General features: G+C 36.0%; 1 pseudogene; it reads right to left on the bottom strand.

Moving 5' to 3' along the window:
* Nucleotides 1-13,416: 13,416 nt before the first annotated feature.
* Nucleotides 13,417-46,481, bottom strand: LOC126732497 (phenylcoumaran benzylic ether reductase Betv6-like; annotated as a pseudogene).
* Between the last annotated feature and the right edge of the window lie 8,575 nt (nt 46,482-55,056).

Consider the following 55,056-nt stretch of genomic DNA (forward strand, 5'->3'; position numbering starts at 1 on the left):
TATTCTAGATGAAATTGTTTATGGGTTTTTATTTTATGTATAGTTTTCAATGCAACTAACATCAATTCAATACACAAACATGAAGGTGGAAATGAGAGTTCTTGATGCTCTTTTTTAAAGCTCTCTCTGATTTATTAATTTTCGTTGCTTACTGTTTCAATGTTAAGGATTCAGTGGCAAACTTATTTTGTATTTGTACTATAGTTTTACTTGTGGTGAAAATTTTATGAGTTTTCTATGTTTGTGTTTTGTATTTCGTATTGATTTGCTGGATGTGAATGGTGATGTGGGGGGACTTAGACAAAGGTAATGAGCTACCTGTTTTCTATCTCAAGGTTTTTGTTTTTCATTTATATTAAGCTGTAAAGGCGTAATAGTTTCTTTGAAATCTTATATAGATTCTATTTAAAGTCATAGGTTGAAAATAATATATTCAAAGAAACTCCTATTAATTATTTTTTTATTGAGTTATCGAATCAAACATGCATCCAAAATCTGTTTTAAATGGAAATAATTCAATTGATGATTATCTACCCTTTTTTTTTTTCCTCTCTAGACTAGAGATGAATGCTTACATTGAATTGTGTACTTGATGGTGCACTCTCACACATAGAGTGGAAGAAAACCATAAACTGGAATTCTATGGAGTTCTTGAAAACTTGCCTCAAGTTATGATTAGGAGTTCTGTGATGATTGTATGTAACTTATTATAGAACATGGTGGGAAAATTGGATCAAAAGGAAAGAGGAACCATTTTGGATTAGCACATGTTGACAAGTTTGGGGTTTGATGCTGTCATAGAAGTTTCAGTGGAAGTCTTCTCTCAGTTGCTAAGCTGTCATGTATGTAAATTAGGTTACTTATTGAAAAAAAAAATTGTAAATTAGGCTAGATATTGAAAGTTCTTGCTGAATGCTATAGTTACTAAAAGCTATGTTTAGCTACTAAACTTCTTGAGATGTTCCTTAAAATTTTGGGATATAAGTTTGTTAGGACATATGTGTTTCACATGTTAAGAACATATGTCATGATTTTATGTAATTGGCTTATCTTTTGACAAAACGCACTTTACTTGTATTTGGGTAGATTTAGGATGTGTTTAAATACTTCAAGAAACCATGTTTCAAGATCAAGTATTGAAGCCTTCAAGTCTGTCCAAGAAAACAAGTTCATAGTGCAAAATCATTAAAGCTCGACAGCTGGCTCGACAGCTGTATCTATCGAGCTTAAGAAAGCTGTTCTACATTCGGTGTGCTCGACACCTACTCGACACCTCTTATCTGTCGAGGTTTAAGATTTTCAGAATTCAAATCTGATTTTCTTGGGATCCGTGAATATGTCTTTGGGCCTTCTTTTCTCTTAATCCTAGACATATAAAAGGATTGTTTTAAGGGTCGTCAAACAGTTCACAAGTTGCATAAGTTTTGAGCAAACTCTGTTCAAGCAAATTGTGACCGGAGACGAAGTTCTTGCCCTAGTTCATCTCTTTCTCTTGAAGAAGTTGTTATGTATGTGCATCGTAGGGTTTTGTGACCAAGCATCTTCTTGATCTTCATTGTGTGGATGAATTGAAGAACTTTGCAACCAACAACCTTCTTAGTTGGTAATTGAAGTCGTGTACTGGGATCCGCGCAATTGGTTAGTCACGTACTTGGAAGTCGTGCATCGAAAGGGGAACTGTCACTACAGAACAAGTCCAATTGGGTATTGGGGCAAGGGTTCAACTGTAGGTTGGTAAGGTACTTGAGATTCCTTTACTTGTAACTGCTTGTTGTGATAATAGTGGAGTTTCGGGAGTGGTGACCTGAAAATCACCCGTGGGGGTTTTTGCCGTTAGGTTTTCCCCATTCGTAAACAAATCACCGTGTTATTTATTTTCCGCTGCATAATTAGTTTATTTGTGATTTGTTTGTGCTACCACGCGTTTGCATGATAAATTGATTAATTAATAACTTGGCTAAATAATTAATTAATTTCTATCACAAGGGGTCATTCAGTTTGTGGCCTATCAAAGTTAATAAGAAATCTCTTTTACATTATGCTTTCAAATACAATTTTTATTCAACTTTGATGATGGTTTTTATTCCCTTTTAGATTTTATAGAGAAGTAGGAACACATAATTTGTATTTTAATTTTGTGTGTTTTGTGTACGCGTATTCACATTCTCGCACACAATATATACACTATCAACTTATATAGTTGCATGGCTAAATAGTTTAGCAAATACCTGTTAGTCTTAAATGGGGTTTTGCATTTTAATCAAATTTAATGAATTCAAAGTGGAAATTTGTTAGATACCACCGATTGTGTTTTCAACCAAGTGAATATCAAAAAACATTTGACATTTTTTTTTTTTTTAGTTTATATAACATGCCTCATTAAATATATCAATCTTCAAATATTTAGAAACAAATTATAAGTAGCATGTAACTTTGCAATATGAACTAAACATTAGACTTGCGTATCTCTTTTCCAACTACAAAATGTACCAATACTAAGAAACACTATTTGAAAGGAGATTTAATTGGAAAATAATTGTGCTTGCCAAAGGAGGAGTAAAAATTCATAAATTTACTTTTGTAAGTTTGGAATGAAGTATTTTTAAAGGTTATAATTATGGATTCATCAAACTTGCAACATTTAACCATTTAAATTTGCTGTTTAAGTACATGAATATTAGGAATTATTAATCTTATAGCTTTCATCAATCTAGAGGAAGGTGAAGTAAAAAAAAAAATGAATTTCTTGAACATTTTTCTAAATTTTCCTGTGCATCGCACGGGTTAGCAACTAGTGTCTATAAAAACCAAGAATGATAAGCAACAAGATGGGGCAAGTTATTAAAGCCCAAGAAAGACAAGCAACTAAACAGGCGACTAGGCGAGACACACGTTTGTAATAAATAGGACTCATACCTCATCTAGGCCTCTTAACTAAAATATCAAAAAAGAAAAAGAAAAAAGAAAAGAAAAAAAAAAAACCCATTATAGCAGTATATGATTAAACATATGGCCAAGTGTTATTAACACACACCAACAAATATAACCAAATCTCCCAAAAATATGATTGGATTTTTTTTTTTGAGTTTTTGTAAATCAATAAAATAAACTTATAAATTCTGTTTTTATTATTAAATTTAAGAGAAATTCATGTTTGATTGCAAAGTGTAAGTTTACAAAATTTTTAAAGATATCAAGTGAACAACAAAAATCTTTTTTATCATAGTAAGCAAACTGCTAGCCTATCAAAAGACCTTATTTTGCAATACTTGGCTCTAAATATTTACTTTAATTGATGCACAGTTCATAACCACAGTTCCCACGATGGACAAATTATTAGCTAACATCGGGTTCGGATGAATTTTTTATGGCCCTCCATTAGCAAAAGCAAAAGAGTATCTGATTTGAGACACCGAGTACTTAACATGTTCTACAACAAAGAACCTCATAACAAGGATTTTTAAAATTTTCATTACAAGAAGCACAATTTGACTAACTTATTCACCAGGAAGCAAATTTACAAATTAAGGACCCAATCCAAGGGTTTACATGTGGCATTTGTTATTTGTTAGTTATGCTCTTGTTTAAACAAGGGCATAACTAACAAGTAAAAAATGCCACATATACAACATAGATTTTATTTTTGAGCAATGTCTATTTCACACACTACACTGTGAGTGTTTGCACTAGATATTTCCCTTTGCCACAAAGGAATGTTCCAAGTTTTAGACAAACTGCTCCAAGTATTCTTCCGCAGTGGTGTATTTCACCTCTGGATAAAGCTGTGAAGCCTCCAAGCCAGAAGAAGCCTTAATCTCAGAGTTTGTAAGATTTCCCTTCACAAATATAGCGTGGGCAATGGATAGGAAGAGGTTTAAAGGACTGGGAGACTCTGCAGAAAAGCAAAAATAAGTATCAGAGAGCCCAACCATCTATGAAACTGTCAACATTCTCTGGCTAGTACATGGAACTGCTCAAATCAATAGGAGGATTACTTCCTTTTTTATTATATTTATGCCAACCAAAATTTTCAATAAGAAACCAAACAAGTTATGACCATATATTGATGAAATGAAGTCAGTCGTCCAGAAAAATAGTCAAATACAACTAATGTGTACATAGTCACTTCTAATTAAATTTTTTTAGTATTGTCTCTAATATGCGAATCTTTGGTGTTACAGTTAGCTGGTTTGACTAACAGTACTAAGAAATGAAGAATATAATACAACTCCCCTAATAATTATCCAAATTCCAAATTCCAAATGAGGTAACAAAGTGTATCCTAACAAATTAGATCGAAAAAACTCACACGTCTAAGGGAGGAGGGGATATATGATCCAAACCAAATTAAATCTATAAGAAAACACTATAAATCAACAGGTGAAATTGTTCTTACTAACCTTGGATTTTCTTTAGAAGTTGATCCTCCAGAAGATAAGTTTTCTCAAGGGTCTTGCCAATCTTCTTCTCCCATAGGGAGACAATCTCATTGAAGGACAAAATATTTGCAGGGGGTCTAAAATGAAGGACCTTGTTCAAGGTTCTTGGATCGTCCACTGCTTTTATGGTATAAGTCGCAATATCCTCTTCTTTGGATAATATTACTGTTAACATAGAAAATAAAAATTACTTTGTCACCTTTATTAACCAAAGTAGTTGATCTAGTTGACTTACATATAGTAAAAGGCACACGCACGCACATACATAGGCAAATGAGAAAGTCTTGACAAGTTCAAAGAGAAAAATGATAGAATTTATATTAATATATACCTTTGGTGTTTCCATCTCCTATTATTTCTACTTTGTCCCTAGGAGGAGCTGTGAAACTGCCAGTGCCACCTGTAAGTGCAATTCCGAAGTTAGGCAAAAAGTAGCCAGCAAAGCCATTGGACACAAGGTAGGTGTATGGAATTCCTTCAGCCTCGATGGATCTCCGGATGCTAGACTTTGTTAGGTTCTAAAGTCTTAGGATTTTATGTATTTAGAACTCTAATTTGTATTGTTCGCAAACCATGATCAAAACAATGTATTTAAAAGTGTTTTAGACTAGTTCAAAGTTGTGCTTTTATGTAAAGTTGGAATCGAGTTAAAGCAGGAAAGCATTGTGCCTTTCGGCCTGGCTGTAGGCTGTAGCATTCCTCATAGAGCACCCACCACCTTTCCTGTAGGCTGTAGCATTCCTTATGACCACTCCAATGCCAGCACACGACGTCTCATGGAACAGAGCCCCGTTGAAATTTTCTATGAGTAAATGCACTGGAGGAGGCGACCAACGGGAAGGGTCGAGGATTGCTAACTCTGGTTGGTTGGCTTTCTGTGCTGCTTGGTATTTGTATAATCTGTCCTTTGCATCAGCAAAAATCTTTGATTAAGGGACGGAACAATTCAGTAATCGTGCTGCATTCCTCTTCGTCCATGTACTCCAAGCAACAAATGCAAACAGCTCTGTCAGATTTGGTTCGTGGCAATGAAAAATACCTGTTAGTAAATCTGCTAAGCAAGTAAATCAGGTTGACAGATTACTACGACATGGTTCAATCTCCCACCAAATCGCCTTAGTCACCTGACACTCCCAAAGAACATGGATAGTGTCTTCCTCCTCCCCATTGCAAAACTCAAAAGTAGAGTTGTGAGTCACTTCACAATGACACAGGTTTTTCTTTGTAGGCAGTGCTTCACGCCAGGCTCGCCATAGAAAATACTTAATTTTGTTAGGGACATTGATACTCCAAATTTTCTTCCAAATGCCATTGTGTGCTGTCGGATTTGACTGCCCCTGCTTCAGACAAATTCTTGGCTTCATCAAGCATACGGTAGGCAGATTTTGTTGAGTAAACTTCATTCTTTGTTCTTTGCCAAATCAAAGTATCAACTGGTCTGCGATGACTAATGGGAATACTGAGGACAGCTTCAGCTTCGTGTGGCAGCAGCTCCTCCCTAATTCTATCTTCAATCCATTAAGGTCCCTCATCATCAATTAAAGCACAAACATGAGTATTGTTGGGGAAATTTTTTTGAGGGGATATTACTTGCCTGCAATATGGATCTGGAAGCCAATTATCTCCCCTGATGAGGACCCTTTCTCCATTACCAATTCGCCAAGAAGCTCCTTAATGAACAATACTTCTTGCCTTTAAAATGCTTTGCCAAGCATACGAGCCATGTGTCTTTACCTCCTCATCCAAAATAGAACAATTTGGGAAATATTTGGCTTTGAATACCTTATAAAAAAGGGAATTGGTATTGTGGATGACCCTCCATACCTGCTTTCCAAGAAGAGCAAGATTGAATTGATCTAAGTCCTTAAATCCAAATCCACCTTGAATCTTTAGTAAACACAATTTCTTCCATCCCACCCAATGAATTTTGCGAGCCTCACCCTTATATCCCCACCAAAATTTCTTGATTAAGGGTTCAATATCCTTACAAAGACACTTTGGGAGTTTAAAACAATTCATTGTGAAGGTTGGCATGGATTGGATCACCGCCTTAATCAAGATTTCCCTTCTGGCTTGGGACAACAGATTTTCCTTCCAACCTTGGATTTTTTTCTTTCCAAATTCTTTCCCGAATGTAGGTGAAGCTCTGTTTTTATGCTCGTCCAACAATGGATGGAAGTCACAAGTATTTTTCATAATGTGCTACAACCGAAACCCCTAGCAAATCTATGATGTGTTCTTGCATTGGTCTTGATGTGTTAGAGCTGAAAAAAAAAATTTGAGTTTTATCTCGATTGATTTGTTGCCCTGACACATGTTCATATTTCTCAAGGATTTCTAGCATGGCTTGGCTATCATGGTCATTTGCTTGGCAAAATAGGAGGCTGTCATTCGCAAAGAATAAGTGTGAGACCTTGGGACCATCTTTGCAAAGGGATACGCCCCTTAATAAACCATTGTTTTCAACCTGTTGTATAAGTGAATGGAGGTCTTTTGCACGTAAAATAAACAAATAAGGCGATAAAGGATTTCCTTTTCGAAGACCTCTATTAGGTTGGAATAAACCATGGGGTTCACCATTCACCAAAACTGAGAAAGAAACCGACCTTATGCACATGTTAATAAGGGAAACCCATTTGATCTCATCAAATCCCAATTTTTCCGAAAGTTTTTCCAAAATATTCCACTCAACCCTATTATAGGCCTTACTCATGCCAAGTTTAAGAGCTGTGGATCCAGTTTTCCCTTGTCTTTTATTTTTTAGGTAGTGAAGGGTTTCTAAGCCACTAAAATGTTATCACAATAGCAATATATGATTAAACATATGGTCAAGTGTTTTTAACACACACACCAACAGATGTAACCAAATTTGCCAAAAATATGATTGGATTTTTTTTTTTTTGAGTTTTTGTAAATCAATAAAATAAACTTATAAATTCGTTTTTTTATTATTAAATTTAAGAGAAGTTCATGTTTGATTGCAAAGTGTAATTTTACAAAATTTTAAAAGATATCAAGTGAGCAACAAAAATCCTTTTATCATACTAAGCCACCCCCCTTACGGGCACACGCGTCCTCGCGTGTGGGACCCACACTTCCGGTTAGAGCATGGCTCTGATACCATCTATAATGGCCCCACCCCTACTGTGTAGATATTGTCCACTTTGGGGCCCATACCCCTCATGGTTTTGTTTTTCCCCAACGCCTCTACACATTGAAGGGAGGTTATTCCTTATAAATACATTCTCATGTGCTTCCTTAGGCGATGTGAGACTCCATGGAATGCAAGACCCCCCTTTTTGGGTCACTACACCCACGATGCACAATTTATTAGCAAACATCGGGTTTGGATGAATTTCTTATGGCCCTCCATTAGCAAAAGCAAAAGAGTATCTGATTTGAGACATCGAGTACTTAACATGTTCTACAACAAAGAACCTCATAACAAGGATTTTTAAAATTTTCATTACAAGAAGCACAATCTGACTAACATATTGACCTGGAAACAAAGTTACAAATTAAGGACCCAATCCAAGTGTTTACATGACACAAACAAGGGCATACCTAACGAGTAACAAGTAACAAATGCTACATACACAACATAGATTTTATTTTTGAGCAATGACTATTTCACACACTATTTTATGTGTGTAAGTGAGTGTGTGCAATAAATATTTCTCTTTATTTTTATTGTACATTGTAATTTGTAAGATAGTAAACACATTGCCACAAGGGAATATTCCAAGTTTTAGACAAACTGATTCAAGTATTCATCCACAGTGGTGTATTTCACCTCTGGATAAAGCTCTGAAGCCTCCATGCCAAAATAAGCCTTAACCTAAGAGTTTGTAAGATTTCCCTTCACAAATATACCGTGGGCAATGGATAGGAAAAGGTTTAAGGGACTGGGACTGGGAGACTCTGCAGAAAAGCAAAAATAAGAATCAGATAGCCCAACCATCTATGAAACTGTCAACATTCTCTGGCTAGTACATGGAACTGCTCAAATCAATAGGAGGATTACTTCCTTTTTTATTATATTTATGCCAACCAAAATTTTCAATAAGAAACCAAACAAGTTATGCACTAAATATTGATGAAATGAAGTCAGTCGTCCAGAAAAATAGTCAAATACAACTAATGTGTACATAGTCACTTCTAATTAATTTTTTTTACTTTGTCTCTGATATGCGAATCTTTGGTGATACAGTTAGCTGGTTTGACTAACAGTACTAAGAAATGATAGAATATAATACAACTCCCCTAATAATTATCCAAATTCCAAATGAGGTAACAAAGCGTATCCTAACAAATTAGATCGAAAAAACACACACGTCTAAGGGAGGAGGGGATATATGATCCAAACCAAATTAGATCTATAAGAAGACACTATAAATCAACAGGTGAAATTGTTCTTACTAACCTTGGATTTTCTTTAGAAGTTGATCCTCTAGAAGGTAAGACTTCTCAGGGGTCTTGCCAATCTTCTTCTCCCATAGGGAAACAATCTCATTGAAGGACAAAATATTTGCCGGGGGTCTAATATGAAGGACCTTGTTCAAGGTTCTTGGATCGTCCACTGCTTTTATGGTATAAGTCGCAATATCCTCTTCTTTGGAAAAAATTACTGTTAACATAGAAAATAACAATTACTTTGTCACCTTTATTAACCAAAGTAGTTGATCTAGTTGACTTACATGTAGTAAAAGGCACACACACGCACACACATATATAAGCAAATGAGAAAGTCTCGACAAGTTCAAAAAGAAAGATGACTGAATTTTATACTAATACCTTTAGTGTTTCCATCTCCAATTATTTCTACCTTGTCCCAAGGTGGAGCTGTGGCACCAGCAAGTCCAATTCCGAAGTTAGGCAAAAAGTACCCAGCAAAGCCATTGGAAACAAGTAGGAACGGAGCCAAAACTTTGAGTTGGAGAGGGTGGTTTTATTGTTGGCTATGTGCAGGGATTTCAACCTTTGAGCTGCTGTCATTTTTATTTTTATTTTTATTTTTTGTAAGTAAGAACAAAATTATTTTTGTTTAGAATTGTTTAAAGGGCAAGGTTATTTATTTTGGATAAAATTAATTAATTGAGCTTAATTTTGTTTTTAGTTTTACTGGTATTTTTTTTTTGAGCTATTTTTTTTTTGGGCTTATATATTTTGTTTTAGATTTTAGATCTATAAATTTTTTTATGTCACTAAAATGAGGAAAATGCTAGAACTGCAATTTTTTATTTTATTTTATTTTATTTTTTTATAAATTACTTATGTAATAAGTGGTTATTGGTAAGTAAAAAAATTATGTAAGTGGTGTGCTCATATGTGAACCAATAAGAATTTGCTACCAAAACGGTTAGTAAAAATGTTATAAAAAAAGTTTGTGAGTATAACATTACTCTTAAAAGAATCAATGATATTGTTAAAGGGAAATAAAATGTAATTTTATAGAACAAAATTGCTAAAATTAATACACACACATATATATATATATTAATATTTTAAAAAAAAAATTTAGGGGGGCAATGGCCACCCCTGGTCCAAGGGTAGTTCCACCCCTGGAAACAAGGTAGGTATATGGAACTCCTTCAGCCTCGATTGATCTCCGGATGCTAGCCTTGGCCTGAAATGATGTTCAATTGGCTCGATTGCATGGATACGATCCACATCACCTCCAAACTCGGACGGGAGGAACCTCTGAAACCCACCAATATTTCATTGTAGATAATGTAAGTTTCTTGATTTCTCGTTTAGTTCAATAGTTACAAGCCAAGCAGCAAATAGAAGAAGTTAAATTGCACATTTGATCATTGACTTTTGATTTTTTACTTTAACATGTTTCGAGAGGTCAATATCATCATATAGAAGTAAATTGCTGAAATAATAAATGAAATTAAGGTTACTTTGAGGATGTGATGTAAACCGGAAAAATAAAATGATATTTAGCCGATTCTAGGTGACTAGTATCTTGAACATAAAAGGGAGAAAATGACTTTTGAGACATTCAACTTACATAAATAGACTAAGATGAGAGAACCTCATCAATAAATCCTAAAACATAAGGACCAAATCATTTCCTAAAATATATGAATCAATTTGAATACAAGCAAATTACAATACTAATCTACTGCTACCTTATTTAAATAAAGAATTATCACTAAGCCTAATTATTTTAAATTCTTGTAAATAAAATAATAATATATCCAACACATCATCCTAGGTCACAAGATGTGGAGCCTATGACATGGCATGAATTTCATTTTTTACAATTTCCTATTATTTTAGATGATAAGTATTTTTTGAAACAATTCTAAAAATAGAAGGATTAAGGAAAACATTTTAAAGTAAAAGGAAGATTTGATACTAAGGCCAAAAGTTGTTGAGAACTAAATAAGCAACTTAACATTAAAAAAAAAAAAAAAAACTAGAAAAATATTAAAAAGATTTTAGCAAGATATATATATATATATATATATATATATATATGTGCCTTGCCTTGATATTTCCAGCTTCTTTGATGGCTGCAATAATCTTCACTTGATCAGCTATCTGTTCTGGTGATCCAACATCCAAGTGTAGAGATCACTACATCAACTTGCATGATTGCCTTCACCAAGCTTTCATGATGAAATATGTCTCCCTGTGAAACAATCACATGACTTTCAAGATCAATATACTAATCCAAAGTAATGAAAACACACCCACGATGCGGAGAACTAGAGTTTGTACATATATGGAGAAGTGTTACTCCAGAGCTCTTGAAGCTCTCAATGAGTTTGGACTTCTCAGGAATAGAAGCTGTGTTTTCTCTGACCAATGCAAAAGTAGGATGCCCAGCTTTCGCACTCTCCTCTACTATGTATTTTCCAATGTATCCAGTCCCTCCAATTATCAAAATCTCGCTTTTTTGTGCCATTCAGAGAGAGTTTCAAACTAAAAGGATTAATAGGGTTTAAGCAAAGCAGAGAGTTGGACTATCTTATGGGTAGTTCTCAGTTTCAAACAAAGTCAGTCAGAGCTCCTAAAATACAAGTACGTATACAGAAATGTCTTTGTTTGACTCCTTCAACTATAGGTTTTGCTACGGTATTTGGTCATGCAATATGCAAGAGGGCTCATAGTCATAGTGGCTTCTTCTTTTCATTTGTTTATTACTTTTAGAACCACTCAATAGTCTACTTTTAATCAACAAAATGACGTAAGGGTTTATAATATAACGTATGTGCTGATCTCCAATTACCGTCCCCCTCCTCATTTTTATTTATTTTAAAATTTTAAAATTTTTTATGAATCTCTAACTAGGGTTTCATTCCATTAAAATTTGGGAAAAATTTTGTTATAAGCTATTGTTATAAACATTTACGCTCCTTAGAGAAAAAAACTAAAATCAAGTCACAGTTTTAGGTGTTTTTTTTAGTGTGTGTAAGAGCATTAATAAACATTGCTTTTAAATTTTTATATAAAATCATTTTGAAGATGTCATACAATACAATTTATGATCTCATCTAGCCACACTTTTAAATTGTGATAGTGTTGGACATGGTGAGCTATGGGCTCTTATATATTGTATTGTCTTCTTATATGGCTGAAGTTCCACCGGACCACCACCTCAAGTGTGTTGGTGTGGGTGTGTTCTTCAACACTAGGGTTTTGTTGTGAATCTCACATTGACCATTGTTCAATTTATAAACTATTTTTTGAACTTTTTTTGATATCTTAAAATATAGGGCTTTGTATAAACATGGGCCTTAACTATATCCCATGTACCTCGTCCCATTGCACGTGTATCTAAATCAATTTTACCTTGAGCCTTTTATTTTTCTATTTTCTTGCCTTTTTTGGGCTTTTGTAGCCCTTTATGACTGTTTAGTTCAGCCCATTGGAGCTTTTCTTGTAAGCTAACCTATTATCTGACCAAGTCAATGACTTATTTAAAACACCATCATAACTCTTTCTCACAAGTTCAATTATGAGATGTGATGAAAAGTTTAGCTTATTTAAGTTTTTAACTTCATTTTGGTAATATTCATGAGTTTCATTACACTTTTTTGGTACTATTCATGAGTCTTATTGTACTATTTTACTAGCTTTTAACATTTTTCTTATACACTTTCAACAAAAAATTTTTAGTTTTAATTAAATAAGCTTTTTGCAAATGCCTTTTTTTCTATTGAGAGTGATTTTCCTTTGCCATATATTTTTCTCTTGCTTCAATGATATTCTTGTTGGATTGACAAAAGGAAAGGTATTAAAAACATGTTCACACCAAGGGTTCCAAAAATGAAACATCCAATGGTCACAAACCTCTATAATTTTTTTGATGAATGTCACAAACATCTATAAAAACCAAGAATGATAAGCAACAAGATGGGGGCAAGTTATTAAAGCCCAAGAAAGACAAGCAACTAAACGGGCGACTAGGAGAGACACACGTCTGTAATAAATAGGACTCCTACCTCATCTAGGCCTCTTACCTAAAATATTAAAAAAAAAAAAGGAAAAGAAAAAAAAAAGCCCACAATAGCAGTATATGATTAAACATATGGTCAAGTGTTTTTAACACAAACCAATAGATGTAACCAAATCTCCAAAAAATATGATTGGATTTTTTTTTTTGAGCTTTTGTAAATCAATAAAATAAACTTATAAATTCTGTTTTTATTATTAAATTTAAGAGAAGTTCATGTTTGATTGCAAAGTGTAATTTTACAAAATTTTAAAAGATATCAAGTGAACAACAAAAATCCTTTATCATAGTAAGCAAACTGCTGGCCTATCAAAAGACCTTATTTTGCAATACTTGGCTCTAAATATTTACTTTAATTGATGCACAGTTCATAACGTCATGTCCCAAGATGCACAAATTATTAGCCAACATCGGGTTCGGATGATTTTTTTATGGCCCTCCATTAGCAAAAGCAAGAGTATCTGATTTGAGACACCGAGTACTTAACATGTTCTACAACAAAGAACCTCATAACAAGGATTTTTAAAATTTTCTTCACAAGAAGCACAATTTGACTAACATATTCACCAGGAAACAAATTTACAAATTAAGGATCCAATCCAAGGGTTTACATGACACAAACAAGGGCATAACTAACAAGTAACAAATGCCACATACACAACATAGATTTTATTTTTGAGCAATGTCTATTTCACACACTACACTGTGTGTGTAAGTGAGTGTGTGCAATATATATTTCCCTTTTTTTTTATTGTACATTGTAAGATAGTAAAAACATTACCACAGAGGAATGTTCCAAGTGTTAGACAAACTGGTCCAAGTATTCATCTGCAGTGGTGTATTTCACCTCTGGATAAAGCTCTGAAGCTTCCACGCCAAAAGAAGTCTTAACCTCAGAGTTTGTAAGATTTCCCTTCACAAATGTAGCGTGCTTAATGGATAGTCTGAGGTTTAAAGGACTGGGAGACTCTGCAGAAAAGCTAATAAAAGTATCAGATAGCCCAACCATCTATGAAACTGTCAACATTCTCTGGCTAGTACATGGAACTGCTCAAATCAATAGGAGGATTACTTCCTTTTTTATTATATTTATGCCAACCAAACAAGTTATGCACTAAATATTGATGAAATGAAGTCAGTCGTGCAGAAAAACAGTCAAATACAACTAATGTGTTCATAGTCACTTCTAATTAAATTTTTTTAGTAGTCTCTAATATGCGAATCTTTGGTGTTACAATCAGCTGGTTTGACTAACAGTACTAAGAAATGAAGAATATAATACAACTCCCCTAATAATTATCCAAATTCCAAATGAGGTAACAAAGTGTATCCTAACAAATTTGATCGAAAAAACTCAAACGTCTGGGAGGAGGGGATATATGATCCAAACCAAATTAGATCTATAAGAAAACACTATAAATCAACAGGTGAAATTGTTCTTAGTAACCTTGGATTTTCTTTAGAAGTTGATCCTCCAGAAGATAAGTTTTTTCAAGGGTCTTGCCAATCTTCTTCTCCCATAGGGAAACAATCTCATTGAAGGACAAATTATTTGCCGGGGGTCTAATATGAAGGACCTTGTTCAAGGTTCTTGGATCGTCCACTGCTTTTATGGTATAGGTCGCAATATCCTCTTCTTTGGAAAAAATTACTGTCAACATAGAAAATAACAATTACTTGGTCATCTTTAACCAAAGTAGTTGATCTAGTTGACTTATATCTAGTAAAAGGTTCACACACGCACGCACATACATAAGCAAATGAGAAAGTCTTGACAAGTTTAAAGAGAAAGATGATTGAATTTATATTAATACCTTTGGTGTTTCCATCTCCAATTATTTCTACTTTGTCCCTAGGAGGAGCTGTGAAACTGCCAGTGCCACCAGTACGTGCAATTCCGAAGTTGGGCAAAAAGTACCCAGCAAAGCCATTAGACAAAAGGTAGGTATATGGAATTCCTTCGGCCTCGATGGATCTTCGGATGCTAGCCTTGACCCCGAGATGATGTTTAATTGGATCGACTGCCTTGGCACGATCCATAGCACTTCCAAACTCGGACGGGAGGAACCTCTGAAACCCACCAATATTTCATTGTATGTAATGTAAGTTTCTTGATTTCTCATTTAGTTCAACAATTACAAGCTAAACAGCTAAAAGAAGAAGTTAAATTGCATATTTGGTCATCAACTTTTGCTTTTTTGCTTTAACATGTTTCAAAAAAGTCATTACCATCATTTGATAAAAGTAAATTGCTGAAATAATAAATGAATTAATGAAACAGAGGTCACTTTGAGGATGTCGGGCTTATGACATGACATGAATTCCATTTCTCACATCTTCAATTTTCATTTATTTTATGGTGATTAGTATCTTTTTGAAACAATTTTGAAAGTAAAGGGATTAAATAAAACATTTTAAATTTAAAGGACGATTTGATAACAAAGGCCAAAGGTTGCTGAAAACTAAATAAGCAACTTTAGAAAAGAGGGAAAAAAATCGGAAATTATTAAAAAGTTTTAGCAAAGATAAGTGCCTTGCCTTGATATTTCCAGCTTCTTTGATGGCAGCAATAATATTCACCTGATCAGCTATCTGTTGTATTCCAACTGCAGAGATAACTACATCGACTTGCTTTATTGCCTTCACCAAGCTCTCATGATGATAGATGTCTCCCTGTGAAAAATTACGACTTTCAAGATCTATATACTAAACCAAAGTATTAAACACACGCAAGTTGTGGAGAACTAGACTTTGTAAATACATTGAGAAGTGTCACTCCAGAGCTCTTGAAGCTCTCAATGAGTTTAGACTTTTCAGGATTTGAAGCTGTGTTCTCTCTGACCAATGCAAAAGTGGGGTGCCCAGATTTCGCACTTTCCTCTACTATGTATTTTCCAATGTATCCAGTCCCTCCAATTATCAAAATCTTGCTTTTGTGAGCCATTCAGAGATAATTTCAAAACGATTAGTGGGTTAATGGGTTAAAGAAAAGCAGAGAGTTAGACTATCTTAGTGTATTTCTAAGTGTCAAACAAAGGAAAACAGAGTTCCTTAAATACATAATCAGCAACTGTCTTGGTCTCATGGTCATGGATGCGTACGTACCACCAACCCAATATAATAAAGGTGAAATGAATGGCTGACTTTTTCATGAACTTTTTTAGACAGACTCTCATTCCTTTGTTTTTGAAGTTATATTTCCTTTGTTAATTCTATATTAGTTATGTAGGTTTTGTCTATAATATTTCGTCATGCAGTATGCAAGGGATCGCAAACTCGCATTGACTTCTACAATAGAAAAAGGGCAAAACTTAGATACAGTACCTTAGGTGCCTCTTTTAAAATTAAAACACCTGTCCACTTACTTAACAGTAACATTGTCGTTTTCTTTCCGTTTATTTCTTTTCCTTCTTTTATTTTTCCCTTGTTCCAGACTAAGCCTTCCCACGAGAAAACCCCAGTTGCTTTATAAGCTGATATGACAGATGCAACATCTACATGTTCATTATGAGAAGGATCCATCCCAATTTCGTTGGAAGGTAAATCTGTTTTTTTTTTTCAAAATCCTTTCCACATCAAGATTTAATTCAACCAACTTCTTAGCTAAAAACACAGATGCTTCTTTAGTTTCAGCAGCCTTACTTGCAATGTTAACTGCATTACGACACAAATCTTTATACCGATTTGTTATATCCAACTTAGGATCTTCTTTCACAATGCAACCATAGCTATCTAGTACACATCCAACTCTCGCTTGCTTAGTCCACCGCTTCAAAATGTATCGAGAAGGAAGTAGTTTTATATTTTGAATATCTAGCACCTTTAATGCATGACTACATAAAAACCCAGCAAACTCAAATTTGTTACAACTGCAAACAATTGTTTGGTCTGTAGAATTGAAGATAACCTTATGTTCTCGAGTACACCTATACATGCAAACCTTGTACTCAAACAATGGTGAAATATCATAGCATGTATTAACAACCATGTCCAAAGACTTCTTATACTCTTCTTGAAAGAAATTAAAGATTTTGGGTGTGTAAACATCCCTTGAGTTCTTCAACAAAAGCACTTCCACTCTCAAAACTGGCAAACGCTGGCTCATGTCATAATTGGAATCCAACTCATTGTGGCATAAGTCTTCAAGTAACCTTTCAAAATGACAAAAAAATTCCAACACATTATTGGTTGACTTTAGATAATGTCTCAAGCGACTATTGAAGCTTTCGCTCAATTGTGTGGTTGTCATATTTGCGCAAAAATGATTTCTACCATATACCATCGCCCATTTTTCTCTAACTTCAAAAACGAATTTCAGCCAACTATTTTCTTGAAGACCATGTTTATCTAACATTGATTCCCATGCTTGAAAAAAATCATCCTCATACTCATGATCACACATACAACTTTTAAATTCTGCAGCAAATGAATTTGAACTCTAAAAATACCTGTTGAGTTTTTTGAGAGCATTTTGATATATATGCCATCGGCATAAACGATGATGAGATTCTGGTAACACTTTTGCAATTGCTTTAGCCATTGCTGGATCTTGATCAGTAAAAATTGTAACCGGCTTCTTTCCACACATAACTTTTAAGAGGGTTCGAAATAACGATGAAAAAGTTTCAGCTGTTTCATCATACAACAATGCAGCACCAAAGACCACAATTTGTCTATGATGATTCGCTCCAATTATAGGTGCCAATGGACGACGGTTTTTATTGGTTCGATACGTGGTATCAAAACAAACTACATCACCAAATAAATCATAATCCACAACCATTTTAGGATTTGCCCAAAATATATTAGTTATTTGATCATCAACATCCAACTGTATCTCATAGAAAAATGAAGCATTTTCAGACTTTCTCATCTCAAAGTAATGAATAAGGGTAAATGCTTCTCCCTCTTTCATTTCCCTCATCCGTTTAGATTGTAAATGATTACTAATATCTTTAAGAGTAAAACCAAGATTTTCCCTACCTCCAGCTTGTTTACTCATGAACTCAAAAACTAATTTTTGCCTAATCCCAGAGCGATTTGCTAATTCAGCTTCAGCTGCTTGGGCAGCTGATATCTTCCTTTGTGATGGCAATTTATGTTTACTCCGTGGAGTTACAACTTCATGATTGTGTTTAGCTTCAAAACGGGTAATACGATATATACCATTTTTTTGATGACTGATAACCATTTGGGCTTCGCAACCATATCTTAATTCCATTCTAGATTTCTTTCCATCATATGCAACTTCCTTCTTGTAACCAGCTTTAAAACAACAAAACTTGTAGGATATGATAGTTGTTTTATCTGTCTTACTTTTGTTTAGCCAATCTCTACGAATACTAAATCCAACATATCCAGCATATATATTATAAAATAGATATGCCTCATCCTCTGAATCAAACTCCATTCCAATTTTTGGAGTTATATCTTCTTTAGTGTCTGCATTTTCTCCAATTTTTGGAGTTGTATCTTCCTCTGAATCAATAGACACAACTTCTTCAAGGTTGCTCTTCCCATCTTTGTCCATAACCTGTAAATTAACAAACATAATTTATTGCTTTTGATGAACTAAGTTCACTAAAAATATAAAAAATTACTACAATATATGATGGAATTGTTGAAAGAAGTTTAAAAAACAAAATGTTTTGCAATGTATATGCATGAAGAAAGAATCAATAGTATATCAATCCAGCATTGTTTATGTTTTGCAATGTTTTGCTAATATCAACCCAGCAACTTCCAAAATATGCAAATCAAGATATTTGTATTTAATTCTCTAAGATTAGTGTATGGTTGCTGTTCTAAGAATCTTTTGCCTTTCCAATTTCAAATTTCTGATTTGAAGTATCAATCAGACACCAAAGACAAACATCATACATTGAAAAAAAAAAAAAAAATTAGAACTCAACTTCATCAAGGTGAACTCAGCCATTGGAAAACTCTTCAAACCTCAAAATAACACAAACCCAGAAACTAGAATTGAAACCCCAAATTAAAATTAACCAAAGCAATACGAAGACAGACCCATTAACCAAAATTGAAACCTTCATCAGAAATAGCAAAAGGAAAACTCTACCAAACCTCAAAATAACACAAACCTAGCAGCTAGAATTGAAAACCCAAATCAAAACAAACCAAAGCAATAATAACACAAACCCAATAACAAAAATTGATACCTAGATCATAATCAACAAAGAAAAACTCTATAAAACCTCAAAATAACACAAACCCAACAACTAGAATCGAAAACCTATAATGAGATTTAGCAAATACATACCAACGAATTTTCTTAGTGCCAGCCAACCAATCTGCGAAAACAGAGCGAGATAGAGAATTCAGAGAGCTTGATTCGTCTACTTCATCTAATCTGAGTGAGAGAGAAGGAAAGAAAGAGAGAAAGAGAAGAACAGAGAGGGAAAGAGAGAATGGTAGGAGCAAAGAGTGTTTGGCGGGAGTTCAAGAGTCAGAATGTCTTCTGGAACAAGGGAAAAATAAAAGAAGGAAAAGAAATAAACGAAAAGAAAACAGCAGTGTTACTGTTAAGTAAGGGGGCAAGTGTTTTAATTTTAAAAGGGGTACCTAAGGTACTATATCTAAGTTTTGCCCATAGAAAAAAAGGAAAAAGTTCGTGCTAACCTCCATCTGTTCCAATTTATTTTTAGAGTCTTAGAGACTTGGAGTATTTTTTTTTTCCTTAGTGTCATAATTTTTCATTCATTCCAATTTAAGGTTTACAGGTTTTTTCATTTTTTTAATACAAAATAAAAATTTTATTCTAACATAATCTAAGTGTATATATGTGTAAAATTTAATTCTAGAGACTTGAACCGCAACCCTTATCACCTATGCGCGGTGGTTACACATTTTCTCATTAATATTTTTTTGATATAAAACAGAAATTCTACTTTAGAATAATCTAAGTGTATATGTGTGTGAAGTTCCTTCCTAGAAATTTGAATCTCGACCCTTGTCCCCCACACCCTACAAATACTTATACTTGTGAAGTGACCATCGCACCAAGGGTGCTTGGTTGTAACGCTCCAAAATCATAAATAATAAAAGTCTATTCAATCTAAATAATCCATAAAAAATATTAAATAAAAGCAACCAGCAACCTAAATTTCATCACAAATGTTAGAGCTCTAATCCACCAAAGGTAAAAAATCTTTAAAATAATTCTCCAGTATAATGTTTAATGCCATAAAAATAATAATAAAATCTCCAATTCCACAAAATAATTCGTAACTGTTGTCTTCCAAGAATCTCTACTCCAATAATCCCTCTAATGTATCTGTAAGGGGAAATAAAGGGGGGTTAGGGGTGAGATAACTCAATAAGTGGAATTCACTAACATTGGGGTGTGGAAACAAACCTTTCAAATAAATAATTCTTACAACAAATTCATAACTTGTAACTCATCAATATTTTATCATCAAATACTTCATATATATATATATATAATATCTTTATATTGTGAGCCATCATAATACATATATCAATACCATCATATAAACAATTTCCTAGACTTTTCTTGTGGTCAATGTTTACGCCCCATTGATAGGGTTGTGCTGTCCCTTTTTAGGACTAGAACCTCCTTTTCATCCATTTTCTTAAGGATGGCTCCTTTGGAACCTAAATGTTCACTCCCTTGCTAAGGAGCTTCCTTTTTGGATCCTCAATAGTATACTCCCTTACTAAGGAGCTATCAAATGTGCACTGTCCCCTTTCTTGGGACCGTCCCTTGCTAAGGACTAGCTGCAATATGATTGTCTTTTGCTAAGGACTAAATACAATACTAAGCTTTTAATCACGACTTGCCATAGGTTTTCAAAACATATTCAATACGCTCACAAAAATAATCCATTCAAAATTCTCAAAAATATAAAGATATATTCACACATACAAGTTTAAATAAATTCAGGTTGTCCCACAAGTTTTTCATAAAACGAATAGTCAATGTGCACATGAAACATTTATAAAATATCAATTTATATATAGAATATCAACATATTTCTTTAATATAAAATAGTTTAATAATTAACACTGTTTTGGGAAAACTCCCAAAATTAGTAAACACTAAATCAGTAGAATTAGAACCTAGCAACATCAAAAATAGGTTCATCAATACACAAATTTTCCACTTAAAACCAGTTGTCACACTTAAATAGTTTAATCTATCAATATTAAAGCCTACAGAGATGTTAGATTCTTTGTGCCACTTTGATTGCGGTACTGAGGCTGCCTTATAATTCAAACTATATGTAAGGCCTAGTTTTGCTCAAATTTTTTTTCCCTCTCTATTGCCCAATTTCATTCCTAGTTAGTGGACGTTTTCTTTTCTAATATAGAAAGACAATGAAAACATTATTTTGATGTCGTTGGAAAGGGTATAAGAAATATCTAGATATTTTATTTATTGGAAATTTCTTGTTTTAAGAAGGCATCTCAACCTGCTAGTGGCTGAAAGGTCAAGACTATATCTGACGATGAAAATAAGGGAAAACAAAAAGGCTATATGCATCATTCTTACACCAATATAATAACAATTATAAGTCATCTTCTCCATTAATATAAGGATAGGTGGAGATTGACAGGTCAAATATATGCCTAGAAGTCCTTTTTCTTTTAATATATTGATAGGTTAGGTTTTATAAAGTGATGCCTATTATCCTATTAGCTACTAAAGTAATTTTAAGCACAGCTCTTTCCTGCAAACATGGTACAAGTCTAGCCACTAAATATTCAACTTCCTAAATTTAGAGCTAAAGGAAGCCATACCTATTGTAGTCTCACGTTCAGCCGCAAAGCAAAAAAAAAAAAAAAAATGTTGTTCAACTGTGTGTTGCGGCAAAAACAAAACAAAACCTTTTATATATATACGTGTATCTTAAGAGGTAAAAGGCTAGGGTTTTTAAAAGTTTATCAAGGCTTATATATTTACTTATGCTACCTCACTTGGGCTTCATATTCCGTAGTATTTATCTTATTTTTAATATTTTCGGCCCAAATTAATTAAATCCATTTAATTGTAGGCCTCCTTTTTAATTTACGTATAATAATTAATTTGGTATCAAAATTATGGGGTGTTACAAAAACATTCCCGGTTTTTTCTCATCAACCATACACAACAATCAAATTTGGCATAGACACAAAAATCAACCCAGCTTAAAAATCTAAGGTGAAAATATACTTTTGGTCATACATTTTGGGCAAAATTTTGTCTTGGTCCCTACTTTTTTGAAGCACCTTATTTAGTTCTTGAAAACTGAAAACCGTTATTATTTTAGACCTTATTGTTATCTTAGCAACGAAAATTGCAGACTTGGCACACGGAGTGCACATGTGTCACTTTAGATTCTAACATGGCTAATAAAATATTAGTAAATTTTATTATTTGGTAACAATTTTAACTAAATAAAATAAAAAGAATTAAAAAGTAAAAAAAAAATCACATTTCATGAACATAAGAATGCAGATGAAGAACTCGAGAACACATAAAATTCAACCTCAAAAACCAAATTCAGACCAGAAAATTCACAATAATCAAATTTCAAAGTGGTAGCCTTTACCCACCCACCAAACCCATCACCTGATATGCGGATAAGGCTGTAAATGATCCAAGCCGTTCATGAACAACTTAGGCTCGGCTCGATAAAAAGCTCATTCATGTTTATTTGTTTATAAATAAGCCAAACTTGAGCCTTAGTTTTAGGCTTGTTTGATAAACAAGCCGAGCCCAAGCAAAAAAGTTTGTTTGTGAACAATAGAGCTCGATACAAAACATGCTGAGTTTAGGATCGTTTATAGCTTGATATATTTTTACTAAATAAACTCATTATTATGGCATTACACATATCTTAATAATAACATAGTCCACATGAGACCACTTACCACTACCCATTATTTATTTATTTATTTTTTGTTTACCTGATTTTTGGTGATATAAGCATTTGATAATGCAATTTTTTTTTTTTTTTGGATCTAAAGCTAAAAAGCTTGAGTTTGAGCTTGATATTGAGCTCAAGCTTGGCTTGACTAATTATTCAAGCCAAGCCAAGCCAAGATTAAGCTTTTTAGCATTCTCACGAGCTCGAGTTCAAACATTATTTTTACGCTTGTCTCAAGCTTGAGCCAAGCTTGAGCATTTAATTTTTATTGACGAGCCAAGCTCAAACATGCACTACTTGACAAAGCTTGGCTCGTTTATAGCCTTACACAGACACATCTCCTAGACCGATACCCACCAGGGCCACCACATGATCCCGTGGATCTATTAAGTACAAGTGTACAACAACCATTGCCATTAAAATTGGTTTAATGGGTTTGTGTTTTTTCATATGGAAATGAAAAGAAAGAAAGAGGAACACAACGGCCCATCTTCTTCTTGTTCTTGGACTCACCCACTCAATCTCTCCTTCTTTGATATGTGATGGTGTGAGGGTTCAAGTTGTTAAATGGTTCAAAATATGTCTGAGTTATGATTGAAATTTGATTGTAGGGTTTGGTCTTGATGGATCTGGGAGTGATGGATCTAAGTTTGGTGGTGGTGCTGGACGATTTTGTTGGTGGTAATTCGGGTTCAGTGGTGGTTGATCTGGGTTATTGTGGTGTTGAAACTAATGCATGTAACACTATTTGGTTACCAAGAAATTTCAAGAAAGTAAAAAAGAAAATTGAGAAAATAAAAAATGAAGATCTGTTTGGTTACTAAGAAATTGCAAGAAAGTAAAAAAGAAAATTGAGAAAATAAAAATGAAGGTCTGTTTGGTTACCAAGAAATAGCAAGAAAGTGAAAAAGAAAATTGAAAATATAAAAAGATTGGTAAATTTTTTTTTTTTGGAACGTGTTTGATTGCCAAGAAAGTTCAATACAAGTTGATAAAGTTACTACAAATGAAAGTAGTTTTTTTATTTGTTTTTTCAATTTTAAATTAAAGTTGAGAAATTAATTTTTCTGTTTTTATTTATATTTTTCAATTTAAATGCTAAGATGGAATTATTAAATAGAATTAAAATATTTTGTCATAATTTTATTAGCCACGTTAGAGTCTCTATCTACTATGTAAGATTTTTCCGTTACTAAGATGACAGTAGAGGCCAAAATGATAACTGTTTTTGATTTTTAGGGACAAAAATAAGAGCTCCAAAAAGGTAGGGACCAAAATAGGATCTGGCCTAAAATGTAGGGATCAAAAGTGTATTTTTTCCAAAATCTAAAACCCAAAACCACAAAAACTAAAAAAAAAAAAAAAAAAAAATTTATTTTCTTTCCCCATTTTCTTGGCATCCAAACAAAATCCAACAATCTCCATCTCTACTTCAAACTTGAATTCCAACAATATTTCCATCATTTTCTTAGTATCCAAATGAAATATTAACAATCTTACATGTAAAAATTACTAAAACTAATAATTAAAAAGAAAAAATCTTAGTGGGATTTTCTTGGCATCCAAACAAAATTTCAATCACCAAACTCCACTACCACACCACAACATCGCCACAATGGAAATTTTCTGTGATGCCAAGGAAAATTTCATTTGCAAACACACACTTACAAATCAGATCGATATTTGGAACCCAAAAATTGATTTTCACTCAAACCTTTTTTTTTCCTATTGATTTTCTTTGGAATCAAATGGAACACAACCAAATTGAGAGAGAGAGAGAGAGAGGTTAATTGCTGGGTTTGGAAAATGGGGTTTTGGGGTTTATTATAGATCTGTGGTTTGGTGTTTGATTTTGGGTTTAAAGGGTTTTCAATTTAGTATAGTACTAGGGTTATTTTTGTGTCAGGAGTTGGAGATTGGCAAATTTAAATAGTGTTTGGTTGTTAAGAAAGTGTAAGAAAATTGTAAGGTTGAATTTATTCAACCATCTAATTGGCTTTATTCCGTGCCAAATTTGCTTGTAATTTAGCATTTAGTAACCCTGTATTTAGGTGGGTTTGTTGTAAGGGTAGTGAGTGAGATAGAGTGAAGATTGCTCAAGAGTGTGCAAGAAAACAGAGAGTCGCGGGTGGGACTCGCGGGTGGACTCGCGGCTGCAAGCCGCCAGAAGCTGCACACGTGCCAAGCATACTGGAAGATGAACAGTCATGCTAGCTGGAGCATTACAGGACAAAACAGGACAACTGGCCATACGGTTAACTCGCGACTGGATCTCGCGACTTAGTCAAGCCGCGAGCCACCCCTGTTTTGTAAAACCTGACGTTTCGCATTCCTCTCCCACTCCAGTATAAATACCCCTTTTACCCACGATTGAAAGAGAGCTTCTAGAGAGAATTTTGAGAGAGAAACCCTAAGGAAAAACCAGATTGTTTTACCCACAATCTCTACCTTAGAGTCTCTTCAAATTCCTCAACTCTCTTCCTCTCCATTGTCAAAACCTTGAGAGGCATTATACCAAACCTGGTTCTCACCATCATCATCACTGTGAGACAGTTGTTTGGAGTTCTGGGAAGCAGTTAGGAAGGAGCCAATCTTCATTGGTTGATGCTATGGTATAGTAGCAGAATCCGGGAAGCTAGAAAAGAAAAAGGTTCGGCGCAACCTCGTTGGAGCAAGAAGCTTGGAGGGCTTAGGTGCACTGGGTAGATTAGGCTTGGAGGGTCTATTGCTGTCCTTGTATCCCAACTGTATTTTCTAGTGGATTGATTACTGCTTGGAGGGCGGCGGAGAGGTTTTTCGCCGAGGACTTCGGTTTCCTCTTCGATAACACATCGCGTGTTGTCTTTGTGTTTGCATCTTCCTTCCTCTCTATCTTTGCCTTTATATTATCTGCTGTGATTTTATTTTATTATGGCTTAGATAGTTTTTAACCAATTTCATATTATAGCATGTGTTAAGTTTCCGCACACTAGTTGTTTGACATATTGCTTGATTTGGTTAAGTTGATTTTTGGGGGTCAAAACGTTCAAAAGTGTTTTTGTACACATTTTTTTTTTAACTTTCACTTGGTATCAGAGCAGGTACACTTGTTGTGGTTTTATTACCTAAGTGTGATCCTAGACCCCTGTGTTGTGATTGTTGTTTTGGAATATATCATGCTGAATTGTAGCTTAAGTGTTTGTGAAAATGACTCTATGCATATGTCTGAAAGGTGTCTTATTGATGGTCTTTTAGAGTTGTTAAAAACTAAGAAACATGCTAGAGTATTTGTTCACATGCTGAAATATCTTGAAAGTCAGAATCATGTCTTACACAGTAGCCTATCGGAATCTAAATCATTGATTAAGAAATATAAAAGAAAGAATAGAATGTTGTGTGAGATGATTGAGAATCTGAAAATGAAAAATCAATCTGAAAGAAGCATGAAAACTGATGATGAATGTGTGTTTGAAGGTCAAGAATGTCTGTCACATGTGAACCTATTTGTGCATACCTCATTGAAGGTGTTTAATGCGTGTTTGTGGTATCTTGACAGTGGGTGTTCTCGCCATATGACAGGGGATAAGACACTGTTTAAGACACTCAAAGAAAAGGTGGGTGACTATGTGACCTTTGGTGATGGAAGTCATGCTCAAGTCCTAGGCAAAGGAACCATTGAGATACTTGGGTTGCCTCTGCTCAAAGATGTGCTGTACATAAAAGGGCTGAAGGCGAATTTGCTGAGCATCACTCAAATTTGTGATGATGATTTTCTGGTACAATTCTCTAAGAAGGGATGTTTGATCATAAATGAAGAGGGGATTCAGGTTTTGGAAGGAAATCGGACTACAGATAACTGTTATGGAATAGTTCCCATGGCACCCATATCGTGTAGAAGTGCTCGTGTGGATATGTTGGAGCTGTGGCATCACAGATTTGGGCATGCCAACTTCAAACAAGTAGCAAAAGTCTCCAAACTTGAAGCAGTCGAGGGACTTCCTAAGTTTGGAAAAGTGAAAAAGACCGTTTGTGGTGCACGTCAAATTGGGAAGCAAACTAAGGCAAGTCATCACAAGGTGAATGTGATAGCCACCTCTCGGTGCTTAGAGTTACTTCATGTTGATCTAATGGGGCCAACCAGAACTGAAAGCCTAGGGGGGAAGAGATACATCATGGTCATTGTGGACGACTACTCAAGATACACTTGGGTTGAATTCCTTAGAGAAAAATCAGAAGCTTGTGAGAGGTTGGAGATTCTGTGCAAGAAACTACAAAATGAAAAAGGGATTCCGATAGTCAAAGTTAGAAGTGATCATGGGAGGGAATTTGAGAATGCAAGATTCGAGTCCTTCTGTGAGAAGAATGGAATTAAAAGAGAGTTTTCAGCTCCCAAAACTCCACAACAAAATGGAGTGGTAGAGAGAAAAAATCGTGTGATTCAGGAGATGGCAAGAGTCATGTTGCTTAACAAGGAAATACCTCAAAAATTTTGGGGAGAAGCTGTCAACACCTCGTGTCACATTGGCAATAGGATTTTCTTTCGAGTTGGTACAAAGAAGACTGCGTATGAGATATGGAATGGGAAGAAGCCTAAAGTGAAGTATTTCCGGGTATTTGGAAGTAAATGCTATATCTTAAATGATCGAGAGAATCTTGGGAAGTTTGATGCGAGAAGTGATGAGGGTATTTTTCTTGGCTACTTTACTACAAGTCGAGCGTATAGAGTGTTTAACAAGAGAACAAAGGCTGTGATGGAGTCCATAAATGTCAAGATTGATGATGCCTTACCTAAGGTGGAAATGATTGATGATGTAGAAGGGCCGAGCACCAAAGAACCTGATGTTGAGGTAGAAGCTTTGGATATAGAAGGTGAAGAACCTATTCCGGAAGTAGAATCGACTCCCATCAACCCAAGAATGGAAACGAGATTGATGTCTAGAACTTCAAGTCCTCTTACTCCTCCAGAAGTTCATCCTCCTATCTCTCGTAGTGATGAAGTTTCCACTTCAAAAAGGCCATCTTCAAGAGTTATCAAGAATCATTCGGAAAGTAATATCATAGGATCTCTTGATGACGGTCTTCGCCTCAGGAAAGGAAATATTCTGCTAGCCAATCATGTAACATATCACTATTATCTTGCACAGTTTGAACCTAAAAGGGTTGAAGAGGCTCTTCAAGATGAGAATTGGGTTGAGTCAATGCATGAAGAGCTTAATCAGTTTGTGAGGAATGATGTGTGGGAACTTGCTCCACGGCCTGAGAACGAAACTGATGAAGATGGAGAGATAATTCGAAACAAATCTCGGTTAGTAGCCCAAGGATACACTCAAGTAGAAGGAGTGGATTTTGATGAATCATTCGCTCCGGTAGCAAGACTCGAATCCATTCGAATCCTCATGTCCATTGCGTGCACTTTGAATTTCAAACTTTATCAAATGGATGTAAAGTGCGCATTTCTGAATGGATATCTAAATGAAGAAGTATTTGTTGAGCAACCAAAAGGATTTGAGGATCCTCATTTTCCAGATCATGTATTAAGGTTGAAGAAAGCCCTTTATGGCTTAAAACAAGCGCCTAGAGCCTGGTACGATCGTCTTACACATTATCTTCTAGATAGAGGTTTCAAGAGAGGGTATGCCGATCGAACTCTGTTTGTCAAAAATGATGAAGATTATCTCCTTGTGGCACAAGTCTATGTTGATGACATAGTGTTTGGGGCAACTATCAAAGATCGTGCTACTGAATTTTCTGAGGAAATGAAGAAGGAGTTTGAGATGAGTATGGTGGGGGAGCTCACATTCTTCTTGGGTCTTCAAGTCAAACAACAGAAGGAGGGTATATTTGTATCTCAAGAGAAGTATGCCAAAAACATAGTCAAGAAGTTTGGACTAGACTCCAAAAAGCATGCCTCCACTCCCATGAGCTCTTCCACTAAACTGAATGTGGATTCGTCAGGAGTTGAAGTAAGTCCTACATTGTACAGGAGCATCATAGGGAGTTTGCTCTACCTTACAGCCAGTAGACCGGACATTGCTTTCAGTGTGGGCGTTTGTGCCAGGTACCAAGCTAATCCGAAGGAATCTCATCTGACTGCTGCTAAGCGAATCATTCGATATGTGAATGGTACTGCAAACTATGGTCTGTGGTATTCAAAAGACTCAAATGCTTGTCTTGCTGGGTATTCAATGCTGACTGGGTATTCAGATGCTGACTGGGCTGGCAGTGTAGACGATCGGAAAAGTACTTCAGGCGGTTGTTTTTATCTTGGTAACAATCTTGTCTCGTGGATGAGCAAGAAGCAGAATTCAGTGTCTCTATCTACTGCAGAAGCAGAATACATCGCTGCTGGAAGTTGCTGCACTCATCTACTTTGGATGAAGAAATTACTTCATGACTATGGAATTCCTCAAGAAACGATGTGTGTCTTCTGTGACAACACCAGTGCCATCAATCTTTCCAAGAATCCTGTCCAGCATTCAAAATCCAAACACATAGAGATACGTTACCATTTCATTCGGGATTTGGTAGAGGAAAGAGTTGTGTGTCTTGAGTTCATACACACCGACAATCAAAAGGCGGATATCTTCACCAAGCCTCTCGATGGTCCACGGTTTGAATCACTCCGTAAGACCATTGGTGTTGGTACAATTCCTTGACTCTCTTGTGTGTTGTGTGCTTCACTTTTTTATAATATGATACGTCTGTTTGTGTTGGGGCACACACCTCTTTGATTAGCTCTTGTGCAACATGCTTCTTGTTTGTTTGTCCATTTGTGAATACTGTTGCTTCTTTTTATGTTTGTTCAATCATTTTTTGTTTCTTGTGTCAAAAATCCAAAATTCACATAAAAATTAGAAAATCAAAAAGCTTGATTGACTTTGTTGAGTTTTGTCTCAAAACTTGTTTTGTCTTGTACCTTTGTGCTAATGGCTTTGTGCATTTTCGAGCATTGCTTGTTTTTATGCACCTATATCACTGTGGGAAAAATCTTGAAATCTATGTGATTGTTGTAAATAGATCTTCAAACTTGTCATGAATGATTAGTGAATGGTTATGTTGATCTTGAGACATGCATAGACTTGTGTTTATATATCTTCCCACTCTTTATTTTTGTTTTGCTAAAAAGAGCTCACCAAATGTAAATCTCCAAATGAAAAGAGATATTGAGCTACAAAAGCCTGTCGCACATTCTAGTATTCGACTAGGAAAAAGGGTAAGCGACCTTATATTAAAGAGAATATTTCTTCAAAAAGCCAAAGGCTTGTTCATTAAGTTGAAATGTAACATATCACTCTCACAATGAGAGGTGATTGCTTCAAAAGATCAAAAAGATCAAATGTTTTGTTGAAAAGTGGAGTAAAATATAAGCTCCAAGTTATGTTATCAAGTTGTGTGGGAGGTCATATATACATATTTCTATAATTGAGATGGGTCACATGATCTAGTGCTAATTGTGTATGTCTTGGTTGAATTGATCATTGAAGCTTCACATTAGACAAAGGACTATCTCATTGTTGATATCCACACACAACACACAAGTCTATGTTCAATAAATGCCATATTCATTTGTGTGATTGTACTTGATGAAATGTGTTTTCACATGCTCAATCTTTGTTTATTCATGCACAAAAAGATTTTTGAATGTTTTAAGTATTTTTGGAAAGTATTTTGTTTGAAAAATCTGAAAATTTCAAAAATCCAGTTTTGCCCTGTTTTGGCGGCTCAGTCGCGGGTATGTCAAGTCGCGAGCATCAGTCGCATCTTCGTTGGTCATGTTTGGCGACTTGTTCGCGAGTGGAAGGTCCAGTCGCGAGGTTCACTCAGAGATTTTCGCGGCTCAGCTCGCGACTAACTCGCGGGTAGACCTTCCAATCGCGAAAAACACTTAGAAAAATTTTTCAAATTTTTTCTCTTGAGTGATTTGGCGGCTTGATCTGGCGACTGTGTAGCGACTCGTTTCAGTCGCGAAAATCGCGTGTTCTGAACATACAGGGGCAGTTTTTAAACTTTTTGTTTTTCCCTCGATCTTTTTGTGACTGTTCATTGTCTTTTTCATCTGCTCTTACCCGTTCACACCGTACCTCCATTGTCGATCTCCATTGTTTGCTTCTTCTCAGCTCAAAATCGTCGACTAACAGGTATGGCTTTCTGTCTTGACCTCTATTTTACTTGTTGTCATGGTTTTCCCTCTGGTTTATTCACATTTGAGAGTGGTTTTGTGATGGGTTTTTAGCTCAACTGTTACTCTTTGTCCATGCTTAGCTTATGGTAGCTTGTGCTTCTGTTTTTGAGCTTATTTATTTTGATGGTTGTGTTCTTCATCATGTGCTCAGCTAGGGTTAGCTATTTTTGTCTGATCTGCTGTTTGATGTTGTGTTTTACTAAGATCCTGTGTAGTATTCTGTTGATGTAGTGTTGAATGTGGGTCCTCTGTCAGCTGATTATGTGGTTTTATTTGGACTCCCTCTTCTGTGTAGTTCAATTTGGGCCAGTTGTGTCCCTCATTGCTATTTTCTGACCATCTTCATCCAGCACTTAGGGTTTCTTCATTGTCCCTAAATTTTCACTAACCCATTGCTAATATAATCTGTTGGATTGTGTTCTGTCATTTCCCTTGTTCATAATGCAGACTGGTCATGTCTCCATTCAAGAAAGCTGCTGTGAAAGGAGGCAGTTCCAAAGGGAAGGAACCAGTAATTGATGTTGATGAAGACCAACCTCAACCAAAAGTGACTCGCTCTTCATCGAGGAGATTCGATCCCAACAAGTTCAGATCATATGCAGCCTATCAGTCGTATGAGAACTTCTTTCTACATGCCACACCATTACTAGAAAGAGCTGTGGATCAGTCCTCACTTCATAACACTGACATTCCGAAATGGTTTGCCCACAAGGATTGGAATTACCTTCTCTTTGATCCGGATGACTTGTATGAAGAGTTGGTTAAAGAATTTTATGCTAACGCAATTGTGGAAGGAGATGAACTTAAGTGCTGGGTTCGGCAAAAGAGCTTTTCTGTCTCTCCTACATATCTGGCAGAAATTCTTCATATCAACAGACCCATTTTCCGACATTCACCGGTTTATGATGATCTCTGTCCTGATGAGGAGCTTCTCAAACAAAGTCTTGGTCAAGATTTGGAGTTCTCAACCAATGGCAAATCCATCAGTGTTTCCTCTCTTTCTCCAAAACTGAGAGTGCTTACAATTGTGATGTTTCACAATTTGTACCCGTTATCAAGTACTGGGTATATGAACCTCGGACGTGCGTTGTTTCTTCATGATCTAATCTTTGATGAGGAAATAGACATTTGTGCTCATATCTTTCATGTTCTACGCAAAACGGTTCTTCGAAATGAGTCTCGAATATGCATTCCTTTCTGCAGTCTCATTTCACGGATCTTGAAGCTCAAGGGAATTTATCTAACGGCTGATGAGTCTCCTATCCCCAAACCGAGTCCAATCAACATGCGTACATTCAATGCAAGCATTGGACATAGTCGGAAGAGAGCCAAACCAGAAACTTCTGCATCTCACAGTGACTCTCAGTTCAGCAATCTCTCCCTAGATGAGAAACTTGATCGCATTGTCTCCTCTGTCCACGAGTTGAATACAAAGATGTCTGGACTCACTGCTTCTCTACACCATCAAAGCAATCGATGGGATATGAAGTTTACTTCTCTTCAAACTCAATTGGATCAAATTCAGAGAAAGCTGGAAGAGGATGACTAGCCTATTCCATGACAAAAAGGGGGAGTGATAGGCATGATCAGAGGGGGAGGATATTACCCTAAGGGGGAGTGTCATTATCTAAGGGGGAGTGTCTTTACATTCTTCTTCAAGTTTCAATTTTCTTTTTATGTTTGATATATTGTGTTTTGTAAACTGTTATTCAGGATGTTTTGTGTTTGTACCCATTTGCTTTTGTAAGCTGTTAGGGTTATTGTTAGGGGTGTGCAGAAAACCCACCGACCCGCCAAACCCGACCCAACCCAACCCGACCCGCCGGGTTGGGTCGGTTTTTAAGGCTTGGTGGGTTGGGTTGGGTTACAAAATTTTTTTTTATGGCGGGTCGGGTTGGGTTTGGGTCATAAAATTACAAACCCGCCAAACCCGACCCGACCCACCCACCCACCCATATTTAATATATATTTAAAATATATTTTATATTAAATTTTTTTTTTAAATCAATTGTAGGGTACTTATATATATATATATATATATATTAATATATATATTATATTTAATAATTAAAAAAAAACAGCTGTAGAGTAGCATTTCCTCAATTCCTCCTACTAATACTAATTTAATATATATAAAAAATATATTATATAATTAATAAATTTTTTTCAAATAGCCAGTTCTTCCTATCTTATATAAAAGTCAATTAGTTCACACAAATCGTAATAAATTACTATTGTTGTTTTGTTTTTAGTATTGTTTGCCTTTAAAGAGTTACATTGATACTAATATTTAGGTTTTTTTAATATATTAATATATATATATATATATATATTTTTTTTTTTTCTACTCAATTTAATAATAATACTAAAAAAATTTGTCAAACCCATGAGTCCAACCCGACCCAACCTGACCCATGTGGGTTGGGTTGGGTTGGGTTGGGTCGGGTTGAATTTTTTTTGACCCACCATGGTGGGTTGGGTCAAAAAATCCCCTCAACCCGACCCATGCACACCCCTAGTTATTGTTTTATGCATGGTTTGTAGGCTTTATGGTATGTACCTTGCTTTTTGCAGCCTTTATGCTATGTTGAAATCAGTACTTTGATCTAAATGTTCTGCATTTTGGTTTATGTATTGTCACTCTTGTGCCCTTGTAGGATTGTTTCTAGATGCATATGCCTTGTGTGTTATGCATTGGTTGAGTGTTGAGCATACAAGTGTCTTGCCTTGTGCTTGTTAACTTGTATGCCCTTGTGTTCATTCCAAGTGTGAATGAGCACTGTGGTCACTACCTGGTGGTGTTCACTTGGTTGATCAAGCCATGGTTTATATCTTAACTCCATCTTTGCTTGATCACATTCTGCCTGTTTCATATGCATGTATAATTTTCTGCTTACAATGATCATGGTGTATTGTTGTGTTTCAGGAGTATTATGTTCATATGATTCAAGTGCTTCACAGCTTCTAGAGTTAGGTGTGAGTGAGTTTTGTTCAACTGTTCCCAACTCAGATGTTAAGTCTAGAGTCTGTTTTAGGGTTTTGTCACGGAATAGCCAAAGGGGGAGATTGTAAGGTTGAATTTATTCAACCATCTAATTGGCTTTATTCCGTGCCAAATTCGCTTGTAATTCAGCATTTAGTAACCCTGTATTTAGGTGGGTTTGTTGTAAGGGTAGTGAGTGAGATAGAGTGAAGATTGCTTAAGAGTGTGCAAGAAAACAGAGAGTCGCGGGTGGGACTCGCGGGTTGACTCGCGGCTGCAAGCCGCCAGAAGCTGCACACGTGCCAAGCTTGCTGGAAGATGAACAGTCATGCTAGCTGGAGCACTATAGGACAAAACAGGACAACTGGCCATATGGTTAACTCGCGACTGGATCTCGCGACTTAGTCAAGCCGCGAGGTCAAGCCGCGAGCCACCCCTGTTTTGTAAAACCTGACGTTTCGCATTCTTCTCCCACTCCAGTATAAATACCCCTTTTACCCACGATTGAAAGAGAGCTTCTAGAGAGAATTTTGAGAGAGAAACCCTAAAGAAAAACCAGATTGTTTTACCCACAATCTCTACCTTAGAGTCTCTTCAAATTCCTCAACTCTCTTCCTCTCCATTGTCAAAACCTTGAGAGGCATTATACCAAACCTGGTTCTCACCATCATCATCACTGTGAGACAGTTGTTTGGAGTTCTGGGAAGCAGTTAGGAAGGAGCCAATCTTCATTGGTTGATGCTATGGTATAGTAGCGGAATCCGGGAAGCTAGAAAAGAAAAAGGTTCGGCGCAACCTTGTTGGAGCAAGAAGCTTGGAGGGCTTAGGTGCACTGGGTAGATTAGGCTTGGAGGGTCTATTGCTATCCTTGTATCCCAACTGTATTTTCTAGTGGATTGATTACCGCTTGAAGGGCGGCGGAGAGGTTTTTCGCCGAGGACTTCGGTTTCCTCTTCGATAACACATCGCGTGTTGTCTTTGTGTTTGCATCTTCCTTCCTCTCTATCTTTGCCTTTATATTATCTGCTGTGATTTTATTTTATTATGGCTTAGATAGTTTTTAACCAATTTCATATTATAGCATGTGTTAAGTTTCCGCACACTAGTTGTTTGACATATTGCTTGATTTGGTTAAGTTGATTTTTGGGGGTCAAAACGTTTAAAAGTGTTTTTGTACACGTTTTTTTTGAACTTTCAAAAATGTTGGAAATGTTTTTACTTTTTTATTATTATTTAAAATTGAGATATTGAAAAGGTTTTTATTTTTATTTTATTTTAAATGTTGATGTGGCTTTTAAGATAACAATTATTATTATTATTTATTATTATTATTTTCTATCCCACATATGTTTTAAAAGTGCTAACTGTGCAATTTGTTAGCCACTTAGGCATTTCTTATTAGTGAGTTGACGGTAGGGACTAAATTAATTGTATGTCGAAAATTATATGAATAATTGCTAACAAAATGTAAGGATTAAATTAAAATATAAATTGTTTATCTTTCTACTTCATATGAAAATCCATATGGAAAATTATCATAGTGACTTCTACTTCATTTGTTTATTAACTTTACAACAACCAAATCGTCTACTTTAATCAACAAAGACATCAGTAAGGAACATGGATATCTTTCCTGTCCAGGTTCAAGTTCCTGAATTTATTCAAGTTTAATTTCTTAACTTGGTACAGTATTAAGATTGTAGTCAAATCACCGCACACTTTTGATATGGTGGTTACTTCAAAAATATAAATGCTTGTGGGGGACTAGGGTCGAGGGTCAAGTTTTCAGAAGGGAGCTTTACACATATATACACTTAGATTAAGTTAGAGTAGAAATTTTATCTTGTATTAAAAAAGAAAAAAAAAAAAAGAAAAAAGAAGAAGATTGAAGTCAAACCCAGGATGCATGGTTTCTTGCTCTGACATTTTCACATAATTGTTTGAGCATAATATCAAAACGGATTTATAATATTTTTTTTTTTTGAGAAAAAGGTAAGCGAAATTTTATTAAAAAACAAGCTTCAGGAAATACAACCAAACAAACTCAGGAGCAATCAGACTGAAATACATCAACCACCTCCTCAGGTAGAGCTTCCACCCAAACCTCCGCATCTGCAGTTAAAACTGCTTTTTTAGCTAGACTATGTGCTAAGCTATTCCCTTCTCGCCTAACATGCTGAAACCTATAGCCTCTCAACATCTGGCCCATCCTTTTAGTCTCATCAATGATATGCCCAAACAATAGATTACAAGGATCTGGACGCTGCAAAGCCTGGATAACGTGGAGACAATCACCTTCAACTATAATATTAAACAAACTCAGCTCCCTTGCAAAAATCACTGCCCTCCGAGCTGCCAAAGCTTCAGCCATATCCACCGATTGAACCTGGCCCAAATTTTGGCATAGAGCAGCAATGACTTGCCCATCCTGATCTCTAAACACAACACCAATCGCAGCTAACCCCGAATCTTTGGAAAAAGCAGCATCAAAGTTTGCTTTGTACCAATCTGCAGGTGGTGGAGACCAACGCACTCTAGGTCGTGGAATAGACACACTCTGCTCCTGCCAATTCACTTCCTCATATTCCATCACCAACGCCTTGGCCCGATCACCCAGCTCATGCAGCGGCCAAACAGGTTGTCATTCCCGCAACCGATTTCTACGTTGCCATAAACACCAAGCCACCGTGGCAAAGAAAGCAATCCTGAAACTTGATCCACCACTGAAAAGCTCCCCTAATAGTTCAAAGAAAGTCCGACACTTCTTCTGAACCAGCGAGCGGAACTCTGGGATTGACGTCCAGACCGAGCGAGATTGATCGCACAGCCATAAACAGTGTAAGGTTGTTTCCGTGTGGTCATCACAGCCATCACACACCGGACTGATTGGGAGGTGCCGAACCAGCAGGTTTTGTTTTGTTGGTAAAGAATCCCTTGCAGCGCGCCAAATGAAATGCCGTATCTTATTTGGAGTCCGGATCTTCCAAATCTTCTTCCAAACTAGACCACTTTCGTCTGAAGTTGATGAGCTCGGCATAAGAGAAGCTTCAGCAGAAACCAACATCCGGTAAGCACTCCTGACGCTATACTCACCATCATTGGTTAAAGGCCAAATCATAGTATCTTCAGCCCCATCCTCGCAAACCTGAATCCTACGCACCATAAGATTTTTAAAACGCTCTAACGTAGGTGCTGACCTCCGACCGTTAAAAAAAAAAAAAAAAAAAAAAAAAATTTTTTTTTGAAATCTCAAAGTAGAGTTTCATAATCAGATTGACCATACAATACAATCTATGTTCTTATCTAGCCACAATTTAAATTGCGTTAGTGTTGCCTTCAAAAAAAAAAAAAAAAACTGCGTTAGTGTTGGACATGGCAAGCTATGGGCTGCGGTATGGTATTATATTTAGAGATGGCCACCAGCTGGGTTTGGGTCAGGTAGACCTAATTAATTTGAGACTTGAACCTCAATTTGCACACGGTACCCAAATTTAAACCCAACATGAATAGTGGTTTTATAGGTTTGCAATAATTTTTTTTTATTTTGTTTATTTTTTTATACAATATAGAAATTCTTTCACAGAATAATTTAAGTGTATACATGTGTGAAGCTCCTTTTTGAAAACTTAACCCTAGCTTTTGCCTCTCATACCCCACAAGCACTTATGCTCGTGGAATGACCATAATGCCAAAGGTGCACAGTGGTGCAATAATCTATTCAAAACAATTTGAATAGTGGTTTTGAGTCTTTGATGTTGAGTAATGCTAAGATTACAACTTATTCCACAACTCGCCACGTGACAAGTTATGAGTGGTGGAGAAAAAGTGGTGAATCCACACCTCCACAACTTATAACTCACCATGTGGCAAGTTGTTGCAAAAATTATAGAAATAGTTGTGGTAGTAGCATTACTCTTTGACGTTTCCCATTTATAACTTGTCTCCAATGCATTGTTTTATTGTTTCACATGACAATGGCCGCATGTTTATAAAGTAAGCACCCTACAAGTGTGCAAGATCTTCTTTGCAACTAAAATTTATCCAAAAAAATTACATCAAATAAATCCAAAATACCTCAACAATTTCTTTATTAATAGATCTCCAATAATTTGAAAGGAACAAAATCCAAACCTTATGTACATAATGCCAAATGGCTAATAAATATGAGACTATTACAATACCATCTAATCCTAAAATCACTACACTTCTTTCCCTGCTCACAACACAACAGCAAAATTCCCAAAATTTGTTATTCTTCACAATCTAAATTTAGAGGGGAAAAGGGGGTGACTTGACAACTCAATAAGTAACTAAAGTCCTAATAAGTTCTATCAAGCAAATGGATCAGGAAAATAATAAGTTGTACATAAATTAAATATTTTAATCTTACAAATATATCATAGATGGATTAGAAAATAATTAGCTTTCCATATATCAAAAGTTGTAATTTACAATAGGTTCCAAAAACACATAAGCAGTTTCAAGGACTCAAATAGTTCAAAGACTCAAATATAATTCATATTCTTAACAATCTTTTATGACTATGGTCTCGATTATCCCATGGCTAGGCATAGATTTAGATGAAACTAGTTTCGTGCTAATGTATATCCTCCATTAGGGGGATCCAGAAACACGATAGGTTCATGATATCCCAGATACAACTAGTTTCGATACTAATGAATAACTGCCATTGACGGATATCAAAGTCAAAACATAATCAATTTGTCCAAAATCATATATATCAAATCATAGTTCAAACAAAAATATATCTCATTCAAATACATATATAAAATCATATATATATATATATATATATCTGTAGTAATCAAATAAATTCATGAAGATTATTTATTCTTTACCTTAAATCAATGTAGCTAACAATTGAAATAAAATTATAACCATTGTAGAACAATATTCAGTAGCTAAAATACAGTAAATAAAACTAATTAGGAGAAAGGTTCCTTACATCAATCCAATGCCTATTCAATATCCTTGCAATTTCCCAAGACCACTCCAATGTAAACCCATTAGCAAACCTGTTAAATAAATAAAATATATTAGCAATAACGCAATGTGTTATACCGTGTTCTGTAAGCTAGTATGGATGCGGAAGAGGAAGCATAGAATAGGAACACTGAGAACACGAGGGTTACGTGGTTCAGCCTTGACGGCCTACATCCACGGAGGAATCCCTTAAGGGCTACATCTTTATTATGTATAAGAGTGTAGTACAATAACCTCCTGTGTTACAATGAACCCTAACATGAGTATATATAGGCGACTAAACCCTAGACTACTAGTACAAGTAGGACTAGGCTTGGGCCTACTACATTGGGCTAATATGTCTAATATATATCTCTAACACCCTTCCTCAAACTCAAGGTGGAAGTTTGATGAAGGCTTGAGGTTGGATAAGCATGAGAAGATCACTTGGAGATGCCTGGGAGAATGCCTTTGAAGAAACCACAATGAAGAATGTGCCAATTGACCAATTTCGGAGCTTCAAATGAAGAAACAGAGGTTGAAATTGGAATCTACGTGAAAAATTGAGCAAGATAGACCCTGTCAGAAATTTTGACTTTTGGTCAAAAGTCAACGCAAAAAGTCAAAGTCAATGGATCCTGGTCAAGTCAACAGTTAGTGCTCACGGGTCAGATTCGGGTGGTCCGGGTCGAGTTGGCCGGGTCAACGGTCAGTTAGGTGACGTGGTGCTGACGAGGCGACACTACTGATGTGGCTAGATGATGTGTCTGATGACGTGGACTAGGGCGTGCGTGGCATGCTGCCGTGGAGCGGTGACGTCATCTGGTGACATCAGATGACATTAGCAGTAGTTCTTTGGCGCATGGAAGGCGCATGCTAAGTCCATCGGCGTGTGATGTATATGCCAAAAATCCTAGAAGCGCATGAGAGCGCGTGTAAGCTCGGATGAAGGCCGGAATCTCAGGTTCTATAGATTGGTGGACGAGAAGGCCGTCATGGCGGCGCGTGTGCCAAGAACACGATCTGGAAGTCAGGAATCTGAGGCAGCGCGTGTGAGTGTTCCAGGAGCCGTTGTTCGTGCGTGGTGGCGGGTGCGGCTGCCGTTGGAGGTCGGGTTTTTGGGTTTTGGTCTCGATATGCCGTGGAGCACGTATGTCTTGTTGGTTTCACCAGGCGAAGGCTTGATGTGCATATATCTAATAGGGAGAGGCACGGATTGCTTGGGCTTGAGGATCTAGACACAGCAGTGAGCCATGGCGGCTGCGAGATGTTGTGAAAATCTGGATCCAGCAGACAAGCATGTGTGACTTCTGATGGTGGTGTGCACGTGAGAATCTTCTTTTGCTTGTTAGAGATGTTTGTTTGATGCCAAGAACGAAGTCTTACTCTGATACCATGTTAAATAAATAAAATATATTAGCAATAACGCGATGTGTTATACCATGTTGTGTATGCTAGTATGGAAACGGAAGAGGAAGCATAGAATAGGAACACTGAGAATACGAGAGTTACGTGGTTCAACCTTGACGGCCTACATCCACGGAGGAATCTCTTAAGGGCTACATCTTTATTGTGTATAGGAGTGTAGTATAATAACCTGTGTTACAATGAACTCTAACATGAGAGTATATAGGCGACTAAACCCTAGACTACTAGTACAAGCAAGACTAGGCTTGGGCCTATTACATTGGACTAATATATGTTTAATATATATCTCTAACAAAACCAAATAAAGAATTTACTCCAAACAAGTTTGTCACTAAGATCCTTGGACCTCAAGTCTCAATGCCATCCAACACCGTGGAGACACAAAGCAAAGATGCAACACATACACGTGAAAGACTAAGTCCTTAGAATAAATCTTCAAATAATTGGTTTTGGCTCAACCTTTTATTTATCAACACGGATTGGTTTCTCGGATAGGATAAAAACGAGAATGAGAGCAAGGGGGGTGGACAGCTTCTTCTCTTCTAGAAATCCTTAGCTGTAAGATGCAAAAACACAAATAAATTTTTAGGTTGGCTAGGATTTACACGTTACAACTAGGTTTAAATATTACTAACCCCAACATCAGAATTACTAAGTTACCCCTAAAAAAAAATCTCCTTAAAAAAAAAAAAAAACCAATTTTGGAATCGGTAACCTAGTTCTTTCGACGTTTCTCAAAGCTTATATAATTCCTCTTTGGATTAGAAAAGTCAAAACGTGTGGGAACGTCGGTTACTTGTAAAGACTAAATAAATTTTGTGTAAAGACTAAATAGAGGTTTTTAGTTTTAGGGACACTGCCAGTCAAGGAACAAAAGTTTATGTAAAGACTAAATAGGCGTTTTTACTTTTATGGACACTGTCATTCATCTATATTACTATTTAAGGGGCTTCTTCTATTTGGATTCCTCATTTTCATAGTTCTAAAATACCCCTATACCATTCACTTACAAATTTTTAACTAATAGGGATAAATATGTAAAATAAAACTTTTTTACTTTAATAACCCACAAATTCATGTACACTTTGCCAATTTACAACCCAATAACATCTACTCTCATTCTTCTTCGAATTACACAAATTTAGCAAATTCAGTCTCAACGGTACGTCCTCTTCTTTCTTCTTTTTCTATTTCCAGATTTAGGTTCTAAACAATTCAACATAATTTACACAATTCAAATGGCTTTTCAAGTTCTATCTTCTGCACATCTAATCTAAATTGCAAGTTGTTCTTTCTTTTCTTCATCATTGACTATTGTTTGAGTTCTTACGTTCCATGGCTACCAATGATTTAGAATTTGAGGTGTACTTACCTGTGGGTAAATGAGATTTTTATAGGGATTCAATGGTATTTGACTATTACTTATTACCTGTGATTGACTTCAATATCACATGCCTCAAAATCTTTTTTTTTTTCCTTATATTTTCCTTCTTCTTTTTTGTTCCTTTGCACCAACGTGTATCTGTTTTTGTGTGTGTGTGTGTGGATATTTTCAAACTTTTCAGTTTTAAGTTTTAACTCTCACAAACTATTTTTTTTTTTTGAAGTTGTCTATATGTATAATAAAGCCCAAAATGAATCACTTTGGCATGAAACTCTATTTGAGTATTTGTTGTGTACCTTTGTCATTTGTATCTACATGTATCAGTTTTTTTTTTTTTTGCTTATCTTTTCCTTTTGTGTGTGGATATTTTCAAACTTTTCAGTCAAACACAAACTCTTTTTAAAGATTTTGTTTGTTTTTAGACCCCTTAAAACACAATCAAATTAACCTAGTTAATTAGCTAAATGATTACTTAGTCAAATTAATTAGATTTAGGTTAACACAAATATATCATATCATTGTAAAGTGCGGAAAATAAAGAACACAATAATATGATAACTCAAGAAAACCAAACCAGTAAAAAACTTGGGGAGGATTTAACCTAGTTATCTTCAAGGTAAAAAGCAAATCCACTATGAAAGAATTGAAGTTTGTACAATAGAACTTAGACCACTAACATTCTATTGCTACCTCGAGTAGAAAATTTGCTACCTTGAGTAGAAAACTTACTACCACGACCCCATGATAGCTCCGAGTCCACGGACTACTTCTTTTCTTGGCCTTTGCAAAACACAAACACCTACGTTTGTGACTTTGAGATCCAACTCAAAGGTTTAGCAACACAAACTCTCCTGTTTGTGACTCCAAGACCACCCTTGAAGGTTTAGATCATCAACACCTTTGATGACTAGAAAAGGCAACAACTTCTACAATACCAGATCTTGAGATTCTTCAAGTAATAACACCAGTAAAAAATATGATCACTTTTAGCATTGTCTAATAATACCTATAGACTCTAAGATCTATATCTAGACAAGTTTGTGTTCACGATTTGCCAATTGTTCTAAACTTTTAGAACCTAACAGATTTGAATCTGAGAAGTTTATCAATAATGAATTGATGATTATCACTTTGTTTTAAATTCAATTATTTTTGTTTGCTTGCAAAAAAAAAAAAAAATGTTTGAGATTAAAAAAAAAAATCGTGATTTTGAGAGGAGAATTTTTTTTCTTTCTTTTCTTGAAAGTAACCCAACATACTTCCCTAAAAAAATTAAAAAAAAAAAGAGTAACTAAAAAATTAAGATTATTTGAGTTTAAAAAAGAAAAAAAAGAAAAAGAAAAGAAAGGAAGGACCAAGAAGTAACCGAATTCAAATAGAAAATATACTTATTTACCTATATCAGTTTTTTTTTTTTTTTTTTTTTTTTTTTTTTTTTTTTTTTTTTTTTTTGCATATCTTTTCCTTTTGTGTGTGGATATTTTCAAATTTTTCACTCAAACACAAACTCTTTTTAAAGAATTTGAATCTGAGAAGTTTATCAATAATGAATTGATGTTTATCACTTTGTTGAAATTCAATTATTTTTGTTTGAGATTTTAAAAAATCGTGATTTTCAGAGGAGAATTTTTTTTTTTGACATATTTTTTTTTCTTTCTTTTCTTTAAAGTAACCCAACATACTTCCCTCAATGGTTCCCAAAAAAAAAAAAAAAAGTATTTCCCAAAAAAAAAAAAGATTAAAAAAAATGAGTAACCGAACAATTAAGAGTATTTGAGTTTAAAAAAACAAAAAACAAAATAAAAAATAAAAAAGAAAAGAAAGGAAGGACCAAGAAGTAACCGAATTAAAATAGCAAATATACTTTTCAAATAGGGAAGAAGAGATTTAGAAAAAAAAATAAAAAAAAAGTGAGAATTGAAATTGTAAAGAAACAGAAATTAAAAAAAAAAAAAACAGAAATTTTTTAAAAATAAAGGGAGAGATAAAAGAGGTTAAAATTTAGGATTTGATGAAAAAAAGAATAGTTTAGTTTTATGTGAGAGTTAAAGATATATTTTTACTGAATTATCCTCAAGTTTTGTTTGTGTTTGAATTCCTATATAAAAATAAAAAGGAAAAACTTTTGAAAATACGTTAGTGAGAGTTTGTGTTTGAATTGCTATTAAAAAAAAAGCACAAATTTTAAGCACAATTTGACTAACGTATTCACCAGGAAGCAAATTTACAAATTAAGGGCCCAATCCAAGGGTTTACATGACACGAACAAGGGCATAACTAACAAGTAACAAATGCCACATACACAACATAGATTTTATTTTTGAGCTATGTCAATTTCACACACTACACTGTGTGTGTGAGTGTGTGCAATAGATATTTCCCTTTATTTTTATTGTACATTGTAAGATAGTAAACACATTGCCACAAAGGAATGTTCCAAGTTTTAGACAAACTGGTTCAAGTATTCACCTGCAGTGGTGTATTTCACCTCTGGATAAAGCTCTGAAGCCTCCACGCCAAATGAAGCCTTAACCTCAGAGTTTGTAAGATTTCCCTTCACAAATGTAGCGTGCTTAATGGATAGGAAGAGGTTTAAAGGACTAGGAGACTCTGCAGAAAAGCAAAAATAAGTATCAGCTAGCCCAACCATCTATGAAACTGTCAACATTCTCTGGCTAGTACATGGAACTGCTCAAATCAATAGGAGGATTACTTCCTTTTTTATTATATTTATGCCAACCAAAATTTTCAATAAGAAACCAAACAAGTTATGCACTAAATATTGATGAAATGAAGTCAGTCGTGCAGAAAAACAGTCAAATACAACTAATGTGTACACAGTCACTTCTAATTAATTTTTTTTAGTATTGTCTCTAATATGCGAATCTTTGGTGTTACAGTCAGCTGGTTTGACTAGCAGTACTAAAATGAAGAATATAATACAACTCCCCTAATAATTATCCAAATTCCAAATGAGGTAACAAAGTGTATCCTAACAAATTAGACCGAAAAAACTCAAACGTCTAAGGGAGGAGGGGATATATGATCCAAACCAAATTAGATCTATAAGAAAACACTATAAATCAACAGGTGAAATTGTTCTTACTAACCTTGGATTTTCTTTAGAAGTTGATCATCCAGAAGATAAGTTTTTTCAAGGGTCTTGCCAATCTTCTTCTCCCATAGGGAAACAATCTCATTGAAGTACAAAATATTTGCCGGGGGTCTAATATGAAGGACCTTGTTCAAGGTTCTTGGATCGTCCACTGCTTTTATGGTATAAGTCGCAATATCCTCTTCTTCGGAAAAAATTACTGTTAACGTAGAAAATAACAATTACTTGGTCATCTTTAAACAAAGTAGTTGATCTAGTTGACTTATATCTAGTAAAAGGTGCACACACGCACGCACATACATAAGCAAATGAGAAAGTCTTGACAAGTTTAAAGAGAAAGATGATTGAATTTATATTAATACCTTTGGTGTTTCCATCTCCAATAATTTCTACTTTGTCCCTTGGAGGAGCTGTGAAACTGCCAGTGCCACCAGTAGGTGCAATTCTGAAGTTGGACAAAAAGTACCCAGCAAAGCCATTGGACACAAGGTAGGTATATGGAATTCCTTCGGCCTCGATGGATCTTCGGATGCTAGCCTTGACCCCAAGATGATGTTTATTTGGATCGACTGCCTTGGCAGGATCCACAGCACTTCCAAACTCGGACGGGAGGAACCTCTGAAACCCACCAATATTTCATTGTATATAATAAGTTTCTTGATTTCTCATTTAGTTCAACAATTACAAGCTAAACAGCTAATAGAAGAAGTTAAATTGCATATTTGGTCATCAACTTTTGCTTTTTTGCTTTAACATGTTTCAAAAAAGTCATTACCATCATTTGATAAAAGGAAATTGCTGAAATAATAAATGAATTAATGAAACTGAGGTCACTTTGAGGATGTTGGGCTTATGACATGACATGAATTCCCTTTCTCACATCTTCAATTTTCATTTATTTTATGGTGATTAGTATCTTTTTGAAACAATTTTGAAAGTAAAGAGATTAAATAAAACATTCTAAATTTAAAGGACGATTTGATAACAAAGGCCAAAGGTTGTTGAAAACTAAATAAGCAACTTTAGAAAAGAGGGAAAAAAAGTCGGAAAATATTAAAAAGTTTTAGGAAAGATATGTGCCTTGCCTTGATATTTCCAGCTTCTTTGATGGCAGCAATAATATTCACCTGATCAGCTATCTGTTGTATTCCAACTGCAGAGATAACTACATCGACTTGCTTTATTGCCTTCACCAAGCTCTCATGCTGATAGATGTCTCCCTGTGAAAAATTACGACTTTCAAGATCAATATACTAAGCCAAAGTATTAAACACACACGCAAGTTGTGGAGAACTAGACTTTGTACATACATTGAGAAGTGTCACTCCAGAGCTCTTGAAGATCTCAATGAGTTTAGACTTTTCAGGATTAGAAACTGTGTTCTCTCTGACCAATGCAAAAATGGGGTGCCCAGCTTTCGCACTTTCCTCTACTATATTTTCCAATGTATCCAGTCCCTCCAATTATCAAAATCTTGCTTTTGTGAGCCATTCAGAGATAATTTCAAAACGATTAGTGGGTTAATGGGTTAAAGAAAAGCAGAGAGTTAGACTATCTTAGTGTATTTCTAAGTGTCAAACAAAGGAAAACAGAGTTCCTTAAATACATAATCAGCAACTGTCTTGGTCTCATGGTCATGGATGCGTACGTACCACCAACCCAATATAATAAAGGTGAAATGAATGGCTGACTTTTTCATGAACATTTTTAGACAGACTCTCATTCCTTTGTTTTTGAAGTTATATTTCCTTTGTTAATTCTATATTAGTTATATGGGCCCGTTTGGTTGTAGTTTTTAAAAATTGTTGTTTAAAAAGATGTAAAAATTGTGGTTTAAAAAGTGTTGTTGAACAACGTGTTTTTAGTGTGAATAAAACAAAAAAATGTGTTTGGTATCATTGTTTAAACAATGTTTTTCAGTGTTTAAAAAATGTAAAATATGTGTTTGGTATGTATGTTTTGTTTGATAAAAAAAAGCTGACTAACGTATTAAATAATAATTTTTTAATCCGTTTTTTATCCCTTCTTTTCCTTTTCTTCTGTCTTTATCCCTTTCTCTTCGGTCTTCAGTCTTCACTCAGAGCAGAAAACAAAAAAGCCAAACCCACGCCAAAGAAGATCCACGGCTCCGTTCACCGATCAGCCGATCAGCCGACGCCAAACCCACGCACGTCCTCATCTCCATCGACGCCAAAGAAGATTCACGGCTCCGTTCACCGATCGGCGTGGCGAGGTGGGTTTTGATTTTGGGTGGGTTTCGATGGGGTTTCGATCGGCGGAAGAAGATCAGGTGGCTTCCAATGGAGTTTTAATCAACGTGGATTCTATGGAGATTGGAGTTTTGATCAACGTATATGGAGATCGGGTTTTGATTGCATGGGTTTCGTTCCAATGGGGTTTTGATCGAGTGGGTTCCGACGTTCCGTGGAGATCGAGTTTAGATCGATGTGGGCTCCATTCCGTTGGAGTTTTGATCGCGTGGGTTCTGTGGAGATTGGATTTTGATCGCGTGGGTACCAAAATAATGGGTTTGTTGGTTTTCTGATTTAATGGGTTTGTTGGTTTATGATTTAATGGCTTTTCCGGTTGGCGTGTGGCATGGTGGTGGTGATTGGTGGTTTGTTGGGGTTCAGTGGCAGTGGCAAGTCCGATCACTTTAAAGATTGGCATGAATTGATGGTGGGTTTTTCTTCGAATTTTTGTTTTGGGATTGTTGTTGTGATTTGCTGGGGTGGCTGGTGGTGTAGCAGTGATTTGGGTCCGTGTTGTGGGTGATTGTTGCTAGGCAAATGACTAGTGAAATGAATGTTGCTAGGCGAAAAAGGTGGTTGTGATATTGATCTGGGTTTGTTCACAGTGAAAATCCAGTGTCAATCCAGGTGAGATGAATTTTGGGCGTGAAGACTGGCGTGAAGATTGAGAAGAGATGAGAGTAGAGAGGAGAGGAGACAAATTTTAGGAAAAAGCTGGTCAGTGGGTCCGGGAACAGTGAAACTTCAGTGGCAATTTTATTGCAATAATGCCATCAAAAAATGCTGTTCATTGTTTGAAATATGCCCAGACCATGTTTCAAAAATAGTGTTTCAAACAATGGTTTTTGAGTACTAATTTTCAAACAATCCTATTTCAAGTTGGCAAACCAAACGTGTTGTTCTTAAATTTGGACACTAGTGTTCAGTGTTTAAACACTGAACACTATGTTTTGAGTTGGCAAACCAAACAGGCTCATAGGTTTTGTATATGATATTTCGTCATGCAGTATGCAAGGGATCGCAGACTCGTATTGACTTCTACAATAGAAAAAAAGAAAAAGTTCAAACGTAAGTGCTGACGTTCGTGCTAACTTCCAAATGTACGTGCTGAGCTCCAACTGTTCTAATTTATTTTTAGAGTCTTAGAGACTTGGGGTAAATTTTTTTTTTTTGTGTTATAATTTTTCATTCATTCAAATTTAAGGTTTATAGGTTTTCTCATTTTTATTTATTTATTTATGTATTTTATACAAAATAGAAATTCTATTCTAGCCTAATTTAAATGTATATGTGTGTGAAACTTATTCCTAAAGACTTGAACCCCGATTCTTACCCTTCACACCCCACAAGCACTTGTGTAATAACCACAGTGCACACAAGAACTTGTGGAATAACCACCGCGTCAGGATTTACAAAACAGGGGTGGCTCGCGGCTTGACTAAGTTGCGAGATCTAGTCGCGAGATAACCGTATGACCAGTTGTCTTGTTTTGTCCTGTAGTGCTCCAGCTAGCATGACTGTTCACCTTCTGGCATGCTTGGCACGTGTGTTGCGTTTGGCGGCTTGCAGCCGCGAGTCACCCGCGAGGCCAAGCCGCGAGTTTCTGTTTTCTTGCACACTCTTGAGCAAACTTCACTCTATCTCACTCACTACCCTTACAACAAACCCACCTAAATACAGGGTTACTAAATGCTGAAATACAAGCAAATTTGGCACGGAATAAAGCCAATTAGATGGTTGAATAAATTCAACCTTACAAAATAGATAAGACCAACACTTCATCTAGACCTTGTATCAAAAGATACCAAATGAAACCCACAATCGTATATCAACTCACATATGAGCACACTCCTAATCAATGTAGGATTATACACACACCAATAGGTCTTAGTCATGTAAGCAAATCGCCAAGAGTATGATTGGAATTTTTTTAAAGGCATGTATGTCCCGAAACCCCATTCCGCCCTTCCATTTTGATGTGCACAGCCTTCCCCAATTAATCAAATGTATTTTCTTCTCATCATTAGTTTGGCCCCACCAATACTTAGATAGAGCAAAGTTTATACCATCACAGATTGTTTTGGGGATTTTGAAGAGGCTCATCGAGTAGGTGGGAATCTCTTGGGCAACAGTTTTGATCAGCACTTCCCGACTAGCCTTTGAAATATGCTTTTCCTTCCCCTCATGACTCTTTTTGTGACTTTCTCCTGCAGCTCTTTGAACGTGGACACCTTGGACCTTCCCCCAACCATCGGAACCCCAAATATTTCTCACAACCAGTCATAATTTGTGCTCCCATCAAACCTCGTATCTCCTCCTTTACTGCATGTCTTGTATTACAACTAAAGAAAAGGGACGTCTTTTGGCGATTTATGGCTTGGCCTGAGGCAGCCTCATACTTGGCCAAGATATCAAGCAAGCGATGACATTCACTTGGAGTGGCTTTGCAAAAGAGTAAGCTATCATCGGCGAAGAGGAGATGTGATATTTTGATGCCACCTTGACATGAAGTGATGCCATGCAACTCTTTGGTTTCTGTGGCTATTCTCAACAAAGAGGACAAACCTTCAGCACATAACAAAAAGAGATAAGGGGAAAGAGGGTTACCTTGTTTAATTCCATGGGTCGGAGTAAAATGTCCTCGAGGCTCACCATTAATGAGGATTGAGTAAGTTGCCGTTTGTACTGTTTTCATGGCCATATTTACCCACTGTATAGGCAGCCCTATCTTAAGCATTATTTGCCGAAAAAAGCTCCATTCGACCTAGTCGTATGCTTTGCTAATATCTAACTTCACTGCCATGTGCCCCATCAATTTTACCTTGTACCTTTTACTTTTATCTTTTCTTGCCTTTTTTGTGCTTTTGTAGATGTTTATGACTATTTAGTTTAGCCCACTAGAGATTAACTTTCCTTGTAAGCTAACCTATTATTTATTATTAATTATCTGAACAAGTCAATGACTTCTTTAACACACAATTATAATACTTTCCTATAAGTTCAATTATTGTTATCACAATAGGAACACTAGGTACTGTTCTTTTCTTCACTTGAAAGTGTTTTTCTTTTGCCACATATTTTTCTCTTGCTTCAATGATATTCTTGTTGGATTTTCAAAAGGAAAGGTATTAAAAACAAGTTCACACCAAGGGTTCCAAAAATGAAAAATCTAATGGTCACAAATGTCTATAAATGATAAGCAACAAGATAGGGCAAGTTACTAGGCGAGACACACCTCTGTAATATATAGGACTCATACCCCATCTAGGCCTCTTACCTAAAATATCAAAAAGAAAAAAAGCCCACAATAGCAGTATATATATATATATATATATATATTTTTTTTTTTTTTTTTTTTTTGAGAACCCAGACCAAAAATTTATTCAAACTCCTGCAAAATTGCAGTCGATCAATACAAGAGGATCAACCTCAATAGGAGTATCCTCCACCCAAACATGTGGAGTATCAAACTTTTTAGCTAACTTGGCTAACTTATCAGCCACAGCGTTTCCCAACCTACGTACATGGGAGAAAGAAAAGGATTCAAGCTGCGATGCCTGGGAGATTGCGAATCTGCAATAGCGTTACCAAATGAAGCCAAACACGGTGTGTCTTCTTGAAGGTGATTTATGACAGTTGCCGAGTCCCCTTCAAAAACCACACGGTGCAAGCCCAATTCGATCGCAAAAACAATCGCTCTCCCGCAGGCCAGAGCTTCAACGTCTTCCACCATAGGTGGTAAGTTTATTCTCTCTGATAGAGCACCCACCACCTTTCCTGTAGGCTGTAGCATTCCTTATGACCACTTCAATGCCAGCACACGACGTCTCATGGAACAGAGCCCCGTCGAAATTTTCTATGAGTAAATGCACTGGAGGAGGCGACCAACGGGAAGGGTCGAGGATTGCTAACTCTGGTTGGTTGGCTTTCTGTGCTGCTTGGTATTCGTATAATCTGTCCTTTGCATCAGCAAAAATCTTTGAGTAAGGGATGGAACAATTCCGTAATCGTGCTGCATTCCTCTTCATCCATGTACTCCAAGCAACAAATGCAAACAGCTCTGTCAGATTTGGTTCGATGCAATGAAAAATACCTGTTAGTAAATCTGCTAAGCAAGTAAATCGGGTTGACAGATTACTACGACATGGTTCAATCTCCCACCAAATCTCCTTAGTCACCTGACACTCCCAAGAACATGGATAGTGTCTTCCTCCTCCCCATTGCAAAACTCAAAAGTAGAGTTGTGAGTCACTTTTCGATGACACAGGTTTTTCTTTGTAGGCAGTGCTTCACGCCAGGCTCGCCACAGAAAATGCTTAATTTTGTTAGGGACATTGATACTCCAAATTTTCTTCCAAAAGCCATTGTGTGCTGTCGGATTTGACTGCCCTTGCTTCAGACAAATTCTTGGCTTCATCAAGCATACGGTAGGCAGATTTTGTTGAGTAAACTCCATTCTTTGTTCTTTGCCAAATCAAAGTATCAACTGGTCTGCGATGACTAAGGGGAATACTGAGGACAGCTTTAGCTTCGTGTGGCAGCAGCTCCTCCCTAATTCTATCTTCAATCCATTAAGGTCACTGATCATCAATTAAAGCACAAACATGAGTATTGTTGGGGAAATGTTTTTTTGAGGGGATATTACTTGCCTGCAATATGGATCCGGAAGCCAATTATCTCGCCTGATGAGGACCCTTTCTCCATTACCAATTCGCCAAGAAGGTCCTTGACGAACAATACTTCTTGCTTTTAAAATGCTTTGCCAAGCATACGAGCCATGTGTCTTTACCTCCTCATCCAAAATAGAACAATTTGGGAAATATTTGGCTTTGAATACCTTATAAAAAAGGGAGTCGGTATTGTGGATGACCCTCCATACCTGCTTTCCAAGAAGAGCAAGATTGAATTGTTCTAAGTCTTTAAATCCCAATCCACCTTGAATCTTTGGTAAACACAATTTCTTCCACCCACCCAATGAATTTTGCGAGCCTCACCCTTATATCCCCACCAAAATTTCTTGATTAAGGATTCAATATCCTTACAAAGACACTTTGGGAGTTTAAAACAATTCATTGTGAAGGTTGGCATGGATTGGATCACTGCGTTAATCAAGATTTTCCTTCTGGCTTAGGACAATAGCTTTTCCTTCCAACCTTGGATTTTTTTTTCCCAAATGTAGATGAAGCTCTGTTTTTATGCTCGTCCAACAAAGGATGGAAGTCCCAAGTATTTTTCATAATGTGCTACAACCGAAACCCCTAGCAAATCTGTGATGTGTTCTTGCATTGGTCTTGATGTGTTAGAGCTGAAAAAAAAATCTGAGTTTTATCTCAATTGATTTGTTACCCTGACGCATGTTCATATTTCTCAAGGATTTCCAGCATGGCTTGGCTATCATGGTCATTTGCTTGGCAAAATAGGAGGTTGTCATCCATAAAGAATAAGTGTGAGACCTTGGGACCATCTTTGCAAAGGGATATGCCTCTTATTAAACCATTGTTTTCGACTTGTTGTATAAGTGAATGGAGGCCTTCTGCACGTAAAAGAAACAAATAAGGCGATAAAGGATCTCCTTTTCGGAGACCTCTATTAGGCTGGAATAAACCATGGGGTTCACCATTCACCAAAACTAAGAAAGAAACCGACCTTATGCACACGCTAATAAGGGAAACCCATTTCTCATCAAATCCCAATTTTTCCGTAAGTTTTTCAAAAAAATTCCACTCAACCCTATTATAGGCCTAACTCATGTCAAGTTTAAGAGCCGTGGATCTAATTTTTCCTTGTCTTTTATTTTTTAGGTAGTGAAGGGTTTCAAAGCCACTAAAATGTTATCACAATAGCAGTTGTATGGCCCCTAATACCTAAGTCCATTTGGGCCTTGGGCCATGGATCAATAATATGGCCCGGGGATCCAACCTCTGTACTGCTAAGGTTCCTGACCCAAGCCTACAATAACTACGAGTCTAAGCTGGGTGTTGTTCGAATACTTGAAAAGCGGACCGCAGATGCCCCGCTCACATACTGCTCGGAAAGTCATCCCTGAACGATATGCACATGCTTGGTCACATCGCCCTTTGAGTGCTCGACAGAACCCTAGGAAACTCCGCTGCCGAACACACTTGCTGCAGTGGGAACCATTTCCAAAGCCACTCATACCTAAACATCCACTTAAATTTATCAACATTGGACCTCTCATTGCACTAGTTAAAAGATAATGATGATCCCCCCATTAACAATTGGCTATAAATAGGAGAAACTAAAGAATGGGATGGGGGATGCAATTTGGTGGTGAGAAAAGAGAGAGAAAAAGAGGGTTTGAGAGGAAGAAACATAGAGAAAGAGAGAAATTGATCTCATTGGGTCTCTAAACCTTGAACAATCCAAAGTAGGATACCCAGACCCACCATTCAAATAAGTTGTGAGCCCAAATAGCGGTTTGGCCCAGCAAACCTGTCTTTGGTGCGCACAGCAGTATATGATTAAACATATGGTCAAGTGTTTTGAACACACACACCAACAGATGTAACCAAATCTCCCAAAAATATGATTGGATTTTTTTTTTTTTTTTAGTTTTTGTAAATTAATAAAATAAACTTATAAATTTGTTTTTTTATTATTAAATTTAAGAGAAGTTCATGTTTGATTGCAAAGTCTAATTTTACAAAATTTTAAAAGATATCAAGTGAGCAACAAAAATCCTTTTATCATCGTAAGCAAACTGCTAGCCTATCAAGAGACCTTATTTTGCAATACTTGGTTTGCTCTAAATATTTAGTTTAATTGATGCATAGTTCATAACCACAAGTCCCACGATGCACAATTTATTAGCTAACATCAGGTTCGGATGAATTTCTTATGGCCCTCCATTAGCAAAAGCAAAAGCAAAAGAGTATCTGATTTGAGACACCGAGTGCTTAACATGTTCTACAACAAAGAACCTCATAACAAGGATTTTTAAAATTTTCATTACATGAAGCACAATTTTGACTAGCATATTGACCTGGAAATGAAGTTACAAATTAAGGACCCAATCCAAGGGTTTACATGACACAAACAAGGGCATACCTAACAAGTAACAAATGCTACATACTCAACATAGATTTTATTTTTGAGCAATCTATATTTCACACACTACATTATGTGTGTAAGTGAGAAGTGCCTTCACCTCCTTTTCCTTTATCAACCCTAGCGTTTTCTCTTTTCAAGGTAAAGTCAGGTGGGTGCTCAGGGTCAAGACTTGATTCACCCGAATCTTGTACCTCTAGTTTGTTCATCAGGGTTGCAATTTTGACATCCTTATCTTCAAGTGCTTTTGTGAGAAGGATGACCCTTTGTTCCATTTCAGCCATCTTTTCTTCCATGATAGAAGTGTTAGTCATCATCACTGGCATGACCTCTAGATATGATGGAGAAAATGATGAAATAGGATAAGTCAAAGGTACTTCATTCCTTAAGTCTCTCATTACGGGTGAAGAGTTGATAGAAAATGTTTTTGTTGGGGATGATTCATTATTGATCTCCAAATCTTTCGAGATAGATAAATCCTTAGCGGTGCCTTTCCTATTTGCCAGAAAGTCCAGAGAGATGATAGTATGAAGGTTGCTTTTTTTGGTTGGTTGGGGTTAAAGTCGCTCAAGAGCTTTGGATTGACTGCGAGTGACTGGGCCGGCATAATCATCGGCAACGGAAGCATCAATTGTTGGTTTTCGAACATTCTTGCTAGAGGCCATCGAAGTTGATAGCAAAATGATGTCGAATTTCTTTTCTTCTAAAGGAGAAAGAGATGAGAGGCAGAGAGGTCCCACTATGCGTGTTAGATTTGTAGACGACTAAATTTTTAATTTGAAATAAATCAAACAATTAAAATAGTTTCACAAATGCGAATTTGTATTGATGAATATGTGGTACAATTCTCTGAATTTACAAAAGAGTGATCCTCTGATTCGAT

This window comes from Quercus robur, chromosome 6, assembly GCF_932294415.1.
Source record: "Quercus robur chromosome 6, dhQueRobu3.1, whole genome shotgun sequence".
Lineage (NCBI taxonomy): Eukaryota > Viridiplantae > Streptophyta > Magnoliopsida > Fagales > Fagaceae > Quercus > Quercus robur.